Below are 72,089 nucleotides of genomic sequence, written 5' to 3'. Positions count from 1 at the left end.
AATATTTAATAATGCAATATTTAATAGATAATCAAAAGAAAGGAAAGACCAAGGACCCACCCTAGCCACCCCCACCCCTAGACCCGCCACTATATATCTACATACGTATGTTTTTCTTATATTTGTATCATACTTCTCGTACAAAATACTTCATAAAATTTGAGGTATATGAGTACATCACATTAGAGATTTTTAATTGAAGTTCAACTTGAGAAAGGTTGTTAGCAATGGGAAGATGAAAGGGGTGGTGCATCGAATAGTGACAAACTCAAACTACGCACGAACAACTGCAGTGCTCTTTGTTAGCCCACTTTATAAGGCATTTCGAAATAAGGAATATTTTGACTTCCACGTTGGCCATCATGATGAGGATAGAGATATTATATTCAAAACTTAATTTTATAATCTAATAATCATCAATGCTTGAGTTATATCCCTTTGTCACAAAATGTAGTTTGTACCTACTTTGGTATTTTGATTGCACAAAATAAGTTCAAGTAGAATTTTATAGACATAGAGGGAGTATATCATTTGATTCTTAATTAAGAAGTAATTTGTATTACATATTTTGCGGTAGTTAGAAATTGTGATACACTATAGATTAATGTTATGCTATAACGATTATTACCAGTGAGTATTGTTACGTGAAAATTGTATCCTTTTTTTTTAAAAAAAAAAACTTTTAAGTCAAATTCACTTATACTAATTATTCAGGTATAAAGGCATATTTTATTGTAAGTAGTTGACTATATTGTCTATATATTAATATATATTGCCTCTTTTCCTAAACTAATTCAATAGACTAGAAATATTTATGAGTAATTTAATTCATATATGCCAAAAAATTTGGCCAAATTTAATTAATTATTAATAGTTTTTTCATCAAACTAATTATTAAATAAATAAAATTTCAACATTCTATTTTTTCACTTTTTGAAAATCCCTAATAATATATAGATTTAGATTCTTTTATAGCTATTGTATAATTTTCAATAAAAAGGTTGATTTTTTTTTTTTTTTTTTTTGTAAATATTGTCGTTAATTTCAAATAAACATTATACAGTTTAATTAAAATAAGATCAAACTGTAAAGAATGACTATATAACATATACCATTTAATTAAAAAAAATTAGTGTTTATCCAGAGTAATACACCGGATTTTACTTTGAATATAAATAAATATTATTTGATTTATAAATTAGACTTATAAATTATGTAATTATTAATAAAAGAAACAAGTGAACAATAATAACTGATGAAACTAAATAAGCACTCTCAAATTGATGTTATATACAAAGTATTTAGTGTATTATTATTGAATATGAGGCATAATTAAAAGATGGAAAAGATGATAGGAATATTAATTGGTCTTGTGTTTAAACCTTGCAATAAACATTCTTATTTCCATTGAAACATATTTATAGAAAAATGGATGATGAGTCATATTACGATGATGTGGCATATTTCTAATATATGTGAATGGTGTCATATGGTACATATTCTTTTTTAAGGAACGCATATATATATATATATATATATATATATAGTGTGCAGCTCGGCCTGCTTTGATTAAATTTTTCCTTTATGATTTTTTTTTGTCAACTATGCATTATGATTGTGGACTTTATGGTATTATGAATTGATAAATCATACTACCTCTGTTTTTTTAGTTTAAACATTTTGACTTTAGCACTATTCACACACTTCCCTTTGACCGTATATTGTGCTTTATTCGAAATGAAAAATATAGTCATGTGGGATCTTGTTAGATTCATTACGATATATATTTTCAAAAGATCATTTTTTTTATAATTTTTGCTGATCGATAATTAAAGATATTAATGGTTGAATTTGTGCATTGACAAACGTGACTAAATAAACGTGTCAACTAAAAAGAAACGGGGGAAGTAGGCTGTTTGAGTATGTTGCGCACAAATAATAAACATAAGGTTACTAATTAACATTGTAAAAAAAAATGCTACTAATTGACAAAAAGTACAAGAAGACAATTTTTAACTCTCCATTGTTGGGGAAATGTTGATTGTATTCCTCTTAAATTTCTTTTTTTCATTTGGAAAATAAAAATATTTTTCTAAGTTGCATATCTAACTTTTCCTTTTTATTTTGTGCCTGCCATTATTATTTATGTAGATGACATGATTTATTATTAGTTAAGATGGTAAGGAGTTTAATCTTGTTTCCCTAAGGTTTAATGTTCAAAACCAATGACAAGCTTTTTAAAATTAATCTATCAATAATAATAGGAATGCTTTGTTAAGTGGTGACGTGCTGTTAAGTGATGAGGTGGCACATGCTTGTTGAGTGATAGATGACCTGGCACAATGTCATTCCAAGAAAGGAGGGAATGACTGAAGCGCGCCTTTAAGCATGTTGTGAATATGCTTGGCAACAATAGAAAGCGGTATTTGACATTATACAATAAGAGACAAATAAAGTAGGGAGCCGCCAACAAGTCTTTTAGGAACTTGTAAACCGTCCACGGACCATTTAAGCAACCACACTAATGCACACATAAACCTAAATATTAGTGATCACTTCGGTTAACACTACAAGAAATTGGCTTATTTCCGATGGTAATTTTCCATCGGAAATTCCACATTCCATCGGAAAATGTCTGTCGGAAATACCTTTGTCGGAAAATCCAAGATTTCCGATGGAAAAACCGTCAGAAATCAGTTTTTCGATGGATTTTCCGATGGATCTGTGGCCAACGAAGTTTAATAATTTCCGATGGCTTTAAGCCATAGGAAATTTCCTATGGCCGAAAAACCATAGGAAAATACAAGATTTTCCGACGGTTAAAGCCATTGGAAATTTCCATGGCTTTAACCGTCGGAACATCTTGTATTTTCCTATGGCTTTTGAGCCATAGGAAATTTCCTATGGTTATAAACCTCGAAAAATTTTAAAATTTCCTATGGACTGAAACTATCGGAAATGCCATAGGAAAATTCTTGTAATTCTAATAGCTTGCATACTTATCCTTTTGTTTTCTTTTATTATGTAACCTGCACAAACCTAATATGCATAATAGGTTCATATATTAGATTAGATAAGAGTAAATTAGTTATATATACAAACTGCTAATACTAATGTTGCTCGATTAGTTATATATACAAAAAGCAAAATACGCACAACTAGAAGTTAGAAACAAACTTCTGTAGCATGACCTCCACCACTGCTCGAGTCGTCTCGAGGGTCTCGATGCTGAGGTTGCAACGTAGAACAAGTGTCGTTGTTAAATCTAGATATACGGTTCATCATCTCGTCCATAATCTCCTTGTTCCTTCTCTCCATGGCAGCAATCTGGGCGGAAACCTGGGCTGCTTAGCTTCTCTCTCCTTCCCCTTCTCTCTCTCTCCTTCTCCTTTTGTTCGAAAATGCCCAAATGAATCCGAGGGGTTTTTTTTTTTTTTAAGTTCAACATATTTCCGACGGCTATTCCTATGGATAAAAGCCATCGGAAATTATATTTATTTCCAATGGACATAAACCATCAGAAATATAAATTTCGATGGCTTTTCCATCTGATATAAGCCGTCGGAAATTTCCTATGGCTAATTGTCCATCGGAAATTTTTTTTCGAATTTTAAATTTTAAAAAAATCATTTCCTATGGAAAAAAGCCATCGCAAATAATTACTTCCTACGGCTTAATAAACCATCGTAATTTTCCGATGGCTAAATCCATCGGAAAATTTTTTATCCATCGGAAAAATACGATGGGTACCTAGGCGAAAAAACAAGTTGGCCACCGGTTCAAAACCCCCCTATGCCACCGGTTTTGAACCGGTGGTCATTTGGGGGGTGGCAATACCCAGAAGAAAGGCTACCGGTTCAAAACCGGTGGCAAAACAGCTAATTGCCACCGGTTAACTGGTGGTATTAATTATTATGGCGACGGCCACCGGTTAACCGGTGGCAATTCTCCCATATAATTTTTTTTTTAATTCACTTGAAATTCCGAACAATTAAACCAAAAAAAAAAAAAATTCCAACATCAAAATATAAATGGAATATCATATTATCATTCAATATATAGTCTCGCAAACTTACAACATATAATAAAAAAGAAAATTACAATATAAATCGATATAATTGAAGTATCGAACAATTACAACATATAAATAAATAAATAAAATACAATATAAACCAAAACAAAAAAAAAAATTACATCATCAAAATAAAAAAAAAAAAAAAAAACCATAGAACATCTAAATCAATATTCCTAAATCTTGATTCTTCGAATTAAGATCTAAATCAATATACCTACATCAATTAAAACAAAAAAAATAAAATGATTAAAATATATAAGCTGCGAGAAAAAAAAAAAAAAAAAAAAAACTCAGAAACATGTACAGAAATATTTAAAAAAATCCAGAAGATCGAATTATACCCAGAAAAAAACCCAAAACATGTACTAAAATATATAAAAAAAACCCAGAAGATCGAAAAAAAAAATCAGAACATGTACTAAAATATATAAAAAAAACCCAGAAAATCGAATTATACCCAGAAAAAACCCAGAAAAAAATAATGTACCCATAATTAAAATCGAACTAAATCCATAAGATCAAATTAAAATCAAATAAAAATCGGATTAAAATCGATTTTAAAAATCAGAAAATTCGATTTAAAAAACCCAGAAAAATTCGATTGAAAAATAAAAAAAATTCGATTTAAAAACCAAGAAAAACCCAAAAGAACTCGAATAAAATCGATTTAAATCAAGTAAAAATCGAATTAAAATCGATTTTAAAACTCAGAAAATTTGATTTAAAAAACTCAGAAAAATTCTATTTAAAAACCCAGATAAATTCGATTTAAAAACCCAGAAAAACCAACAAGAATCGAATAAAATCGATTAAAATCAAATAAATATCGAAAAATCGAATTAAAATCAGATAAAAAATCGATTAAAATCAAACCTTAACCTCGATTAAAGTCGGTGTTGGTCATGCATGTGTTCGTGGTGTTATTGTAGAGGTGGTGGTGTTATTGTTGCGGTGGTGGTCTTGGTGGTGGTGGTGGATTCATTCCCGTCGTCAAAACGCCGTCGTACTGACCATCTAGAAGGCTTAAACGACGCCGTTAAATCGCAGAAGCTCAAGAATTTGTCACCACTTGTTGTCTTCGCTCATGGTGTTGGTGCTCCTTCCTCTTCCGATTGGATGATCGAAGGAGATGAGAAAGAGAAGGAGGAGAGGGAAGAGATGAGAGAGAAAGAGAAGGAGGAGAAGAGGGGAGAGGGGATCGGAGCTGAGGAGAGAGAAAGAGAAGGAGGGAGGTGGGTGACGAACCGAAGAGAGGAGAGAGGAGAGAGAAGAGATGAAAAGGCTGGTGGGTGAGTGAAATGGTAGGGTTTGGGGTATATAAAGGGCCGGGTTTTTTTTTTAAAAAAAATTATTAGAAAGCCATAAAATTTTTCCCACCGGTTCGGTTTGAACCGGTGGCAATAATATCCCCGCCTATTTTTCCCCTGTTTTTGCCATCGGTTCTTAAAAACCGGTGGCAATTGCGCATGCGGTTTCTAAACCATCGGAATTTCAAAATTTTCCGACGGTTTTTATAGGACATCGGAAATGTTCCATCGGAAATAAGCCATTTTCTTGTAGTGTAAACAACAAGATTAAAAAGAAACCTAAATCGGTCGTCAAAATCCATACTATATTTATTAAAAGGTGTTCCTTTCAAAAGAACGGTGCCACGTGACACTCTTCAAAGTATATACGCTATTTCACAATGCCACGTCACTATCCAAAGTATATGTGCCATGTAAGCTTGCCACTTCATTTAACAAAATAAATTACGCTTTGAGCTAGATTTGAACATGTGACCTTCGATACATAAAGATAAAATATACATTTACCATCTGATCTCAACCAATTTTTATTAATGTTTCAAATTTCACATAATGTTATAGTAAATGAAAGGTAATATATTTCATTTACTTTTCACAAGATTAGAATATAAATACATATAAGGTAAACAAAAAAGTGACACCCGAGACAACGCCCGAACACACACTAACTAGCAACCCGGGGCATCGCCCAGGGCACACATTAGTTATATCTTATTAGGCGTGATGTTCAATTAAACATTCCCTTTAAACACGTCATATGGTGATCATCAATACAAAAGAATAAGCAATAATAATGGAAGCAATAAAACCATAATTTAATAATCTAACAATTAATTATGACAAACATGATTAAAATCATTAGAAATATAATAAGAACCAAAGGAACATGATTCTAACTTTGCTTGCTTTAGCTTGTAGTTATAAAACAATAAACACGTTAGTAACTTTAAGGAAAATAAATAATAATAATAATATGGAAATCAAATTAAATTTAGGTATAGAAATTTGGGTAAATTATGGACTCCAGGGAGTGCTTAGGGGTTGAATTATGTAGTTAGGAGGACAGTGTTTAATGCTAGAGTATGGAGCGAGAAACTAAGAGAGGAAGACTATGTGTTGGTGCCCCAAAACTCGTAAATGAGTCTCGTATTTATAGTGGAGAAATGAGGGATGAGAATTGGTGGAATCTTAAAAATGAGGCACCGTGGAAAGAAAAAGGTGTTGCAACATGGCAAAAGTGCCATGGTCACGCTACTAAACATCGTGTCACGGCACAGGTACCGTGTCACGGACGCGGTAGCAAATATTCATTTCTGAAAGTCAAAACGCATGACAAAAGATAAAACCAAGCAAAGCAAATATTATGTCAAGGTACTAATGGCACGACACTCAGTTGCATGTCACGGTTCTCTTGCAGTGACATGACACTTGGTTTCTGGAAACTTTTTTTTAAATTCATTTTTATATGATTTTTTCATTAACCACGTGGTAATTAGGCACCTTTTATGTCATTCTAGACTCATTTTTAGGTTTAGGGTTTTGTGATTTTATTAACTAGGCTCAATTAATAATTAAGTAAATGGATTAAAAATAGTTCGGGCTATATATGAGGTTTGGACAAGGATTAAATAAATGTATGGCTAAATGTGGACTGATTTATAAAAATGTGTTAGATTGAATATGGATTTAAGCACTCCTATGATTAAATACTCAACCCGAAAATAATGATAGTGAAATGTTGTTCACCATCAGGTTTGGTATTGGAGAGACATTTTCAAATGTCTACAATGACGCATAAATTATTTAACATTTTTAGGAATGCTTTGTAATATATAAAGTATAGACTAGTGTGTGGTACGAGCGTTGCACCAAGTTGCTACTTTAATTGAACATTGTGATTATGTATTTAATATATACGATGTCTTATTTTTTCCTTTTGAATTAGAACTTATGATTTGCAATTATATACAGTAATTTTCATATTTATAACATGATTGATAATTGGATGGCTTAGATGGGCAAATAATCACCTCTTTCTTCCTTTGTATTTTATTTGATGCATCACTTTTAAAATTGCAGACTCCTAGGCAATTTTTAGAGTAGAAAGAAAAAATAAAGATGATGCATGTGATATGAGTAAGATAAAGTTTTTTTTTTTTTTTTTTTTTTTTTGAAAACGGCATAAAGAGAATTTATTAACTAAAAAGGTAAAGTGATGCATCTAAATTGAACTTCCATAAATAGAAAGCGATGCATCTAATAAAAACGGAGGAAGCCTAAGAGGTTGGATGTTGGAATCTTTTTATCCTTAATAGTGATGTTTTTATATGGAGTAACATTGGGTGATGTGGAATAACAAATGAGGTTGATTGAGTAATGATGTGGAATAATGAGATGTTAAGTATGTGATATGACGCAATAAAAGGGGTCTACGTGGCATATAAACCTTTTTAGAAACACCTTTTAATAAATTAGTATAAATAATATAATAAGTATAGATAATTACATCATAAATACATGTATTATTTCTACTTCCAAAAAAGTAATAATACATGGAATTGTATGGGCCCAAGCCCCAAATACTAGGGTTTAAAAACTAAATCAGTCCAGATACATTCCTATATAATATTATATGGAAATAATCAATCAAGATACTCTACATGATTGTACAAAATCTTTTAAGATGGTAATAAATCATTCATGATTGTACAATGTCTTTAATTTACAAATATCTTGAATATTCTGTAAAATCAATGATTTCTTAGCAAAAAGTTACCCTTATAGTTGTACTATAAAGAGGGGGGTGCCAAAATGGCTAATTAATCTTCTCATCACAAATTGCAACTATTCTAGTTATGGCAAACCTCCTCTCGAGTAGCATTATAATTGCAAATAGAGAAATTCCTCAAAAGTATGTGATTCCACCGAAAGAAAGAGCGGGTTAGTTTTTTTTATAAACCTTCATAATTTACTCCATCTGTCACTTTTTAATGTTTATATTCCATAAATTTTAGTTTTGTGCACAACAATTTTGATGGTTGGCTAACTTAAATTAAGTAAGCCCAATTGATGTACTTGATCATTCGTTAGCAAAATATAACGAGTGAGATTGTACTAGTATAGACATCCACGACTTTTTTAAACTATCATCTCTCTCATTTTAATAATGCTGAATTGAAGGTCAAATCAATTACGAAGTATCCTCATAATTGAGAAATACGAGCTATAGACAATCCCTTAATTAAAAAGTGATTCAAGATGTGTAATTTTTAACTTTTTTTTGAATTATTTTTAATTAGCTAAATGGGGATAAAAATAATTTTAGATAAAATCAAACTAATTACAAGGCGTTTGGTATGTGGGATGAGATTAAGGAAGATAAGAAGTTAGGATTAGAATAGGCGATTAATAGTAGGATAAGGATAAAAAAAAAAGGCAACAATGGTTATTTATAGGGTAACATATATTATTATCCTTTAATAAAGGTTAAAGATTTTTTAAAATGACAATTTTAATGTTGTGCTTTAGGGTGAACTCGTCCAACAATCGGTGTTCCATTTTTTTTGATATGGGTTATGGATTTGATTGGATAACTAATAAAAATACATAATTACCCTTACTTACCTTTCTATACTCTACTCTTCTTTTATTTTCAATAAAAGAAAAAAGACAGAAATATATTTTACTCATTTAATTCTATCCTTTCTCTTATGCACCCCCTTGGTATTATTTTGGAGCGAGCTGAGGGATAAATATATCCTTCTTTACATCCCCCTCTCTACCCTGGCCTCCTCCTTATCTCTATCCTCTATCCCTTTAAACAAACAAAATATTTGTCCAATCTATTCTCTTTTATCCATGTCCAATCCCTCCTCGATCTTCTATTTCTTTAAACATGTTGTTAAAATTCATACAAGTTTTTCAATGTTACATTGTACGGAGTATAAGCTAGTATTAATTGGTAAATTTAGTTTAATTAAATAGGTTTGAGTAAAATCAATACAAAAACAAAGAAAAAAAAATAATTAAAAATCATTAAAAATAAGTTTTCACTAGCTAGTAAACTTGATTTCAATCCTACCCAAAAAAAAGTGCAAAATCATGCCTCACAAGTTTAGACAAAATTTAATTAAATTTCAAATAAATTAAAATAAGTTGAATAAATTACACTCTTAATATGTACGCTGTAATTTTGTAACCTTTCATAACTGCATCGGTTTGATTGACAAATAATTTTAGATAGGTGGATTGAATAAAGTTAAATATTGGGTATGTGGGGTTTATTGAGAAATTTAAAACTATAGAGAAGAAACAATAATGGGGTAATTTGTTAAAAAAAATAAGGACGCGCGTAAGAAAAGAATAATAGATGAATAACTAAAAAAAAGTAGTGATTGAATTGATGATCATGTGAGAAGAGAGTTACGAAAAAACATAAATGAAGATGTCCACAAAAAAAAAAAAAGTGATTATGGACTTAACAAAAATACCTTATCTCTAGGAAAGCGATGTACTTAAAAAAAGCGAAGGGAGTATTTTTATGCCACCTATTGATTTAGGCTATATTTAGTTTACTTTATTATTTTTTTATAATTTGATCTGATTGCTTGATTTGACCTCAAATGTATGGTAATACATAAAGGAAAATGTATCACATTAGATCTTCTAGGATTTGTATATATTAATGTATATTTAACAAAATATTTAATTTTTATAATATTTTTTTCATATGGAATTAAAGATATTTAATGATAAACATAAATCAATAAGTATAACTTGAACCTACATAAACGTATTTGTTTTATTTGATAAGAAATACTCTATTTCTTTTTATTTAAGCGCTCCACTTTTGGGCACATATACCAATGCAAACTTTTTACCAATTTAATCAAGTATCCAGATGACTATTTATTTTGTTTAATACAAATCACTAACGTTGATCAATATTATGTGTTAGGAATAGAGATCTAAGATATCGGAAAATATATGTGCGAATATTTTCCGTAGATATTATTAGGAGAATAATATAATTAGGTTTATTTGTGTTAAGATATTATTTAGTGACTATATCGTTAAGATATGTTTATGATAGTATATCTTTTAGGAAGATTGTATCCTATCTTATAATGTTAGATTTTGTATAAATACTCTACGTATTGATCAATAATAAGCAAGCCATTCCATTTTATTTTCTCTTTGAGAGCATTTATTAACATTTCCCTTGCTTGTGGGTTAGAAAATTAAACCCACCGGTGGGATTCACATGAAATTTTTTTTTGGTATACGTCATTAATCAGATACATATGATGGTGATGGTATTTGCGTGATTTTTTTAATTATGTGAGTGGACTTCCTTTTTACAAAAAAATAAAAAAAAAAGGAAAAAAAGAAAAAGAAAAAAGAGGAGTAAGACAGTAAGTAATAAGGTACTTTTTTTTTTTTTTAACAATAACTAACAAGGTAGATGAAATAAACATACCCTTATTAAGACATGCATGAACTTATAATTTAAATTTTTCTATATTATTTTCAGGTCATACAGTGGACAAAATAGAGATTCCAATAATTGATCTTCATGACGAAAAGAATTCAACCCAGCACATTATAAAGGCTAGCCAAGATTTGGGATTATTTCAGGTGCATACTTCATGATATATATATTTTGTAACAATAGAAAAAATAGCTATATCACCATGTACGTTATTATTATTATTTTTTATTAATAATTTGATAGTAAATTAAAGTTCATTTATTTATTTTTCTTCATTATCTCAAAATAGGTGATAAACCATGGAATTTCTATCGAGTTAATGAATGATGCAATGAAAGTGTTCAAGGAAGTATTTGATTTGCCTCCAGAAGAAAGATCGAAAATAAACATGAAAGAGGATTTGAAAAATATATGTAGAATTTATTCGAGCAGCTTCAACTATGATACCGAGGAGTTTCACTTTTGGAGGGATGTTTTGAGGCACAATTGTAACCCTTTGGAGGAATGCATCAAATATTGGCCTCAGAATCCCGAAAATTATAGGTAATCATTCAAATTACTTAGTAAAGATAAATTTTAACACGTAATAAATGTTATATAAATTGATATGTGACATATAATGACATGTAGGCTTGTGTTCACACCACTCATTTAATTAACGTATACGCTCAAATGAAATTAGACTTATTGACTTTTTTAAAAGTGCAATTAAATACATTTCAACGCTAAAATGATAAAATCAACCCATTGTATACACTACTATAGTCATTTAACACTCATTTTTCGCATTGTGCTCATGCTTAAATTTCCAGGGAGATAGTCGCAGCATATGTTGTTGCATTGAAGGGCATGGGAATGAAGATCTTAGAGCATATATCCCAAGGGCTTGGGTTACAAAAAGATTATTTTGCAAATGAGCTAACCGAAGACAACATCTTAACTATAAATCACTATCCAAATTGCCTTGATCCGAGTTTGACCATGGGACTAACCAAGCACAAAGATCCGACCCTTATAAATATAGTTCATGCACCTGCCAATGTTCCGGGGCTACAACTCTTTAAGGATGGTCAATGGTTTGGTTTTGAGCCGGCTCCTAATGCATTTCTAGTCTTTGTGGGCAATCAACTTGAGGTAATAAATGTTGTTCTAAATGATACTCCCTCTGTCCCTTTATTAGTGTCACATTTCTCTTTATTAGAAATGGGACACTAATAAAGAGACGAAGGGAGTATAATTTTTACATTGTTCTACATATCAACTAGTACACTATATCTATGTACCTAAGTTTTCCTAATATATGAATTATATTCCTCGTACCAAATACGTAGCTTGTAAGAGTGTTTAATTTATAAGTACATACATTACATAGGAGATTATTAAATAAAGTGCACCTTGAGGCAGGTTGTTAGTAATGGGAAAATGAAAGGGGTGGTGCATCGAGTAGTGACAAACTCAATTGACGCACGAACAACTGCAGTGTTCTTTGTTAGTCCATCAATGGAGTGCATTATTGAGCCAGCTAAAGTTCTTGTAGAAGCAGATGATTGTGGTCCCCTGTATAAGACATTTCGATACAAGGAGTATTTTGACGTCCATGTTGGCCATACCGATGGGGATAAAGATTCTATACTTGAAACTTATAACTTTAAGATAAAGTAATAACTATCAGTGCTAGACTTATACTCCTCCGTCACAAAATATAGTTTATACCTACTCAGACTGTTTTATTGTCGCACAAAATATGTTGAATAAAACTAGAATTATATAGAGACAGAGTGAGTACATCATTTCTAGCTTCTTAATCGTACAGTACTTTGTATTATTTTGCGGTCATTAGTTATTGTTATACTTCTTGCATTATATAGATTATTATTATATTGTTATGATTGTTGTCAATAAGTATGGACGTGTGCTTGTCAGAAAAAAATAAAATAAAAAATAAAACATAAAAAGTATGGACGTGTGGTTACATGAAAACTATATTTATTACAATTAAAGTTCAGGAGGGTTTTTATTTATTTATTTATTGTAAATAGTACATGGTACAACCCTTGTCATCCTATTTTCAACGTTTTAAGTCAAATACAAAGGCATAGGTAATTATTCAGATATAAAGGGCTAACTTGATTGTAATCGGTTGACTACATATTGCCTCTATCTCTAAATTAATTTAATAGACTAGAAATATTTACGAGTATTACAAATCATACTAAAATTTAGTCAACTTTATTAATTTAAATAAACTATAAACATTCTAGTATTTACCCTGTTAATATTTCTACAATATTTAGAAATTTCTAATGCATTAATAAAATGACACAGCTTTGATTTTTTTAAAAAAAAATTTTAAAAAAAATTTATTAATTTTTTTGAGGGGATAGAGCTTTGAATTTAATAGATAGAGTTTTCATGTAAACAATGCTTATAATAATAATCATAACAAAAAATAAATAAAAATAAAGTCAATTAACTGGTTGAAAGTCAACATTTTAGCCTTTTTACATTTGATATTCTAACAATTATCAATTAATTGACTTTATTTTTTCTGTAAATATTGTCGTGAATATCCATAAAACTTAAGGTATGTAGTTTCTTCAAATACCCTTGAAATTCCAAAAATAATTCACCAAATGCCCTCGCTATTTTGAAAATTAACCAAATACTATACCCCAAAGTTTTTTTTTCTTTTTACACCAAATGCCCTAAATGACTAAAATGGTTATTAGCTTCGTTAGTTATTAACTTTTTAACCCTCAACTAAACAATTAACCCTTAATTAAATATAGGAAAATATCTAGCTATGTTTGCATGCTTTAGTTCAAAAACTATGAAAATTAATTGGTTAACATTTTGAGGATCATTTTGGACCTATGGCATAAATTTTAGGTCGAAGTTGGCAACAAAAAAAAGACTAAAAATGCCTCAATGATGCGTGCAAGCACTGCAAGCATATTGCCAACATAATACCAAGAATATATCTCGATATTATATCTTCCATATAATTGACCAAAAATGTTTTTTTGTTACTGTGTGCGCATTAACAAAAAAATATAAAATGTTGATATTATAAAACTACATATTGTGACAAATTTAACAATATCTCCTATGATCAAATTTAATTGTACAATTTGATGAGAAATTTTAGTTAAAGTTTTTTCAAAGTTTGACAATATAAATGGACATTATATTATGGGACGAAACTTATACTATTTTAGTATGTACAATAACTTATTAAATCACAGTATGTTTCTTAAACACTTCCTTCGTTTTGTTTCTGTTGACACATTTTGACTTTCGTGATTACCTTTTGTGATTTACAATTGTGGTACACTATAGTCATGTAAGATGTAGATAGAATCGTCTCAATGTATACATTTATAGTTATCAACTTTTTAAATTTTTACTTGTTGATACTTAGAAATATTAATCGTACTACTTGTACACAAACTTGATAAAAGAAACGTGCAATTAAAAAGAATAGAGAAAATATTAATTCCTTTTTCTTAAGTGCATTGCACTACTAGAATAATCCGAGCAAACAACGACAGATTTTCTACGACAGCTAGTAAAACTGTTGTAATTTTTTAATTTTACGAGAGTTTTAGGTTACCGTCGTAATGTTATGACGGTTTTTTAAATTGTCGTTGATTTGGCTATCTTAAGTACAAATTAGATCCCGTATGTGTCATACACTATTTTCACTGTTTAATTTGTTACCAATTTAATATATTTTTTGAAGTTTGCAAAATAACTTGGTCCAAAAATACTATGAATATGTTTTTTTGGTGAATACATGATGTTAGATAGCCACATATTAACACCTTTTTTTTTAAAAAAAAAAAAAAAAACTGTGTATTTGACTATACTAGGTTAGTTCCCGTGTCATGCACGTAATTTTTAATAACCATTATTAAACTTTCATTATAATTAGCTTTTATAAACAAAAAAATTTCTCAAAATATAGTTGGCAACTTTTGAGAAAAATAAAGGATTACGAAAGATATGTTAGATATAAAATGATGTTGAAAATGAGTATAATTATGTTAAGAATTTTTTATTTTTTTTTATAACTATAATATTTGTGTTAATGATATGTCAAATCTTTTTATTTTAAGTAATTATATTGTATAAGATAGAGAATTGTATTAGTAAATAAGATTTGTTTCTTTAATTGAATTTAATTCAAAAAAGAAGGACACATCAGATAATGACACGTGTCATTGCTGGTGTGTCTTTTAGTGTATAGTTATGGATGAGAATTATTTTTGTATTTTAGCGACAAATTGGTTCTTTTATTCTTCTTGTTAATCAATTAAGTATTTTAAAACTATGTATAAAACCATAGGAATATACTACATTTTTTTGTACTATAATAAAAAAAAACAAATTACCTACTTTTTTTTTATTTAACCCCAAATCAAGCAATGCAACTTAAAATATTATTCTTTATCTTTCCAAATTGCATATTATTTTTAATGCAAATTTTCTTTTATTACAAACCTTGATGGCATTATTGTATTTATTTTTTATTTTTACATTTGTTGATTTTTTATTCACCAAATTTTTTATAGTTTGTTTTAGTCTTTTGGATCACATATCATTTCTTTTTCATTCAACTTTTCATTAATAAATTTTGACTACACATTTACTTTGTTTCCCTACCTTATAAAAAGTAGAAAACTACTCTTATGAATAGTGTAATGCCAATTATACCCTTCAAAATGTGTATTTACATACATACCCTCATTAATATATACAAGCTACTCGTATTTTTAATGAATAATGTTTAGACAACTATATATACTCTCTAAAGTACTTATTTACTTTTATGTTTTCATTAATGTTAGTTATCATGAAAATTTATACCTCCTAAATATAATTGTTTATATATTTTCTCTTATTGTTAATTTAACTAAATTTGTGATTTAAAAGCCAAACAAAAAAACCTTTTAGGTTTGACTAGCTTTGACGCGCGCATCGCGCGCGTTAGCTGCCCTAGTATATATTAAAATTAGGAAAATTTGGATTTTGGTACCTCATAAATGGGGGTAATTGAATTTTCGTACCCATTTTAAATTTATTTTTAAATTGGTACCTCCAAAATGACATAACTGTAGCTTTCAGTACCTCCGTTTACATTCTGTCAACTTTTTCGTTAGTGGGTCCCACTTTAACGGCTAGTTTGTTAACTCCCTCATTTTAAATAACGACATTGTTCCTTTTTTTCCCATTTGAGTTTGTTTAAAATTTGGAATCAAAACACTAAAATTCTTGGAAAGGAGTTGAATTAAACTTAGGGTTCTAGTTCATTGTTGAATTGCGAAGGTTGTGGAAGATGGTAAACACATTTCTGAAGCTTTGTTGGAGGCAAAAAAAATAGGTCAGCTTTCACTTATTTTGTATACAATTGCTAAATTTGAAGTTGATTTGAGTTGAATTGTGTTGTAGTTGTGGTTCATATGTTATTAAATTGTGATTTGTACTAGCACTTGTGGGTTTAATTGAATTAAGTTGTTATAATTTTATGATCTAGAAAAATTAGGGTTCTTGAATTGAATTTATTTAGGTAGTGTTTGGATACTAACATTTCATTTCAAATTTGGAATTTCAAATCTAAAATTTCAATTACAGACTTTCAAATCCAAATATTTTGTTTGGGAAAACTCTGAATTTCAATTTAATCATTTGAAATTCATTGTATTTTTTAAAATAATATGCCATTTTTTAGAGAAGTTACTGCCTTACTGGAGTAACGACGGAAAATCGTGCAGATGCTGCTGCTATTGTCCAGACCGTGCTCTAGATTCATAATCCTGACCGTCTATGAAGTTTCGGTAAATATATGCCGTCAATTGTTACGGGCGGTGAGGAAATATAATCATGGAAAAGGATTAGGATGAAGAAAAGGCTTCAATGGCAGAAAAACTCACGCACCGCTTCAATGGAGGGTCGAGAGTACATTTTAATGGAGGAAAAAAAATCATGGAGGATATAACCTGCTTCAATGGAGGAGAGAGAAAATTGGGAGCCAAGCTAGAGAAATTGGAAATCGAGGCAGTAGAGAAAGAGTTGGTTAATAATTTTTTTTTATTCAATGTTGGAATTTGAAATGATGGGTTTAGAGTTGGAATTTCAATTTTAACAAAATAAACTTATGTCTTCAAAATCTTGGAATTGGGCTAAATCCAATTCCCAAATTCCAAGCACATCCAAACAAGGTAATTGGGCCAAATCCAGAATTTCAAATGAAATTCTGGTTTCCAAACAGGCCATTAGGGAAATGTTGTTTTTTGAAATTAATGTTGCATGTTAGTAATTTATCTGAAATTGGAGGTTTTTGTTGCATATTTGTTTCAATTTTATTTGCAGAATGGCTGAGAATAAGGTGGTTTTCAGATATAAGTACTTGAGGGTAGTTATTGACATTGAAGTAGAAATAGGTAAAGACAACTTGATGGATAAATGCCTATAGTTTGAAGACCAACAGCGTGAAATGGATGATCCAGTAGAAAGATCTGTAGATATCTTATTTCCCAAATTTCAGTATATTTATAAAGGGAAATATAGGGATTTATTAAAAGATGATGGTGATGTATGTGTTCAAAATGATTAGGAGGCTACCTAATAAGGACATCTACACCATTCATGTTGGCACCACTGATGATGATGGGTTCTTGGCAGACTGTATGTGGGAGTATAGGCAGAAACAAAATGGTAAATGGCCACCCCCTGACTATCCTTATTTTGGTGCTCAACCACCGATTTGACAAGGTGTGTGTGAGATTGGTGTGTGTAAGAGGTGATTCTGTTGTAGTTGTTGTGTTTTAATCCTTCATGTTTTAATGCCTTTTTTTTTGCTTGCTACTTGCAGGAGTTAAAATGTCCTGGAATACTGAATGTCCCTCTAAGCTGAAGAAGTGTAACCGTGGATTGCCACTTGCAAGGCTGACATTTTGGACAAGGGACAACCCAGGGCACAAGTTAAGGCTTGCAAATTTTGGGATCCAAACACTGACATAAGGGGATGCAAATGTTTTGAATGGGTTGACTCAAACAAACTAATTGGCAAAGGGATGTGATCAACCAGCTGCTGCTTGATAAGAAGTTAATGAAAACTGAGATGAATTCTTTGCAAAGGGAGGTTGATGACCTGGTTGGGAAAAGGAGTTGTTTGCTTAATGAAGTTGACACATTAAAGACTAAATGCAAGACCTTGTCTGGTGACAGGTAGAAGATGACAGGCAACAATGACACTTTTGACAGGGTTCAATTGACTGTATTAGTTGCATTTTGTGTATTTGTTATGGTTTTAGGAATTAGTGTAGTAAAACTGGTTTAGGGGGAATAATACTACGTGCTATTCTCTCTCTAGCGGCAACCCCAAAAGAATAAAAAAAAAAACCCCCCAAAATAAGATCTATTAGGGGCTGCCATGGATGGAAATTAAAAATTCATGGTAAGCCCCAAATCTCCTCTTTAGTATATAGTTTATGTAGTTTTTGCATAGTTTATTGGTCAATAAGTGAGTCTCTCTTTAAGAGAGGTTGTGAGTCTCTCTTCATGAGAGTTTGTGAGTCTCTCTTTATGAGAGTTGTTTCTCCCCTTCTATGGCGTTTTTCTGTTTACTTTTTCTGTTTTAGGGTTTATGGGTCAAGAGGGACGAAGATAGAAAATCTTCGACGACGGAACTGTTCTTTCTCCTTTGATGCTACACGAATTTGTGAGATAGTTGTATTTTGGGAAGACACAAGGACGTCATCATGGTTTACAGCCTGTTCTTCAGTGGAGAAGTTAGTAGATTAGGAGAAAAATATGTTTCTGATGTGAGATCTGTTCTTTGTAGTCTTTATTTGATTTCTGTAAGTGTCGTTTGGCTTGTTTAATTTATGCTAAATCTATGGTTTCCCTTCAAAAAAAAAAAAAAAATCTGGTTTAGGGGAGTTTAAGGGAATCCAGGATATTATGTTCAAGTATGGTGATGTAATATTTTTAATTTTAGTTGTTGTTTGTTTGAAGTTAACTTGCTCACAATCATTTATGAAATTTAAAAATTTTGGCAATTAATATATACATATATGTATATACATGTATATATATGTACATACATGTATATATAACCTTAAAGGGAGGGACAACAATTAAAAACAGAACCAAATAGCTTACTCACATGAACATGGAATAAATTCAGAACTGACCTTGTTTAAAGCCCTTGCTGCTTTTATTCTCCTTTGTTCTACCACCCATGTTGTGTTTACAACAGTCCTTGCCCTTTGTGTTAGGATGGGAAGAAGACTATGTCACTTCTGCAGGCACATTAGAGCATGTTTTGGCATAGTGACTAAAATGAGCAAATTTTTGGCACCTCTTTTGCCTTTTTTGTGTACTACCCTCTGCTGCCTCAGGTACACCCTCACTCCTTTCCTTCTTTCTCTTTTTAGACTTAGGTCTGCTAGGCATCACTCTAACAGGTGGTGGAAGTGGCTCCCTAAGCTGAACCTTTTCCTAGTGCTTGGGACTTGGCATAGGTTGTACAGGCAAAACATATGCCTCTAAATATTTCTCCCTTGTGTAATAGTGGTCCACATACTGTTCTGGGTCACTTTTCTTATCTAGTATGCAAGAAAACCCATGCACACAAGGGAGGCCAGTTAATTGCCACTGGTAGTATGTGCAAGTTCTGTTTTGAAGGTCCATTGTCACTTGGTCTGCATTTAGGTTGACCTCATAAGTATCATCCCTTGAAACCTGCACTATGCAGTGCCTAGCCACCCTCTCCATTCTCTCAAACAGCTTACTCACATAAGGCATCGCTTATCTGAAGGATTTATGTCTTCGATAAGTGCAATTACTAGATATATCAAGGATCACTATTATGGAGATAATAAGTTCGTTCTTTTGGGGCGTCATCATCTGTTGCTAGACTATGAGAGATGATCTTTGGACTAGTCAAATAGTCCAAAGCCCTCTAGAATGGATCCTATGAGGTCACACACAAGGGTATTGGGTTAAGCAAGTTAGAGGCCCATTAATGGGCCTCATGAGCAATTAACTAATCATGAATTGGATTGGGCTAGCATAATTAGATTGGAATTAGGTTTTGGGCTTTTGACATGGGCTCTTATTTAGAGATGAGATCTATAAATAAGATCAATGCCTAGGGTTGGATGTAAGAAGTCATATCCACACACAATGTGTTTTGACATCAAGGCAACCAATCCCAAAACCCTAATCCTCTCTCAAACTCATGGCTCCCTCTCCTCCCCTTTGGACTCACGGTCGGCCACCCTAGGTGGCGCGTGTGGTGTTCGTGGTGGTTCGTTGCTCGCTTTTCTCCGTAGAAGATCAATTGAAGGTTTCAATTGCAACGAACTAACTAGCATTAGTGGAGGTCTTAATCCATGCCCGTGGACCAAGTAGAGGAATCACGCTTGAGGTTCTTTATCTCCCATTGTTCTTGCTCGCTCGCACGTGGAATCACGCTTCAAAGGTACAATTAAGTGTTCTTTATGTGTTATGCATTAGATCTTGGGATTAGGTACTGTATGAATATGATTCATGTTTATTTCCGCTGCGTAGTACCTATAAACTCCTACAGTGGTATCAGTTAGCCTATTGCAGTTACGCATATTGACAATAATTCTTTGATAGTCCACAACTTTAATTCAATTAAGAAGGAGAATAATTTAATTATGGTTCAATTGTTATATTTAATGTGATTAAACTTTTGGAATAGATTAAATGTGATTTAATTATGCTCAAAATAGCCATGAAGAAGACCGAAATTTAGCCCTAAAGTGTTCGAAATTTTCGAACCCCCTAACCCTAAATTCGAATTTTTCCGAAACTAATAGCCCTAAAATATGATTTTTTGCTCCCCTCAAAAAAAAAAAAATGATTTTTTTCTTGATTTTGATTTAGTTCGATTTATTTCATGATTCATAATTTTAATCGGATTGATTTATGCTTGAAAATGTTTTATGTATGATCATCGATTTAATTTTAAAAGTTAGAATTAAATTGGGATTAATTTTATGATAAACCCTAATTTTAATATTGAATGATGATTTAATATAAAAATTTGGACTGATTTAATTTAATTTAATAAAAGTTGTTTTAATTAAATAAAAAACACACAAAAATAATAATCTTAGGTCGGCAACCGCGGCTTGGTGGCGCAGCCACGACGGCTGCCGACCAGATGGTCAGTCCAGAGGGAGGGAGGGGAAGGCGGAGGTCCAAGATGGCTGTGACAGCAGCGTGCAAGGGTTTCTTTTGTTGCTTTTATTGTTGTCATGAAAAGTGTAACACTACTCCCTCCGTGTTTTTTTTAAGTGTTACAGTTTGACCGGCACATAGTTTTAGGCAATTTAATTGACTTAAATAAAATAAGAGGTAAGTGGGGTAGTTGGAGTATTAAAAAATTTTAAAAGAAAGATAGTGGGGTTAATCATTTATTGAAAAATAATGAATGTGAGAGGAAAGATATAATAAAAAAGTAGTAGTGGGTTTGGGTGGGGAACATGAGAAGAGAAAAATATAATATTTTAATATAGCTTTTTGCCAAAAAAGGAAGTGTAACACTTAAAAAAACACGGCCGGAAATAAAAAGTGTAACACTTAAAAAAAACACGAAGGGAGTATAAAAATTTTAAAAAATATGTCAGCCAACAAAAAAATATATTAGCCCACCCAAAAACCTTATCAGCTAACTCATGAAATATATAAGTCAACAAATAAAACATATGTGCCAAGGTATCCGCAAGAAAATTTGTGTGCGGGCATCCGCACGCAATATCTTCTCTACATAATCTAATATATATGAATAAATTAAAGTAGGCATTTTTTGGGAGCATTTAGCGCGCCACATAAGAAAAGATCTTATTTTGTCCAATGAAAAATTAGATTAATAATTTATTTTAGAATTAAAAAATTTTACTCGCCACCTAAGCAAAAGTGACAAATATGTTTTAAGAATTTTGACACATAGGTTATCACAACGAATATAGAATATATAAATTTTAAATTATTTTTAAAAACCAATAATTATCTTCTCACCAAAAAAAAAAAAAAGAAGTTGTTTAAATGCCAATAGGATTTGGTCAGGATTTGAAACTTTTTCAGGGGATCAAGCTGTCTAGAATGAGTCCTACTGTCTCGCATTTATTCTTCACGGATGATGCTCTTATCTTTTTTCGAGCTTCGTCTACAGCTTGTACTAATATTATGCAGATCATTCAGCGGTTTACTAAGATATCAGGCAAACAACTTAACCTATCCAAATCCTTGATCAAGTTTAGCACGAATATCTATACCTCTATTCAGGAAGGCTTCAAATCTATATTCCAAATGAAGCATGTTCAGGTGTCCGACCATCATCTGGGGGCTCCAATTGATTTCGTCGGAAGAAAGAAAGATCACTTTCAATTCATCATCGACAAAATTATTGGCCGTATAAATTGTTTAAATGCCATCCACCTCTCACAATCACATAAGTTAATTTTTATTAACTCTATCCTTATTGCTATGGCTTCCCATGTTCTCGCTTGTCATGAGTTACCCGTCTCTGTGAATGGAAAAATTGAATCCTTACTGTTGCGTTTCTTCTGGGCGAAGTCTGATGCTAAAGGTATGCACTGGGTCAATAAGGATACCATGTACCTTCCTCGTGGCCTCGGTGGTTTGGGCATTCGCTACTTGTCTTCCTTAAACAAGGCATTGCTAATGAAACAGGTTAGGAGACTCTTTACCAACCCGCGATTTCTAGTCTCTATAGTTTTCAGTGCTCGCACGACCTTTCTCTCCAACAACCCTAACACTCGGCCGCGTTATTCTAGTCGTCATTCTTATGGCCTTCGGGGTTTGGTTAAGGCGGAGACTATGTTGAATCACGATTGCAACTGGAAAAATTGGTCATTCCCGGTCCACTCTAGCAGGGTCGGCTAAGTGGGTCAATGGTTGTATTCCCGAGTTCAAATTGGGCATTATTTTTCCCAACTCGGCGCCTCATACTATAGACACCCATTTGTGTCTCCCCAAAACCAAACCCAGTGATGAATACCTTTCACGTCGAACCATAATCGAATAAGGTGAAAGTGTGAAAAGTCAAGTGTTGCGGTTAATTTTTATTAAAATTCTTTCTTTTTGTTTTCAAAAACCCACTCTATTTTATGAAAACGTCCAATTCAGTTTATTTTGGTCCATGATAAGGGTCCAATAATGGTGTAGTTGGATGGGGCTTTAAAAGACCTTTCGAACGATATATTATAAGCCCAATTCCGATGAGGAAGTTATGGCCAAAATACTAAACTGGGCCCAAACCGGATTTTACCTACGACCCAATGATCATGAGGAGGGTCCAAAGGTTTAATCCTATTCCTAAACTAATTAGGATTGATTAGAATCTTCTATAAGTTTCTAAAATATCTTAATTATCCTTTTTTTGAAAAGATAAGATCATGGAATTTGATTTGAATATAAACTTTCCTTTTTTAAAAACTTTCCTAATTCTATTCGGATTTAAAGATGCTCAAAGACAGTCAGATATTATTTTCGTGCCTCATATTTTTTATCCAAATTTTATATGGTTGGATAGATCTTGAAATTATCTTTCCAATGATATATCAATTAACCTATACTAAAAGCGAACCTAAAATGACACTTGTCACAATGTCATTAACAATTTTCCCGCCCATTTCACTTTCCGTTTTTACGAATATTCTTTAAGGAAATCATTTTATAATAACGAAAAATATCTTTCTTCCACTTAAAATTCTTAACAATAATAACTCTCCATATACCCAACTAACATATTTTTATATTTACTTTTGAATTAATATCATGAGTATACTTTTTTATAAAATTCAATACAGTATTAACTCTTTAAAAATTTAATAACAACCGTGCATTGCACGGGATTTAAACTAGTTATAATATTAATTCCGAGCTATAACGAAAAAGATATTAAAGGAATACGAAACTCTATCCAAAACTGACACCCTTTCACTATTTCGGCCATATCTTTTTATCTACAAAAGATTTTAATCTGATTCTAATTGCATTAAAAAGTAGACTTCAAGATCTTTCCAACGACATATTATATGACTTATTTGGACTTCTAGATTAAAAGATATGATAAAAACAAAATCCGCAAAAACTGTTTCTGTCGCCAAACGACAGGTTTGTCGCCTCGTGACCGACTCTGTCGCCTGGCGACAAGGTCGGTTTGATTAGAGACAGAGTGGAATTTTATTCCTTATCAAATTCTATGATTTAACGGACTATTTTCCTTATAAATAGGGTCTCGAACCTCTGTTTTTATTCATCATCTTTCATTAACTTTCATCATTAACTCTCATCAACTCTCATCATCAATTCTCTCTATTCTCTCTATAAGCAATATAGCTTAATTTTTTTCTTTCTCTCTCTCTTTCTAAACCAACCTTTTTATTAAATACAATATTCCGCATTCGCAAGACTTGGAATCTCTTAGCCAAGTTCGAAGTTGCCTTCGCCCTAGACGTGCAAGGTTTGATAATTTCTGAGGGTTTGGTCCAAAACTAGTCAAAACTTTATTTAATTGATTTCAATTTGATTCTTTAATTATTCTTTATTATTTTCGTTGAAGTTTACTAACTTGTGTATTTTGTTATTAGAAAGAGGTACGAGGCTTCAAAGTAAGTAGATTAGCTTACTCTCTATTTCTTTCACAATGTAGAAAGCATGCTTATTATTGTTTCATGATTCCTAGTATGATGTTAGGATGTATTTGATTCCTAGTATCATGTTAGGATGTTTTTAATACTTTCTAGTATCATGTTTAGGGTGCTTTTTATTCTTTCTAATATCATGTTATCATGTTAGTACCATGTTAGGTTTAAAGCTTCGATCTTTATTGCTTAGTGACATGCTAGGATTGGTTATTAATCTTGTTAGTATCATGCCTAGGATCTTGTTATTGTTGTTAAGCTTTATTATGCCTTATCATGCTATTATCATCGTTGTTATTGTTTATTATTATGTTGCTTGATATTATATATTATTGTTATTGCTTGATCACACCTTTTATGATTGTTAAAGGGAATTTGTACTTGAAATCACACTTAATAAGATTATTATTAATTTGGTTTAGGCTAATGTGATTTTAACTCAAGTGATCGCCAATAATAGATTTATTTGTGCATTAATTTAAACCAACATAGATAAACAGGTTAGGTTCAATATAATGTTTGTATGTTATTCGAAAAGCGCACATGAATATGAGCAGAACAAAGTAGAGGCCTATTTTATAGGGAGGGTCCTTTCTTTTGTAGATTGGATTAGTACCCTCATCCCCGGACCCTGTTTGGTTCAAGACCTTATGGAGTAGTTGATGGTCCTTTTGGATTGTCTTTTGGGTTTACAAGTTCCTAAAACATGTTGGCGACTCTTTTTCTCTCTTTTCTTTCCCTTTGAAACGCCACCGTACTTTAGTGTATGATCACAGTGGGGTTCAAGTTTGGGGTCATAATGCTTGAAATATTCCCTACACATACTGTCAGCTTTTTCATCAACTCTCACACCGCGGGGCGGGATACTACTAAAGTTGTCGACTGGTTTGTACTGCGGATGCTTCAACAATCTTGGTAATGGAAGTACCTCATACGACTCAGGATGATTTTCGTTATTGGGCGAGTACCCCTTCTGGAAAGTACTCGGTCAAAACTAGTTATGCAACGCTTTAACAACAACTTTCCCTTGTTTCCACACTCTCCCCTACTAATTCTTTCTAGAAGGTTCTTCGGTCTCTCCAGGTGCAGCCCAAATGGAAGTTGTTTTTATGGAAGTTTCTACATCACGCTCTAGCGGTTAAGGTGGAACTCGCCCTTAGAGGGGTACCGATTCAAGACGTATTTTGTGACCTCTGTCATTCGGACCCGGAGGATTTACAGAATCTCTACAGATTGTGCAGTAGTGCACGATCAGTTTGGAGGGGTGGATGCCTCGGCATTCGCTCAGAATTTAATGGAGACCTTTCTCTGTCCCATTGGATCCAAGATTATATCCGACTTTTTATTAGTCAGGATGGACTTTCTAGTACTCGCTTAGGTACCTTCGTTGGTACGCTTTGGAGTTTGTGGTTATGTCGTAATTCTAGAATTTTTTAGGGGTTCTTCTGTGGCCCGTCCCTTTAATTCTCTGTTTACGGAGCTAATGGATAATCATACAATCTTTCTCAACTTGGACGGCCCTGCTCATTCCCCTAATATTGCGGCGACAGACGGTGGTGCCTCTTTTCCGCCGGGATTTTATAGTGCTCATCAGATAGGCCTCACTTCGCATGGGACTGCTTTGCCTTCTCTTCAAATTGATGGCTCTTGGTTTAAAGATTCTCAACAAGCAGGATTGGGTTGGTGCTTGGATGATGATGACCCGTTGGATGATCGTATCAGTGGTGGTAGTAATTTTGGGGTTTGTTCCTCAGCTTTACATGCGGAGGTGTTAGCATGCATGTATGGCCTTCAGTGGGCTTTAGAGCGAGGGCTTCTGTCTCTTATGGTTGTTACTGAATCCTATAATCGTGTTTCCCTGCTCCGTGGCGAGGGGCAAGGTAATGTCGCTTACATTTGGCTCATTTGGAGGATTTACAACTTGGCTAAACCATTCGGGTTTGCAGTATCCATAAGGCGGATCTTCAACGCGTCTAGAGAGCTCACTTAATTGCCGGAGAGGCGTCGGTTAATTCTATTTGCTTTAGTATTAATGTGTAATTTATTTGTATCCTTTGTCAAAAAAAAAAAAAAAAAAACTTAGTAATATCTTTTTTACATATTCGGATGCAAGTTTTTGATCGCAAATATCTTTAATCTCTCCCTAGCAAATATTATAAAAGTTTGATTTTAATAATGTACTCATCGAGATGAATAAAACTAAATCTCAGATGACTAAATCCCCATAATTTTTAATAGTTAAACTATTATAAATGAGACTAACACTTAAACATAACGAGTATATTAAATAAATGCATAGGCAAAAGACTTACTTTGGTCAATACAAAAACGAAAATTGTCATTTCTTTTTTGTATTAAAAATTTAAACTGTCACATAAACAAAATTAGTGAATAAGGTTTGATATTTTAAATCCAAGCATCACATCAAATAAATAAAACAACAAAAAATAACATTAGTGTTAAAATTAAAAAAATTATCTTATAATATTAGGAATTTTATCCATATATCTAATTAATGATTTCCTAATATACAAAATTTTAAATTAAATTAAAATAATTTACTAGAATCGTGCATCGCACGTGCTTACATCTAGTAAGTACCTGAAATAATTTGAAGATGATGTCCTATGTTTAAGCGATATTTAAAGCCGAACCAATAACCAATAAAATAAAAATGAAATACGCATCTACAAAATTCAGTCACCAACGACTATCATACATTCATACGTAAGCCCAATCACCAGAAAAGCACATTAACTACAAGGTGGAGAATTAAAGTCTCTTCCATCATTCAAAAAGTACAACAACGCTACTTTTTCCCCCAAATTCAACCCTAAATTCTCTCATTTTCAATTCAAATTCCTCCCTAAATCCTCTCTATTTCACTTCTATCTCTTTTAATTTAATCGATCGATTCGTCAATTTTGTCATCATCATCAATTTTAAATTTCCCCCAATTTCAGCTCGTCAATTAGGGTTTTCTTTTTCATAATCGAATTCATTGGTTTAATAATTGATGGGAATTTCTAGGGTTTCCATTGAACCCTCAAATCCTTCTACTTCTTCTTCCTCGTCTCCGATTACCTCATCAATTGCTGTAATTGAGACTATTAATGGAAGCCATGAATTCAGAATTAATGGTTATACTTTGTCAAAGGGTCTGGGAATAGGGAAGTACATTGCTTCTGATACTTTCATGGTGGGAGGTTATTCCTGGGCTATATACTTCTACCCTGATGGTAAAAGTCCCGAAGATGCCGCGAGCTATGTTTCGCTGTTCATCGCCTTGGCTAGTGAAGGGACTGATGTTAGAGCTTTGTTTGAATTGAAGCTTCAGGATCAAAGTGGGAAGGAGAATCATAAAGTTCATTCTCATTTCGGCCGGCCTCTTGAGACCGGGCCGTATACTCTTAAATACCGCGGTAGTATGTGGTAAGCTTGGAGATTTCTTGCTCTTTTTGAATTTATTGGATCATTTTTTGTATGATTGTTGTTAGTTTTTGTGAATTTGTTTGTTATGTGATGGTTAATTTGTCTTTTGAGATTGGTAGGATGATGATCATACAAAATAGGCTGCTATCAGCTATGTGTGATGCATTGTTATTGGTATGTATGCTGAGTTTTTATTTATGTGTATATGTTATGGGTGCTGGATGATTTTGTTTTTCTGTCTGCCTTTTAAAATCAGGTGTGTGTGTGTTCGCTTGCTCGATTAGTGTATAGCGGTCATGATTATGATCAGGTGAGGTGGTTTGGAACAATGTTGCTGTGATATTGTGATATATAGATAACTAAGATAAGTTTGGGTTCATTTTGATGGTTTGATGCTTATGAAGAAATCAAGCATAAACCTAGAGATAGATACTGACTGACTGAGTGAATAATGATGATGGTTTATGAAGGATGGCACTTTTGGTGATATCTATCTCAAATATGGGAATTTTGGTTGAAATAGGTAGCCATTAGTATTTATGGAAGGGTTTTTGATGATCATTATGTCTCAAATATTGAACTTTATTATCTAAATAAGTTCTAGTAAGCTCACTTAAGTGATTTTATGCATGTTAGATCTTGATCCAAATCAGCTCTGTAAATATACAATAACAGTACAATATCACGACAACTAAGGTGAAAGAATAAGAAAAAGAGTTAATTGTTTGTTGTTAAGAGTCATTTGAATGGGCTTCTTATGAAATAAAATTTTATGTTTATTAGTTTGTTTATGCTTGTTTCTTTCTCTAGCTTACTCTGTATTTTTTTTTTTTTTTGATAATTTTTTTGATAATTTTTTTGTTGTGTTGAAGCCTTGAAGTGCATGATGTTGTACATATCCCTCATATACATAAAAGATACCCCCTTAGTATCTTTCTATGTTGAGCCTTATCATTTATCTGTGAAAGAATATATATGGTCATTATCTTTACATTTCATTCGTAATATTTTTTTTGTGGGCTTGGTTGGTTTTGATTTTTGTTCAAAATGTGCCTGATTTTTTATTTGGTGACTGCCCTCATATTGGTTATGGCATGATTTTTAATTGCTGATTGCCATAATGTTGGTTTTGCTTCTAACTTGTTGATTGTCTCAGGGGATATAAGCGCTTCTACAAAAGGACAACGTTGGAGTCATCTGACTACCTTAAAGACGATTGTCTTGTGATCACAGGCACTGTTGGTGTTGTGAATTCGCATACAAAGGGACCTAAACAATACTTAATACCAGTCCCACCCTCTGATATAGGAAAACAATTTGGGCAACTTTTAGAGAGCAAGACCTGTACTGATGTAAGCTTTGAAGTCGATGGGGAGATTTTTGATGCACACCAGGTGATCCTGGCAGCCAGATCACCTGTGTTTAGGGCTCAACTTTTTGGTCCAATGAAGGAAAAAAATATGCAGTGCATACGAGTTGAAGACATAGAAGCTCCAGTGTTCAAGGTCCTTTTCTGTCTTACTTCTCTACCCTTTGGTATATTTTATGCATGTTCTTGCTTTTTCTGGTTGGCAGTACTGCTCTGTTTTGACTCTTTGCTTCCTTTTCATTTCGTTACTTGCATAATCTTGTTTTTTGAAGGCAAGACTGGAGAAATTCAGTCTACTGGTGATTACACTGGGCTGGATGTAATTCCTTGTTCTTGCTTGTGAGGACTGAGGAGATATCTCTGTTTAAGCCCCTACCTCCAATATGATGAGACCCCATAGAGCAGTGTTTGCTGTTGCAGAAGCAGTTTCTGTTAGATGCTTTGTTAGGCATTATTGCTTGTGTTGTCAATTAGAAATTTCAGATAAAATTGGTGATTCTAAATAAAACACTCCCTCTTTGACAAAATTGTATTATTGTCTTAATCCATCACTATCAAGGATTCATAATGACTTTGTTTAAATACCTTGTATAATAATTGTCTCTCTCATCCTTACCCCATCATTTCATTTGTATCCACTATCCGTTTCTACGGTAGGAAATGTGTCCTTTATTTTTTTTTTTTGAAAATTTGTTAAGAATAAGCCAACCTTTACGTGGTTAGCTCAAAATAAGTTAACTTTTCGATTAACTCAAAATAAGTCGATTTTTATAAGATATCTTCTTAAAATGAGTCAAAACCTGCCAGATTACCAGTTATTAAGGTAAAGTATGACACGTGTCATTATGTGGTTGGTCCTTTTTCAAAAAAGTAATTAAGATTTATCTTGTAATTAATTGTTAAAAAAAAACTTTTATCAATCAACAATAATAATTATACCCAAAAAAAAAAAAATTATATAAAATATGTAAAATAAACAAAAAAATCTAAAAAAAATCCCAGCCACCCTCCCCCCCACTGCCAGCCCCCTCCCCCTGCCCACGGCCGGCGACCACCTCCCTCCTCCGGTGCCGGCTATCCCACCCCCCCCTCCCCCCCCGGCACCCCTTCCTTGCTCATCTTTCACCTTTGCAATCGGATCATTAGGAGTCATCTCCGCTTTCACCACTGCTCAAACATCAACAACCATATCCCTATTTCCTTTCCTATTCTTCATCATCTTCTTATTCTTCTTCTCAATCTTATTCGTTTTCTTCTCATCTGCAACTCCATCATCTATTCCAACTTTCGCAAATGCAACTTTGTTTCCCGACGTTTCAGGCATTAGATTGCTCATCTTTTACATAACTGGAAGCTCCTTCAATCGATTACTTCTGTTAAAAAAAACCTATTTACCAAATTTGAAATTAGGATTTCCATCAGATTTTAATCAATCAATTTTCTGAAATCAAAACTCTCAATTCACATCTTCACAATTCAATTTTTCTTTCTCTCTTTTAATCAATTTCATTTCTTATTAATTTGTAGTGGGGGAAGCGGGAATGGGGAAAAGGAAGGTTGGGTATCGTGGCTGGGGGAAAGGGGGTGGCGGGGCTTTTTTTTTAATTTTTTTTTTTTTTTTTTTTTTTTTTTTTTTTTTTTTTATAATTTGCTTATTTAATAAAATTATAGTTGAACACTAATTAAACTTAATGAATTATTTTTAATTTTAAAAAATGACATGTTTGGTAAGTTGTAGGTTATTTGACCTATTAAAAGAAAATACCCCTTCAAAGTCGACTTATTTTGGGTTAATTGAATAGTTGATTTATTTAAAGCTAACCACGCAAAGGTTGACTTTTTCTTGACAAATTTTCCTATTTTTTTTAGCTGACGTCTAAATTAGTATTATTGTCCGATTGATGGACTAGTTGTGCTTGCCATATAGGCTCTTGAAGAAATGTGTAACAATAACTGCTAAGATATGCCTATATTTAACTCTACTGTATCTACAATTGTTAAGGACTACAAATCATAGTGGTGGGTCTCTGCATGGAGCTTGAAATGTTTCAAGTGTCATAGTTTCTGCTATATTTTTTTTCTGGTTTGAATATGAGAGGATCATGATTAATGGGTTACATGAGTTTCTTTTTCTCTGGTTTTCCAGGATGTTGCTTGCTCTTTTTACCTAGATAATGCCTGAATATCTTAGTAAAGGTTTAAATCTTTTCAATTAGACATTTTGGATGTAGATGGCTGAATGTGAGGTCTTTTAAGCTTTTGGATCGTAATAAAGAGAAGCATATGCCATCTTTTTTCTTCTCTATCTATAAAGATGTTTGTATTTGGTTTTACACATTGATGTCTTATTTTGGCTTTGTTGAAACAAGCATTGCAGACTTCTCTCATGGGACTTTTCTTTTGGCATTGCTAACATCTTTCTTGATCATTTTTTCTCTACGTCAGAAAAAGAAGTTATAATTTTATCCTAGTGTTTGACAGTACAGCGTTTTTTCACTTGAATTGGTCATTATGTTTTAATTTATTTTACTTCTATTGAAGGAGGTGCTATGGCTTTGAGCAAATAGAGCAATCTATTACTTAGCTATTGCTTCTTTGTTGCAGCCACAAAGAATGTTTCTACTTGATTACTATTTCATCTTTGAAAATAAGGGTGGGTAATTTTTTCTCTTTCAGTGGAGTTTCTAATTTTTCATGTTTTAATTTTCAGGCTTTGCTGCATTTTATATATTGGGATGAATTGCCAGATATGAACGAGCTCATTGGTTCAAATTACAAAGGAGCTTCCACCTTAATGGCTCAGCATATGCTTGCTGCAGCAGACCGGTATGGACTGGAGAGGCTAAAACTTCTATGTGAGGCTATACTAAGTGGAGATGTCGCCATAAATAATGTAGCAACAACTTTAGCCTTGGCTCAGCAGCATCAGTGTTTCCAACTAAAGTCCAAGTGTCTGAAGTTCATTGCATTGCATCAAAATCTAAGAGGTAAGCTAGACTGAAAAACTTTTTAGACCTTATTAGAACTTGTTTTAGTTGTAAATTGGACTTGTGTAGCCTTTATTACCCTTATCAGATCCTATATCAACCCTAATCCTGCCTGAACTTATTTTTCCTGAAATAGTGGAAATAAGATGAATAGAACAGGGCCTTAATGATTTATGATATGTACAAATAACTTGTGCTATTATACTACAGAGTAAATTATAAGTCTTCGTTAAGAACTGAATGTAATTGTGTTTGATGTTCAACTCTCTGTGTGAGATATTATTGTCTTGACTCTATTGGTAAGAATTAGGGAAGCAGCTTCTTCTTGTTCTTGGTTAAGTGTTCTGCAATTAGTTTAGGTGTGGTAGTCCTGCTTTTGGCTTTTGTTTTCTTTTGCATCTGTATCTTGTCTCAAACTGTAAGGTATTCTAACAAGTACATTCAAGTTAATTTAGTGGCAGACTTTTTCTATACTCGTAAAAAGAATTAGGAAGCAGCTTGTTTATGTTTTTGGTCAAGTGAGCTGCAATTAATTTGATGTGATAGTCATATATTGGCTTTTGTTTACTTTTGTATCTGTAGATTATCACGCTTTAGACTATCGCCACAATTTTGTATTAATATAATACGACCATATGGTTTTTTTACCTATGCTTCATCACTTTCATGATATTATAAATAGCTTTCTGAAATTGTAAATGGTTTGTTTCAGCCGTAATGCAGACAGAAGGTTTTGAGTATCTCAAAGAGAGCTGCCCGTCTGTCATTAGTGAGCTACTGGAGTACGTAGCGAGAATCAGTGAACATTCTAAGGCCTCTTTTGCCTATGGAAGTGAGGTCACTATGCTGGATGGGGGTGACATGAATGGAAGAAGAGTGAAGCAGCGGTTATATTGAGTACATAATTTCTTGTAGAATAATTCGAGTTAATAAATTAGGTTGTTAGACAATTTAAACAGATCCTTGTTTGTTAGACTTTGTGAGTGTATGTGACATGGTAATCTCCGGATATTGATATATAGGGGCAATTCTTTTAGCATGGTTTCTATGAATTGTTAATGTTACAGCGTGCTACTTGAGACAATCAACGCTAATACTCAGTAATATACTATGAAACCTCTTATGGAAAACACAGGTTCAAATCCTTCTTTCCATAATATTTGTAATTGTAATGCCATTGTGGCTTATGATAAAAATTGAACAAGTCACTTCGTTTCTTTTTGTTCAAGTTTTTTCTCTTTTTGTCTAACTCACCTCCTGCAAATGCAAATATTTTACGTAGATTAAAAAAGGTCTCAGGAAATAAAGCAATGCAGTTAAATTGCATAACAGTGCATGATGTCCTTGGTTACCCACCACTTGTAGATCTTCTGGTACTTCGGAACATCATTCTTGTGCTTCCATAATCCATATGTTCTTGAAGAAGTTTTAGGCTTAACCAATGTTATGGGAGGTATCGTAATGCAAGAAAAGCGCGCTCCGTGACAAAGATATGTTCAGTACTTCAGTAGAGATTAGAGGGTGGGCTTCACTCACTGCTTTGAACGGAAGTTGAGGTTTGGGGGGATGCCTATCTATGCGTAATGTTATTCCTAAGTTAGTTCATACTTCGTATCTTTAACATGCTATTTCTTGTTCTAGCAAAAGATTTCAAAATTCAATAAAACCCTAGTGTATGTTTAGATCCAAAATTCAAGATCAAATTGATGATGTTGAAATTTACATGAATACAATCAAAATTAAAGCCATAAAATAGCATGAATTTTCAATATAAATATATCTTACTACCTCCAAATCATATTATTATGCAGCTTTTGCCTAAACAGATTATAATGCAAATTGCAACGAATCTTATAATATCATATGTAATAATTAACCTTATGATATAAATGCAATTTAGGGTCTGTTCTCTTACGTTGAAATTCAGTTCAGTTCAGTTCAGCTGAGTTCAGTTCAGCTCAGCTCAGCTCAATTCAGTTCAGTTCAGTTCAGTTCAGTTCAGTTCAGTTCAGCTCCTAATTTCCTTATCTTATAAAATATTCATTTCAGTTCAGTTCAGTTTAGTTCAGTTCAGTTCAGCTGAGTTCAGTTCAGTTCAGTTCAGTTCAGTTCAGCTGAGTTCAGTCAATGAGAACAGGCCCTTAAGGTCAAAAGTTTGTAAGTTTGACTCCATAATTATTAATTAGAAGATAAAAGATAAACCAACAAAGGGTATAATTTGAGTTTCCTGTTAAATTTTTTACGTAGTACATAATTAAACTACTTCCTCCGTTTTCTTTTACTTGCAACACAGCCTTGTGGCACGTGTTTTGAGGTCAGGTTTATGTAATGTAAACGGACATATTTTTCATTATAATTTTTACAAATGATACTTAACCCTATTCTAATTTCGTGTAAAAATTATATTGATAAAATCGCTCGTTTACCCTCACTAATCATCTCCTAAAACTGCGTGCTTAAAAGGTGTGTTGCAAGTAAAAGAAAACGGAGGAAGTATAATATTGATCATGCGTTTTTTTTGGTGTTCTTACCTGATTCATCAAAATAGTTAAATAGTGGTTAGCTATCGTTTCCCTCCCAATTATCATTACAAGGATCGAACACGCGATCCACTCCGAGTACAGCTTACGTTGAAAATAAACATAAAAGTGGGACCCCAATGTCGGATAGTAGTGCACAGAAAGTGTCAGCTCATTTACCTCGCTTTCTGTGAATCAGAACCTTCCTTACTCTCAACTCTTCTTCTACCCCGTTAACTCTTTCTCTCTCTTCCCACCAAACAAAGAACAATTCTTCATCCCCTTTACCCTCCCAATCCCTACTCAAACCCTAATTTACCCTCCTCAATTTCCCCAATTCCCTTTAATCTAACCCCTTTTTGCTTCGATTCACCACCCATAACCCCTCAATTCTTGAACCCACCCCCACAATCGAGTCAATTTTAAGCAAAATCGATCCCAAATTAGAAACATGGGGATTTCTAGGGTTTGTGGGGATTCCGCAAAACCATCTTGTTCTTCTTGTTCATCGGCAGTAACAACATCTACTGCTAAAATGGATACTGTAAATGGTTCTCACGAGTTTAAGATTAATGGGTATGCTTTATCTAAAGGGATGGGAAGTGGGAAGTATATAGCTTCTGATACGTTTATGGTGGGAGGGTATTTGTGGGCAATTTACTTCTACCCTGATGGAAAGAGTCCTGAAGATAATGCTACTTATGTGTCGTTGTTTATCGCTTTGGCGAGCGAGGGGACCGATGTTAGGGCGTTGTTTGAATTGAAGCTTGAAGATCAGAGTGGGAGAGGGAGGCATAAGGTTCATTCCCATTTTGGCCGGACACTCGAAAGCGGGCCGTATACTCTTAAGTATCGCGGTAGTATGTGGTGAGTTGTTCTTCCTTTATGTTTGGTAATTGCATAGATTGATAGTTTTATGATTGTTCTGTTATTGACTTCTTGTTGCTGTTTTTGTTTTTGTTTTGATGATGAGATTGTAATAGTGGTTTCTTTGTTTTGAATTGGGTAATTGTGCAATTTCCATTATACTTATATTTTTTGGTCATTTGGAAATGAGCTAATAAGTGGAGAGGTAGATTAGTTCTGAATGAGTAGAAAATAGCCTTGGAAGGTATGCTAAGGTGTATAATAGACTTTCCAGAAATAGATACATGAACATTAGGATAATGACTTTCTTTTCTTTGTAATGTTTAAATGTTTAATAGAATTTGGTTGTTTGGTGGGAAAGGAAATTTAAATTGGAGTGTCTACTAATAATTTAATCTTTTAGTTGGATTATGATTGATTTGGAATTAATTAATTTTTGTCAAATTTTGGTGTTCTTGATGATTTTGCTGTAGATTATTATCTTCTCATTCTGATTTTGCTGTTTATCTATTTTATTCCTCCCGTGTATCTTCCAAGAATGTGGTGTTCAGTTGTGGGTACTTTTTGTTTCATAGTTACTTAATTTGCTTATTTCTCTTTGTATTACCACTAACCAGAATAAAAAAAAAAAAAAAAAAAAAAGAAAATTATTCGAGAAACTAGTAAGTTATGGTCTAAATTGACATATTAGGTAACAAGTACTGGTGAATCAAGTAGCACTGCTCTTACTGGCCCATTTGAGGTAGATTTTTATGGATTATGATTTATCATAGATTAAGAATGGCTTAACCGGAACTAATTCTAGCGGATATGCCCCTGATAGATTTACTGATTATGAGGCTTTTATGAGATTCTAGTCAGCATCTAGATCTTTTGATAGCTATCATGACCCCGAAACAAGCATAGTTCTTACCCACAATAGCTGATGAGTTATTGGCTATGCTGTAGTGCCAGGAGGGATTGATTGATTTCAAGTACCTTAGTAGAGAATTATCAAGTAAGATAGTCTGATTGTTGATTAATAATTGTTAAGGTTTCTGATGGTTTGAAGTTGGATCGCCACACCCCCATCTTATTGTTGTCATTTTGTGATTCATGCTAAAGTTCATAGATAGTGTCAAAATATGTGGGATGTGTCAATGAAGAGAGATAAATTATGGGTAAGATGCACTCAGTTATTATATATCTAAAACCAGAATTATTTGGAGATGGCTACACTGATAATTTGTTCTGGTCTTCTCGATAAGTAGGAAAATCTTTGTGTTCATGCCTTTGCTTCAGAACTGAGACCAGTATTTATGCAAGGGCGAGGCTCTCATTAGAGGAGTACCAATATCTTGGGGGCCTTGCTATAAAAAAAATCTTTGTGGTCACTGTACATATATTTAGGCTATCTTTCAGTTGGTTGACTTGGTTCATTTTGGATCCTATCTTTTGGGCCTTGTTATTTATAATGATTATTTGAATTTTGGGATGTAAAACATGTGTTCAAGACTAAGATTTCTGTTGGCTACTTGTGCTGGGTGTTTGGGTCCCTTTTTTCAAGCCAAACTATCTAACCTAGCCCATTCCATTTACTACTATCTTAAAGCCCCACCAATTAGGAGTGTAGGCGTAAAAACTGATAGGACCCGTTGTGACATAAGTGCATAACAACCTTATTTTTTACTTATCTTTTAAAAATCTGTTTTGGGTCCCAATTGAAAGAATAGAAACTGGTGTGAAGTCTTTGCGCATTTATTTGCTTAAGAACGAATTCAACAATCACGTCAAGCCACAGCAATTTTGGACAAAGAACATCTCATGATCAAGGAACAATATAAATCAATTAAAAAGGAGAAGATTAATTTGAATATGGCTGTCTTTATTTCGTTAATAATTAGAACATAGTTGATAAAAAAGTATGTTAGCAAACGCTGCCAAAATATTCGTAACTCCATCTTCAAATTCTACTTTAAAATTACCAGAAAATTTTAACACAATGTGACAGTAAAACAATAGTCGATTGTTTACCAAAGAATAGAGCAAATGAAGAGGGTTTACAGATTTAGCATGAGTTAAACATGCTCTCAAGGTACAGGGGACCATGAAACAAATGAGTTTCAATTTTCTTTTGACTTCCTGCAGTCAAGTCATCCTTTTATGTGTTGTCCAACATTATTTTCCCTCTCCATCTTATGCATCCCATGATATTAGTATTATCAATGAGCTGAGCTGAGTATTTCATTGTTCAAGTTTGGCTTGATAAGATATGCAAGCGCACCCAAGTTTTCCTTTAGCCTGTTTGATATTGCCTCGTTTTGATTTGTTATTCAATCTTGGCTCATAAGTAACTCATCTACAATCTAGCTAATGCCAATCCACGTCAAGTCATTATATAAACGAGTAAGATCGAATTTAAATGAACATATTCCCTTGTTCCCATACGTTCGACTCACTTATTGTAGACTCTTGTTTCTAGGAAAGTTTGTAAAAGTCTGTGGATGTGAGTAAAAGGTGGGTGAATGTAAGAGAACGGTGGATTAAATATGTGTGTGTGTGTGTGTGTGTGTGTGTGAGAGAGAGAGAGAGAGAGAGAGAGAGAGAGAGAGAGAGAGAGAGAGAGAGAGAGGTGATTTACTATTATTGGTTGATGCAATATTAAAATAACTTTTCTTATTATAAAAATAAAATAAAATAAAAAGAGAGTGAGTGAAAATGTGTATGTAGTGTGCGCAAGAGGGGTTAGGTACTAAAAGGGTTGTGCTAGAAGGAATACAATTAAAAGTGAGTCAATTGAAACATTCTTAAATGGAAAGTGAGTCAAAGTTTCAGGGATGGAATGCAAAATGCTATTGATTATGGTTATATGATTATTAAAGCCTTTTTTAGTATGTGATATACATGCAATGATGTAACATATGTTTTGGATATTTTTAATGATATTGACCCTAAATGTCTCAAAAGATGTTATTCATAACCTAAAATAAGATAATGGCCATGAAATTTTGATTGTTATTCTTTTTTTTGTGCTCGGGTGAATTTTAAATGAGCTTTTAAACAAACTTAAAGAGCATTTAAACAAAATCGAACAAAATGTCTGCACTCCTAAATGAGCTGGATACCAAGTTCTTAATTAAACGAGCTTGCAATATTTTTTGGCTTTTTTTTTTTTTTTTCCTAATGAACAAGCTATCACCAAGCTTTGACCGAGCTTGTTCAAGAGTGCATTGGTTCATTGACATCCCTATCCGGGATGGATCTCAAGCCATATGTCATCTTTGTTGTGCCGGAGTTTTTAACCCTTTGTTGCTGGAATCCCAGTTGCTGGAAGATGGTTTTGTTAGTGAATTGGGAAGAGAGTGTGTAACTGTGTACAATGTTGTCCTATATGAATGTTGAAAGAAGGATAGTGAATCAGGTTGCTTGTGGATTGGTTTATGCCTCTATTAGTGTATTCCCATGGAAAAGCTCCCACATTGCATGATCTTCATTTTAATTTTTTTTTTATTATCTGACCTCATAATACTTTAATAGCGGACTCTATAAAGATTAGAAAAAAAGACTGCTCCTAATAGAATTTGAGTTTGGGCACCTAAAGAAATAGCCCATCTTCTGTGGGTCCTAAAACCTTTATATGGATGCGCTGACTTTTACAAGCTATTTACTGAACTTGTTGAGAAATCAGAATCTTTCTTTCCTTTAATTTTCAATCTCGTTTCTGATTCTTATCTTTTCCATATATGATTTTTTAAGCTTGTAAGTCTTATTTTACTCTTGTATTTTTTTTGACTTTTTTTTTTTTTTTTTTTAAAAAAAATATTATTATTTTTTTGGATTATTATATTTGCCAACTTGATTGACTTTACAAAAAAAAAAAAAAACGTAAAAAAGCCTCTTTATTATTTATTGTAATTTTTAAAGTGTTTTGTACTATTTCTGTTTTCATCTTATCTCCTCACCTTTATTTGTTTTATCCTTTTTTTTCCCCCAAGATAGTTTGTAGTGAATCTATGACTAAATTAGGGGATACAACTCGGTGAGATAGGTATATGAAATAAGAAATATCACCTTCCTAAATCTAACACATCTTGATTGCATGTTTAGAGAAGAAAGAATTAGAATTACATGAACTGAAGTTGCAAAATAAATTAAAATGTTATGTAAGTTTGTATTACAAGAATAGTTATTGAATATTATATCTTAATTTGATTAATTGCGAATAAAAATGGATGCGGCCGATGATTCGAAATAGTCTTTGAAGTACAAAGAAGACTGTAGAATAATAGCTTTGAAGGCATGGAAGCTATTGGGAGGTTTGGCTGTGAGATCTTTGCTCCATGGAGAGCACCGCAAAATCATATAACTGATACTCTCTAAATTCCCTCAAAGTTTCTTCGCAGATTGCTTAATTTGTATTCTTCTGGCTTAGTTTAATGTCATATTTACTTCTTGATGAAAGGTTTCAACATAGCCACCTACTTGGCTTTCTGTTGTCCTACCTGCTTTATACTTTTCATCATCTTTTTTTTTTTTTTGGTGGTGGGCGGTTGAATGTCATCACTTACTTGCTGTCATGTTCTTGACATACGTCAGGGGATACAAACGATTTTATAAGAGGACATCTTTGGAGCAATCTGACTACCTTAAAGACGATTGCCTTCTGATTCGTTGTATTGTGGGAGTTGTGAAGACGCAAACAGAGGGACCCAAACTTTACAGAATACCAATGCCACCTTCTGATATGGGACAGCAGTTCGGACAACTTCTTGAAACTAAAAGGGGAACTGATGTAAATTTTGAAGTTGATGGTGAAGTATTTGCTGCTCACAAGTTGGTATTAGCAGCACGCTCACCTGTGTTTAGGGCTCAGCTTTTTGGTCCAATGAAGGATAAAAGCACAAAATGTATAATTGTTGAAGACATTGAAGCACCAGTTTTCAAGGTTTTCACTTCTTTCTGATCATCTTTTTATCTGTCTTTGTATTGCACTTGCATGTTACTGTGGTGGGATTTGAAATATGGTTGTGTCTGTTCCTTGTTGCCTTTTCCGCTTGGTTTATTGTTTATGGAAATCACATTGCTATGCAAATTTTTTGGCAGTGTGGATATAGATGATATATAGTTTGTAATGAGCTTTGCACCCTATTCTATCTTAATTGTGCATGATTAGGGCTTTGGTTAAGCTGAAAAAGAAAGACTAGGCTTAATTTGATATGGAAATTATTAACTTATTATTATGGTCTGAGTTTTTTCCTAAGATGGTGACTGGGCTTGGTGATTTGGTCACTTATTGTTTTGTTTTGGTTTTCTGTTTACTTTACAATTTTGAGTTTAGAATATACTTCGTTTCCTGTTTTTTTTTTTTTCTTTTTTCTTTTTTCTTTTTTTTTTTTTTTTGGGGGGGGGGGGGGAGGGGTGGGGGTTGGTTATGGTTGCTTACATCTAAACATTATCAGATTGATCCTATGAACAAGTGGTGATGGTTTTTGAGTATTGTACTATTTTCGTTCACTTTCTCTTTGGGTGCACTATAAGTTGTTCAATCTTGAAACTTCAGTAAGATAGCTTTAAAAATGTACAGTATCTTGATGCTTTCTTTGAGGCTCATTGGCTACTTTTATATGGAATAGAAATGTTCCATCAAAAGGTGGAATCTGATGACTCGCAGTTGAAAAGGTCTTTTCCTTATTCTAAGTGGCTTCATCATCTTGTTCAGCAGCGGTTCCTTGGCTTGATTACCCTACCAGGTTAAGATTGTCAAGGGCTCTGATCATCATTGAGTTGGTGGTTTGCTAAATATAACTTACTGTATACAACTCTGATCCACAGGCGTTGCTTCACTTCATATATTGGGATGACTTGCCGGATATGCAAGAGCTCGCAGGTTTGAATTCCAAAGGGGCTTCCACGTTAATGGCCCAGCATTTGCTAGCTGCTGCAGATAGATACGGACTTGAACGGCTCAAACTGCTTTGTGAGGCTACCTTATGTGAAGATGTTGCCATAAACAATGTTGCAACAACTTTGGCATTGGCGGAGCAACATCATTGCTCCCACTTGAAATCTGTTTGCCTGAAGTTTGTTGCATCACGTGAGAATCTGAGAGGTAAATCTTAACGACTTTTTATCATGTACAAAGGCTTCTTATTGATTATTGAAGGAATATCATGTTAAAAGTCATTTTAGACCTGAGAACTAGTCAATTTATCCATACTTGATCGGAATCTTTCTGAACTTATTTTAGTTGTGAAGAGTGAATTGAACTTGTCTAGAGGAGTACATTTGAACCTATAACTTCTCTGACTTTACTACTTGCATACTTTTTGAAACTGAAAGAACAAAACTTAACATTGAAGACTACTTTATAATCAAGAAAATCTTGTTTCTCTAAATGATGAGCCTATGCTCGCATTCTTGGCTATTATTGTTTAAGCACTTTTTTGAAACGTTGATATCTGAAAATAACGAAAGACTGTTTTTGGGGTTTCAGCTGTTATGCAGACTGAAGGGTTTGAGTACCTGAAGTTGAGTTGTCCATCCGTAATTAGTGAACTACTGCAATTTGTTGCTAAAATCAGCGAGCATTCTATATCTGTAGTGGGTTTTGGGAGTGATCCGATGCCAGATTGTGGAGACATGAATGGAAGACGTGTGAAGCCAAGGATATTCTGATATATACACATATATATATATTTATATTTTTCTTTTTTCTTTTTTTTTTTTGGGGGTTGGGGGGGGGGGGGGGGGGGGGGGAGGTGATTTGTTGGTTGCTGTTTTGTTTGTTTCATTGTCTTCTGTTTGCAACATTTTTTTCCTGATCTGTGTTATATTGTTCTGGTAATTGTTGTATGTAGTATTTTTATACCATAAAGAGAAAGGGTTTGAATGTGGCGGAGGAATACTCAACTCCGTTGTGTCGCTTTCGTGATGAAATTCAATAACATTTGAGACTGGTTTAAGCTTTATAAATTCAAGAAAACAAGAAAGCTCAGAAAACTCTGTATATTGAGTGTAGAAGCTATAGTATATGTTACTCCCTCCGTCCCTAAATTACATTCCTCTTTAGAGAGAAAGAGGAATGTAATTTAGGGACGGAGGGAATAGTATGCTACCCAAATTTAAGAGTAGTAATAACTAGTGTGTTGATGGCTTGGGTTGCTTCTTTTTACTTGTATAATTTTATAATTGTGGTGTTCTATACTTCTATTTTTTTCTGTGTGTTTTGGTATAATTTTGGAAGTTTAATTAAGTTTTTGCGACGAGGTACAAAACTTGTCACTAACTCGCTGTACACGACCAGATTACTTGTAATTATTGATTATGATAATTTAATGTCAGGATCTGTTCTCATTGACTGAACTGAACTGAACTGAACTCAGCTGAACTGAACTGAAATGAAATGAATATTTTATAAGAGAAGAAAATTAGGAGTTGAACTGAACTAAATTGAGCTGAACTGAACTGAATTTTAACGTAAGAGAACAAGCCCTTAATGACGAATAAATTTTATAATTACGATTAAATTTTGTCGCCATCATTCTCACATACAACAAGATTACCAATTAGTTGTTTAACGCTAATTTTTTACTCCTTGATGATGTAAATGTCAAATTTTCACTTCATCAATGTAATTGTAACTTTACTATATTAACTTACGTAATCAATGATAGTAACAAAAGAGAACACAAGTGTTTCAAAAAATATACTTGTACTGATGAACTCTCAACTAAATGTGTACAATTGATACTTTTCTAACCAGACAACCTCCTCAAATGAAGGGTTCAATTTTTAGACTACAACCTTGTAATACACACATTATTATTATAACTTTCTAACCTGAAAGTTTAGATGCCTCGCTATTTAAAAGGTACGTGACCAAGATAACAGCAAGAAGGGACAATTCAATTATACGAAGTACAAGTATAACTAAACAATTCTCAATCAAAAATAAATACTACTTTAACCTAGTAGAGATCGGATGCATTTGACTCTATGAATAACTCTGGAAACAGACATATGTTCAAGTACTCTCTAAAAATACAAGTGATTATTTGAGTTTTACCTGCAAATCAGTTTGATAATTTCACCTACAATATCAAGCTACAATAATTCTTTTAAAATTTTCATCAATTAAGGGTATGTTTAGTTCACCTTATTTTCACTTATTTCACAAGTTCTATTAAGTTCAAATAAAGTTCAGTTTAGGTTTAATAAGTTCAAATAATGGTTATTCAAGTACAAATTACAACTAAAATAAGTTTTAATGAGGTCTAATAAGTTTAGATAAGTTCAAGTAAGTTCAGTTGTTCAGGTAAATAAGTTCAAATACGTGTTAGTAAGTTAAGATAAGTTCAGATCAGTGAAAATAAGGTGAATCACCCTAAATGCATGTAATAACAAGTGATTAAATGCAACAAATTCAAGTTTATTAAAAAAATAGAAAACATGCATCCTTTTACAAAATGAAATTTTTTCTATGGAGCCGGATGCACCATGCTTGGTGCATCCAATGTTCTTTAAAAAAAAGCGGAATGAACATTCAGCTATTCAGTAAAGAACATATAGTTGTTTTGTAAAGAACATATAGCTATTTTATAAAGAACATCCAGTTTTATATGTTTTTTTGTAAATCTAAAGAACATTTGTAATTTTAGTAAAGAACATGATAATATTAAAGAATGTTATTCATATAGTAAATGTACATTTGGTATAAATGATCATGTATGAATATGAAAATGTACATTTTACTGTATTATAATGTACATTTTACTGTATTATAATGTACATTGTATTATATTCTAATGAACATATATGTTATAAAGTTGGTTACATGTTTTATATACATTGTATTATTTGCATCATATAAGTATATGAAACAAGAACATTTTACTGTATTTTAATGTACATTGTATTATTTGGATCTATAACTTTTTCAAAATTTGTCTATTTGCTTGCTTTCTTCTTCCAAAATATATTAATCGGTTGATCTTCTTCAAGAATTTTATTTTACTTCTCATTGCAACAACAAAATTATATCAAAATCGCAATTAATTTAATAAAATCAAATATTACAATTTTCAATCAAATTTATAAAAAACAAACACTCAAACTCAAAATAAACAAGTATGAATGTCAAATAAACAAGTATAAATGTCGAATTTGGTCTTACCTTTGGTTTTTATTTGTCATCTTGAACAATTTTGGGCTCAAAATTTCGAATTTCTTGAAATTTTGTTTGAGGTTTGAGGAATTTAAATGGGTTTAAAGTTTTTGTTTGGAGAGAGAAAGTGAAATTTTGTTAAAAAAAAAAATTGAAATGATTTGTAATTAATGTATGGTAAAAAATAATAATTAGTACTATTTATCTATTTCATTATACAAAATTTCATTTAAAAAAAAAATATACAAAATTGTTGCATAAAAAACTGATCTACATTATAAATGAACACTATGTTCTTTTATGTATATGTCCATGTACATTATAAATAACTACTATGTTCTTTTATATATATGACCATGTTCATTAGTATATATCTGAATGTTCTTTCCGCGTTTTTGTATTTTGAAGCGGATGCACCATGTGGATCGTGCATCGAACCAACTATTATTTACAAACAGTAGGGTTAGTTAAGGAAACTAAAATAATCACATGGATGGTTAATAACAAGAAATTTAAGAACAATCTCATGTATTAACTAAAACCAGTGTCTTAAAATTACAGCGTGCATGCATGCCCTAATAATTAATAATCAAATTAAAACATCTAGAATTGAAATTACTACTTCTCAATACGAGTAATTAAAAGATAACATAACACACTATCTAATTAATTAGCTAGGATTAACTTGTAAATACTTCTCTAATCTCCATACACGAGACGATTAATCGATCTTAGACAAACTTAATCCATCGAGTATCGATACCCTATTATTTTTCCAAACACCTTGACGGGTGTTCCTTTGATAATCACAAAGTGAACTAAGTTGTCGTGCCGAAATGTTGCAATAAGAATGGCATCACCTTCTTTTAGCCCTTGATCATTCTTAAGTTTAGACCACTCACCACTTCGTCGTTCTTCAAAACATACTTATATCCGGGCTCCCTATATTCCGCCTTTTGCTTATCGCTTTGATTGTAATTCCATTTAGTTAGTTGTATTTCATACTCCGACTTTCCAACAATTACCTTCACATTTAGATTCGAGTTTTTATTTCCATCCACCTTTAAACTAATGTGTTCTTTCTCGTGGTTTGTTAGAAACGACTCAATGAGACTGTTTCTTGGAATGGCTAATCGTCCTTGATTACCTTTGATGTCGTCTTTTGTGAGTTTCTTCTCCACAATTATCTTGGCATCGGTAACTTCTTCGTACATCAAATCGCGCTTCATATGGTCAACAATTGATGCTAATAAAATACCATCATCATCAATAGATACTCGTTCACTTTCGCTTTTTGAAAGGGTTAATTTTGGGGAGATAATAGAATTATTACTCAACTGCTTCTTGGCTTTTGGTTCTTCTTGGGAAGTACTTGGTACGGAAAAAGCCATAGCATAAGTTCGTTTATCGGCTTGCTTCCAATCATCATTCTTGTTGATAAGCATAGTGTTTTGTAGGGTACGTTTGAGGCTTCGCAACATCAAATTTACTTGATAAAGATTAATCAATGAAAAAGAAAGAAGGAAAATGCTTACAAGGAACGAACGAATGTTGCTAGGGTACGTGAATACTTTTTGCAGAGTAAAAAATTAAAATTGGTGATGATATATATAGGAATATATGAAGAATTTGGGAAGAAATAGGAATAATGGGTTACTTGATGGCCAATTAGTTTCCAAAAATATGTTGTTTAGCTAAATGATAATTAAAATGAAAATCTTAATCCCTCTAGATTATGTTGTTTAAGAAAATTTTTTAGGAAAATTTGTATTTACAGTAGATTTTGTTGTCAATGAAGATAAATGTAATTATCTTAGAAAACAAAATCTTAGTCTAGATCATGCAGTATTCTTACTAGCTAGAGGACTCCTATTTTTAAAGCTATTGACTATTAATGATCTGAATTCTATTAAAATAAATTATCTTGAATTCAGTTTTTATTTTTTGATCTTTGCAATGTGATTTTACTTATTGGTATAATGTAAATAACGATCCAACTGGCCAGTTGTTTTGAACAACTAAAGTAGTTATAATTTATACAATGATAAAACCCTAATGGGCAGGTAATATCGTATAATAAAACTACAATTATATTGTAAGAGATTTATAATTATAAGATTAAATGATTAATGTATCTAATTGTATACACCTCATCCTTTCAAACTCTCTTTTTAATAGTCCAATATTCAAAATGGGACTAACATTGTGAAACCGAGGGAGTATTAAAAGATAGCATAGCACACTATCTAATTAATTAGCTAGGATTAAGTAGATAATACTTCTATAATCTCCATACACAAGACGATTAATCGATCTTAGACAAACTTAATCCATCGAGTATCGATACCCTATTATTTTTCCAAACATCTTGACGGGTGTTCCTTTATTAATCACAAAGTGAACAAAGTTGTCGTGCCAAAATGTTGCAATAAGAAGAATGGCATCACCTTCTTTTAGTCCATGATCATTCTTAAGTTTAGACCACTCACCACTTCGTCCGTTCTTCAAAACATACTTATATCCGGGCTCCCTATATTCCGCCTTTTGCTTATCGCTTTGATTGTAATTCCATTTAGTTAGTTGTATTTCATACTCCGACTTTCCAACAATTACCTTCACATTTATATTCGAGTTTTAATATCCATCCACCTTTAAACTAATGTGTTCATCCTCATGATTTAGTAGAAACGTCTCAATGATGTCGTCCTTTATCACCTTTGATGTCGTCTGTTGTGAGTTTCTTCTCCATAATTATCTTGGCATCGGTAACTTCTTCGTATCTCAAATTGCGCTTCGTATGGTCAATAATTGATGCTAATAAAACACCATCACTATCAATAGATACTCGATCACTTTCGGTTTTTGAAAGGGTTAATTTTGGGGAGATAATAGAATTATTAAGACTCAATTGTTTTTTGGCTTTTGGTTGTTCTTCTTAAGAGGTACTTAGTACGGAAAAAGCCATCGCATAAGTTCGTTTTTCGGCTTGCTTCCGAGCATCATTCGTGTTGATCACCATAGTGTTTGTAGGGTTTATTTTAGGTTTTGCCGTGAAAATTTCGACTTTGAAAGAAGAAAAATGTTTTCCAGGGGATGAAGGTACGTAGCTAGCTAGGGTATGTGAATTGTTTTTGGTTAGTAAAATTAAATAAAATAGATGACGATGTAGTACGTATATATAGCTAAAATTTGAAGAGTTTGGGAAGATTTACCGAAATTATGTAGTTTAATAAGATTATAATTATATTAAATAAAATCTTAAATTTCTCCCTCTAGATAACGTTGTTCAAGAAGACATATAATAATATAGGAAAATTTGATAATTACTACCAACTATTGTTGCCAAAATTGAAAATACCACCTCAAGTTTTTTTTTTTTTTTTTTTTTTTTTTTTTTTTTTTTTTTTTTTTTTTTTTTAAAAAAAAATTTTACCACCTAGTTTTTTCCAAAAGTTTTCAAATTCCCACCTTTTGTGCGACATGACGTCATCATGCTGATTTCCCTCTTTCTTCCCACGATTTTCTTCCAATTTCATCTTTAAATTTGATTTTAAATACATTTCACAAATTAGGTTATAATTGCTACAATCTAACCTACAAAGAACTGAATTAAGTAGTTTAATTAGGGTTTGGGTAATCAATTTGGGGGTTCAAAAAATTAGGGTTTATGAATTGATTAATTGGACAATTAAACATGTAATTGGGGGAAAAACATAATTTAAACTTGTAATTGGGGCAAAAACCTAACATTGTAATGGTGATTAATGAATTCATAAACCCTAGTTTTACATGTAATTGGGGCGAAAACACTAACATTTTATGAATTACATGTTTAATTGCACATTTAAATTATGTTTTTACCCTAATTACATGTTTAAGGAAAAATACACTTTAATAATCCCAACTATTGCCGATTTACCTACAACAATCCCAACTAAAGTTTATTTTTTAACAATCCTAACTATGCACCCAGTTTTCCTCCAGCAGTCCCAAAAATCGGTTACCTGCTGAAAGGGTGAATTTTTTTTTTGTTTTATAAATGCCACTTGTCATCACATGATTGGCTTAATTTTTAAAAAACAATTTAAAAAAAAAAAAGAAAAAAAAAAGAGAAATCGAATCAGCAGCAAAAAAAAAAAAAAGAAAAAAGAAAAAAGAAAAACCAACCCAGCCAGGCAGCCACCTCCTCCTCCCTTCACCCACCGTGAAACCCTAAGACAACCCTCAAAACCACCAGCCACTGGCCGACTACCTCCCTATCCCCTCTAAAATGGACGGCCGACCTTCCCAACCCCCCCAAGTACACACATTCGAACCATCTAATCCCAAACCATTCTCCTCCCTTCGCTCCCCTATCGCTAGAAAAAAAAACACAAAAAAAAAAAAAACAATCAATGTCGCTCCTCCTCCCTTCCTACACCCTTGAAAGTCGAAACCGCCTAGGGGGGCGAATTCGGGGGTTGGGGAAGGGAGGACGGTCGTTTTTTATGGTGGGAAGGTTGTTTTCAAGGGTCGATTTCAGTGGTTTGGGAGTGGGAGTTTTTAGAGGTCGAATTCGGTGGTTTGGGGGTGGGAATGGGCCGGTGACGGTGATTTTTGTGGTTGGGAAAGGCCGGCCGGCCATTTTCAAGGGTCGGGGGAGATGGCCGGCCGTTTCCCGACGGGCTGGGGATTGCCCCTAGTGTTTCGTGGTGGCGTAAGGGAGGGGTGGTGGCTGTGAGGATTTTTTGTTTTTTTTTAAAATTTTTTTTAATTTTTTAATTTAGACCAATTACGTGCTGACACGTGTATTGGTTACCTGTTACAGCAAGTCATTGACTTGGTGTTGACCGGATGGGTCTGTTGGAGGAAAACTGGGTGCATAGTTAGGATTGTTAAAAAATAAACTTTAGTTGGGATTGTTGTAGGTAAATCGGCAATAGTTGGGATTATTAAAGTGTATTTTTTCCATGTTTAATTGTCAAGTTATTCATCCAATTAATGAATTCCTAAACCCTAATTTTTCGAATTTAGCAAAACCCCCAAATTAATTACCCAAACCCTAATTAAACTACTCTATTCACTTCGTTGTAGGTTAGATTGTAGAAATTATAATCTAATTTGCGAAATTTTTGTATTTGAAATCAAATTCGAGAGATGAAATTGAAAGAAGGGAGTAGAAGAACAGGGGAAATCGAGGGAAGAAAGAGGGAAAACGAGAGTGTGGGTCCCATGATGACGTCATGTGGCAAAAAGGTGGGAATTTGAAAACTTTTGGAAAAAACTAGGTGGTAAAATTAAAAAAAAAAATTGAGGTGGTTGTAGGCGTCGCTCGAAGCGCGCCTACGTAAGCATGTTGTGAATATGCTTGGCACTCATAGGAAGTGGGAATTGACATATACGATTAGGGACACGATTAGGGACAAGGAAAGTAGGGAGCCGCCAACAAGTTTTTAAGGAACTTGTAAACTGTTCACGGATCATAAAAGGCAACCACGATTAAGGGACAACGATAGGCAACAACGATTGACCCGTGAAGGTTACACCCCATTCATAATCCATGAGATTACTAACTCCATATGGTTCGGAACCACGAAAGGAGGATCGGGGATGATGGTACGAAGTGAGTCATGGAGTCACATTCGCCCGTATTGGCCTCTACTCGATTCTTATATTGAAAAGTATTCCTGTGATCTCAAAGGCATGCAAATAAAATATTCAATTTGCTCCAAACTATTATTAAGCTATATTGGTTGAATATTAATGCAACACATAATTCTAAAATATTAGTGATCACTTCAATTAATAATAAGATTAAAGGAACCTAAACCGGTCGTCCAAATTATCTTATTAAGCGTGATATTCAATTACATATTCCCTTTAAACATGCAATATGGTGATCATAATAACAATAGAAACCAACATTAATATTGGAAGCAATTTAACAATAATAGCGTTAGTCAAATCAAATAAAAATAATCCTAATCATGATACTAGCAATATAAAATAATATAGGTAATTAAATTAATTAATTACTCACATTTCACGCGTTCCTTTAAATTGCTACATCATGAATAAATTGTTAGTAACTTCAATAAAAATAAATCAAATTGAAATAATTAAATTAAATAAATGTAGAGTTGATTTGGTCCAAACCCTCAGTTAATTATACCTTTCACGCCTTGGTTTCAGTATAGAACTTCGGGTATTATATGGACTCCTTGGAGTGCTTAGAGGAATTATTATGGAAGAATAAGAAAGCTAGAAATTAGGTTAAAGAGGGAGAAGAGAATGATTTTAGGTGTAAGGTGAGACAGAATGATACTTGGTGGAAAAGAGAGGAAGAAAGAAGGACTTGATCAAGCTTGTTGATGATTGAAAAAGGGGAGATATGACCTCTATTTATAGGGAAAAAAGAGGGGGTCGAATCAAGAAAAGATAAGAATTCGAATCGGATAAAACTCTTGCGATAGACAGCAGTTTTTACGGTTTTTGTTTTTATCATATCTTTTGATCCAGAAATTGGAATAAGATGAATAAGATATCTTTGGAAAGCTCTTGAAGTCTACTTTCTAACTAAATTAGAATCAGATTAAAATATTTTGTAGAATAAAAGATATAGCCGAAATAGTGGGACGGTGTCAGTTTTGGATAGAGTTTCGTATTTCTTTTATATCTTTTTCGTCATAGATCGGAATTAATATTATAATATATCATTGGAAAGATAATTTCAAGAGCTATCCAACAATTTAAGAATCAGATAAAAACTATGAATCACGGAAATAATATCTGTCAATCTTTGAACGTCTTTCAATTCGAATAGAATTACTAGAGGAGTTTTATTTTATTTCAAACTCTTTAATCTTATCTTTTCAAAAAGGATAATTAGAATCTTTTAGAAGCTTATAGAAGCTTCCAATTAATCCTAATTGGATTAGGAATGAGATTAAATCCTTTGGACCCTCCACATGATCATTGGGTCGTAGGTAAGGTGGGCTTAGGTTCGGTTTGGACTCAGTTTAGTATTTTGGCCATAACTTATTCGTTATAACTCGGATTTGGTCTTATAATATATCGTTGGAAAGCTCTTTTAAAGCCCCATCCAAATATTTAATCATTGGACTCAAATTATGGACCAAAATAAACTGATATAAGCATTTTTATAAAAAGGACACGAAATGAATTATTTTGGGTTTAAAGGCACGAAATGAGGAAAATAAGTTATGATTTGGGAAAATGGGCTATGAATTGGATTGGTTTATGAAATGTATTGAATATGAACCTGGATTTAAGCACTCTAAAGATTACATACTCAACTCGACCAATAATGGCGGTGAAAAGTTGTTCATCATCGGGTTTGGTTTTGGGGAGACATTTTTAGGTGTCTACAGAAGCCCCCACTTTGACTGAGTTTGTAGAAACGACAGTTTCGAAAATGATAGTCAAAGTAGTCGATTGGGACGGAGAATGATTTAAGACGTTCTGCGATCTTAAATCACTCTGTATACGCCAATACCTGCAAAAAAATGTTAATTCTACAGATAAAAGTGTAAAGGGGTAGAATACGTATCTGACACCAGTGTATCGGTGACAAATGATGGTTGGTATCTTCCTATGTTTGAAGGAATCTACCGGATGATGTTTCACTGAAATGCTTTCCATGCCTGAGGAAAGCCGGCTGATGAATTTGGTAGCTTTCTATGCTTGAAGAAATCTACCGGATAACATTTTCCATGCTTGAGGAAAATCGACAGATGATTTTGGCGTTTTTCTATGCTTGAAGAAATCCACCGATAATGCTTTCCATGCTTGAGGAAAACCGACAGATGAATACGTTCCATGCTTGAGGAAAGTCGATGAATGAATACTTTCCATGCTTGAGGAAAGTCGATGAGTGAATACTTTCCATGCTTGAGGAAAGTCGATGAGTGAATACCTTCCATGCTTGAGGAAAGTCGATGATGAAATTGCAAGTCTCTGTGTATCGAGAACCTTGCGTCGTGAATCGTCTTCGCTTGGGAGATGATCACTAAAATGATGAAGGTTCGATTGTCCCCGAACGTGGGCTGTAGTTGGTTCGCTTGTCCCCGAACGTGGGCTGTAAAAGGTTCGCTTGTCCCCGGACGTGGGCTGTAGTTGGTCCGCTTGTCCCCGGACGTGGGCTGTAAATGGTCCGCTTGTCCCCGGACGTGGGCTGTAGTTGGTCCGCTTGTCCCCGGACGTGGGCTGTAGATGGTCCGTTTGTCCCCGGACGTGGGCTGTAGATGAGACCTGCAAAATAAAATTTGCCAAGGGACTCGTCTAGACTATGATTGACTCAACCAATTGACTTGACCAATGACTCGACCAAGTTTGACTTGATGTGACATGACATGTGTATGACTTGTGAGTGTGTGTGTGTGTATATGTGTGTGTGCAGACACAAGCAAACGAAGATGCAAAAGCAAAAATTTTCCGTCATTTTTGTCATGAGTGGAGGGTACCGACATTCTCCCGAAAAAGAAAGACATGAAAAAGATTTTATTTTCGAACTTCCCTCGATGTGAAAATTTTGAAAAAGTTTTTGAACTTCCCCAGAAGAAAATAATGAAAAAGGGGAAGAAGTTTTGAACTTCCTCCTTAAGCAAGACGAAATGAATCGTATGAATTGAATTGCTTGTTTTGAAAACAGTTTATGCATGATGCATGCTCTTTGGCCAGGAGGCTAAGGACAATTACATCATGTACTGTGACACGATAGATGAATGAGCTTAGATTATGGAGCTAAGCATCATATATGGTGTAAGAAACGATCTTGAACGTCACTTAGGTCTAGAAGCTAAGCACGTATATAGTCGAAGTGATTATTGCATAATGAACGTTGCTTAAGTCAAGGAGCTAAGCACGATATGCTTTGTATGATTAAAAATCACAGATATATAAATGTAACTCAGCACATTATGCGATGCATGAAACAATGAATATTGCTCAGGTCAGGAAGCTAAGCAAGTATACAATGTTTTTTCTAATGAATGTTGTCTTGAAATATGATGACATGCACAGTGTTGTAACAAGATTTCATGATAAAGGGTTCTTAAAGGGAAGGATGATATGGCTATGTATGTGTGAGTGAAGTGTGTGAAAGTGATACTAAGGTTGGCTGCAAAGGTTGTGGTGATGGAAATAGATGCGAGAAGAGTCAAAGATGATGACTCTTGTTGGGCTGGGTAAGCTACGTGATGTGGGTTCAAGCCCCCAAGTCTAGCTCTAAACGGGTAGGGATAAGCATTGGATATTCTTTGACTCGATCATGCACATATATGAATATGAATGTGGCCGCACCTCAATGTGAGGTTGCCTACGTATCCGTTAGGAATCAGGCCGAACGTAGCTCTAACCGAGCTTTGCACAAGTGTATGTACACCTCAAAGAGGTCTTTCAAGGGTTGTAATGTAGTTAAGCTGATGGTTTAAGGAAAAAAAAAAAGTTAAAGGCTCAAGACCCGAGAGAAGCCCCCAAGATATGCAATTGTGTATTCGAAAATTTTAAATTCGCAAGTTTTATTTTTCACATTTTTTTTGCTTTGATTTTTTTTTTTTTTTGGTCATTTGAATCAATGTAGGCAATCCCGGATCATGCGGTTCATCACTCACTTAGCATTCATGTTTCTCAGGCACGGTACCAAGCACTCGATGAGAGACGCAATTCGAGACGTGTTCATATCAAAGACATTGGAACACTTGCCTTTAGACATTGTTTTTTTTTTTTTTATTATTTACTTATTCTTTTTTTTTTTTTTTTATTTGAACTTTCTTTCTTACTGTTACATAAATTGCACATCTTTCCATCCCTGGGTTAAGTGAATGTGGGTTGAAGAAATAAAGGCCAAACGTTAGACGAGGCTCAAAGTGGTTGATGAAGAAATGGAATGAGTGTTTGAAAATGGTTTAAAGGGAATGAATGGGGTTCAAAGGTGCCTCAAATCATTGGTGTACCTTGTGTTTAGTTCGGAAATTTATTTTTTTTATTTTTTTTTTGCGAATGACATGATCGAATGCAATGGAAATAGATGCTTATTAATGGAAAAGGTAAGAAACATGACACATAGACAGTACACATGGATAAGAAGAACCTATGCCAGACTCATTAGGGGAAAGGGTTGAAACAAAAGAAGAAAAAAAAGTATGAAATCTTGTATGGGAAACTTGTCTTGTGCTTCGTCTTCATGGATGCTTATGAATTACTTGTTACCGCCAAGAGGGACAAGAAATTTGTTATTGCTGATGCTTTGATTAGAAGAAAAGAAGGAAGGAATGACGTTCCCCTTATTCTTCCAACTCTTGCCTAGTGATTCTTGAACTGGAGTACTATATATGGAACAAAATGAGCTCACTTAATGCATTGACTCAATACTCAGATTGGAAAGGAAGAGTGTATAAAAGAATTTTCAAAACCAATGTGAAATACTCCACTCATTCCTATTATGACGGAAAATAATGACGCATGCATGTTCCTAGTATACGATCATAAACAATATGGTGCATTACTCGAAGAAAAAGTGTGTGCAACGACTCAACATGTGTGATTAGGTGAGTTTATTAAAACTCGTGGTATGATCGTATGACTAGACATGAGGACGTAATGAAAAAACGAAGGACGCAAGGGCCAAATAACATGGAAGACTAAAAGACAAACTAACTTGATGAATTTTGTCCAATTTTAATGTTTATGCTATTTACTAGGCGAAAATGGTCCATTGACAATCGTTAGTCATAAATAAAGATCAACCACAATCAAAGACAAAGAACACATGTTAAGGTTAGCACAATAATCACAAGAAACTAGGAAGACGGAGTGGAATTCTAGAAGAGTTAGGACTCATGGGTATAAATAAATAAAAATCTATAATCCTATGTTATACGAGTTGACACGGATTAAAGGACTTGGCTAAGACTAGCTTGACACGAAAGAGAAAAAAAAATAAGAATAAAAAGGTTGCACACTAAAAAGACACCTAAATTGGACAGGCTGTAGTATATCGGTTATAACTTTGTATCTGTGATTCTTATTGGAACGAAACCAACGCGAAATGAAAGAAAAAACTCGGGGCTACAGATCCATAGGTGGCACGACACGTAACTCTTTCTAGAACTCCGGCTATGACCAAAACAAGTTGACTCTTATGCGGGATACGGGAATAAAAATCCGGGTTGACTCAAGATAAATTAAAAAAAATCCTATGACGACTCTAACAAAAAAAAAAGGTTTGATAAGAGAAAAAAAAAGAGAAGAAAAATAAAATAAAAATATGCACACATAAGCACATTGTCACGAATGATGCAATGAAGTTCGCAACCTAAAGTCAAGATCTACGTTCCACTATGGTCAAGCTTTTGGGTGTCAAAGGGTACCATGGTTAAGAGTTTGGACGCGTTAGCAAGGCAGCCTCCCTTGAGGGTGTATGCCAACGGGCGGCTCCACGAGTTCGTGATGAAATCGAACTCGACTCCATGGTTTGGGTGGATTTAAAAACTCCGATGAACCCTTATTGTCATGAACGTTTTTGGGTTAATAGAGCTTAAATCCCCCGGGCTAGCCACGTACGTAGAACACGTACTATTGTGGAAAAATAGGTAACCTAATATGCATATGCATATGTGACAATGCCAATTAAATCTCAGGAATACAATTCAAGAATCTTTCAAGTCTCATCCACTCATCTCAATTAAATACCGATCACTCAAATCGATAAATAACCAAGAATCCTCCCCAGTGGAGTCGCCAAATTGTAGGCGTCGTTCGAAGTGCGCCTACGTTAAAGCATGGTGTGAATATGCTTGGCACTCATAGGAAGTGGGAATTGACATATACGATTAGGGACACGATTAGGGACAAGGAAAGTAGGGAGCCGCCAACAAGTTTTTAAGGAACTTGTAAACTGTTCACGGATCATAAAAGGCAACCACGATTAAGGGACAACGATAGGCAACAACGATTGACCCGTGAAGGTTACACCCCATTCATAATCCATGAGATTACTAACTCCATATGGTTCGGAACCACGAAAGGAGGATCGGGGATGATGGTACGAAGTGAGTCATGGAGTCACATTCGCCCGTATTGGCCTCTACTCGATTCTTATATTGAAAAGTATTCCTGTGATCTCAAAGGCATGCAAATAAAATATTCAATTTGCTCCAAACTATTATTAAGCTATATTGGTTGAATATTAATGCAACACATAATTCTAAAATATTAGTGATCACTTCAATTAATAATAAGATTAAAGGAACCTAAACCGATCGTCCAAATTATCTTATTAAGCGTGATATTCAATTACATATTCCCTTTAAACATGCAATATGGTGATCATAATAACAATAGAAACCAACATTAATATTGGAAGCAATTTAACAATAATAGCGTTAGTCAAATCAAATAAAAATAATCCTAATCATGATACTAGCAATATAAAATAATATAGGTAATTAAATTAATTAATTACTCACATTTCACGCGTTCCTTTAAATTGCTACATCATGAATAAATTGTTAGTAACTTCAATAAAAATAAATCAAATTGAAATAATTAAATTAAATAAAAGTAGAGTTGATTTGGTCCAAACCCTCAGTTAATTATACCTTTCACGCCTTGGTTTCAGTATAGAACTTCGGGTATTATATGGACTCCTTGGAGTGCTTAGAGGAATTATTATGGAAGAATAAGAAAGCTAGAAATTAGGTTAAAGAGGGAGAAGAGAATGATTTTAGGTGTAAGGTGAGACAGAATGATACTTGGTGGAAAAGAGAGGAAGAAAGAAGGACTTGATCAAGCTTGTTGATGATTGAAAAAGGGGAGATATGACCTCTATTTATAGGGAAAAAAGAGGGGGTCGAATCAAGAAAAGATAAGAATTCGAATCGGATAAAACTCTTGCGATAGACAGCAGTTTTTACGGTTTTTGTTTTTATCATATCTTTTGATCCAGAAATTGGAATAAGATGAATAAGATATCGTTGGAAAGCTCTTGAAGTCTACTTTCTAACCCAATTAGAATAAGATTAAAATATTTTGTAGAATAAAAGATATAGCCGAAATAGTGGGACGGTGTCAGTTTTGGATAGAGTTTCGTATTTCTTTTATATCTTTTTCGTTATAGATCGGAATTAATATTATAATATATCATTGGAAAGATAATTTCAAGAGCTATCCAACCATTTAAGAATCAGATAAAAACTATGTAGCACGGAAATAATATCTGTCAATCTTTGAACGTCTTTCAATTCGAATAGAATTACTAGAGGAGTTTTATTTTATTTCAAACTCTTTAATCTTATCTTTTCAAAAAGGATAATTAGGATCTTTTAGAAGCTTATAGAAGCTTCCAATTAATCCTAATTGGATTAGGAATGAGATTAAATCCTTTGGACCCTCCACATGATCATTGGGTCGTAGGTAAGGTGGGCTTAGGTTCGGTTTGGACTCAGTTTAGTATTTTGGCCATAACTTATTCGTTATAACTCGGATTTGGTCTTATAATATATCGTTGGAAAGCTCTTTTAAAGCCCCATCCAAATATTTAATCATTGGACCCAAATTATGGACCAAAATAAACTGATATAAGCGTTTTTATAAAAAGGACACGAAATGAATTATTTTGGGTTTAAAGGCACGAAATGAGGAAAATAAGTTATGATTTGGGAAAATGGGCTATGAATTGGATTGGTTTATGAAATGTATTGAATATGAACCTGGATTTAAGCACTCTAAAGATTACATACTCAACTCGACCAATAATGGCGGTGAAAAGTTGTTCATCATCGGGTTTGGTTTTGGGGAGACATTTTTAGGTGTCTACAGTGGTATTTTCAATTTTGGCAACAATAGTTGGTGGTAATTATCAAAATTTCAATATATTAGGAAATTAAATTGTAATCACACTAGATTTTGTAGTTAAAAGAGAATAATTTTAGGAAACAAAACTATAAAAATCATTTACATCGATTGATTTTTTATTTTTTTTGAAAGGATCGATCATTAAGTATTCGTAATAGAGGACTTATATCTATTAAGGATATTGACTACTAATACTCCTTCCGTTTTTAAATACTTGTTTCACTTTTTTTTTGCGGCTGTTTTTAAATACTTGTTCCATTTCCTTATTTGGAAAACTTATATAATATTTAATTTATTTTTCTCAACTAGTGGACCCAATTTTATTACTTTTAGATTCTCTCTCCTGACCCCATTTATCTTCCACCAACCCCACTATCTCCATATTTTAATATTTTCTCCAATTTCTCCTAAAACTCTGCGCATATAGAAATGGAACAAGTATTTAAAAACGGAGGGAGTATTAATTATTTTTTCTTTTTTTTTTGGACAAAGGCTGAAAAGAATAGCACTAAGGGCATGTTCTGATTGACTAAACTGAACTTATTGGAGCTGAACTGAATGTTTTATGAGAGAAGGAAATTAAGAACTGAACTGAACTGAACTTATTAGAACAGAACTGAACTGAAAATAATTTAAAGAGAACAGACCCTAAAACAAACTACAACACATTACTACTAAAGCAAATTAAATGCACTGCAGCCTCCCCTGCAATTTGGTGAGCCCGATGGACTCGTTGCCCGTTCGCCTTGTAAATACTACAGTGGTGAAAATCGGTCCCTAGTAATTTAATCTTCGGACTCAGCCAAAGTAAATTGATGTCCCCGCCGCCGTCACCGCTTAGTAGATGAGTGACCAGATTATAAGAATTTGTAAACATAGTGAGCGATTAGATATTGGCATTTGAAGCCCATTGTAAGCCTTACAGACACGCCAAAGCTTCCGCGTGCAAAGAAGAAGTGCGGAATCTAGAGAGGATCTATATTGTCGAGGCACCAACCCAAACTTGTTCTTCTTGTGTCTTTGAATCACGAATCATCAATTAGTATTTCTCTCGAGTCCTAGCCAGCATAAGCTGTCCCTAAGTGTGCCACATAAATTCCAAGTGGAGCCAAACCATCAAAACTAGTAGTAGAGGGCACATTCTCCAAAGTTGATTCCTCATCGAAAAAGATACTATGAGCTTGTAGGATATCCAATATTTACAATTGGCTTGAGTGAACCAGGAGAGAAAACCTTGTTATTCCTAAATAACCAAAGCCATTAGAGAGTACCTATGAAGGTACTAATATGAGGACTCTAAATCCCATCCAGACTAATAAAAAGTCGGATATGATATGGGGGTTACTAAATGCCAATATAGAATTACTTATGCTGCGGTATTGAATGAACGTATCTACCCTATAAATTCAATGTTTGACCTCATTCAATTTTCTCACCAATCATGCCCCTTCCACCACCATCACCCTAGACACCATAGGCCGTGAATTTTACCTCCGACGTGCACCACGAAGGTCGTCGAAATCATCTAATTTTCTCACCACCTAGCACACCAAATCAACCGGAAAAGCAAGAGGCTGACGACAATGGAATCGCGGCGTGGGAAGGGGGCTCGTTTGCCGGGAAACTGACAGGCTAAAGTCGTATCACCTAATCAAAAATAATTACCTAAGTCCACTAGCTTAAGCAGATAGGGAAGTAGGGTCGAATCCACAGGGAAACAAGTCTTTCTACTCCTAATTAATTAATATAGTCTAAATTATTAGAGTAACCAATATTTGTTGTGATTAATAACTATACTACGAAGATTATAAGTAAAGAGAATAGTTAGGAAGAAATCAAATATTAAAAGGCCTAGGGCATAGGTTCACTAATAAACAATATTCCAGGGTAAAACATAATAGTCAATCATCAATGCATCAATTAATCAGATCGTAAAGGGCTTTCGCTACGTATTACAATCACAGAATTAATTTACCGGTATTAAATCTCATCTCTCAAATCTCGACCTAACCATTTATAAATTAATCTGCCTATTGAAACTAAGCATAAACATCAATTCTCATCTCTCGAATCTCGAATCAATATTGCTAAACTCATATAATTAAGCCTGGCCAAATCTAATTGCATAGCATTTAAACAATCAATAGGAAATCAATTAAGCATTAATAATCAACAATCATAAAATTACCCCTTCATATTATTTATTAGATCCCCATAAACCCTAGAGGGAAAACTACTCAGACATAATCAAAACTAAGCAAAACATAATAATTAAACAAGACATGAAGGAAAATATAATGAATAAAATACTGAGATTAATTAAGAGAGAAATCGTACCAAGACGGCGGAATTACAATAGAGTTGAGGAACAAGAAAGAAAATAAAAGTCTAGAGAGAGAAAGTTAAGTAGAGAGAAGGAAGAGAATAAAAACTAGAGTAAGTAATAATGAAGAAGTCTAATCTTGCCTAATAAAATTACATTAATACTAAGCAAGAATTATTCGCTAAAACAAAACTGAACGGAAATCACTAATCCCCTAATAACTTCACGCGCCCGGTCGGGCAAGGGGCCGCCCGACCGGGCCCGCCTTTTTTCTTCTCTAGAGGTTTCTCGCCCCCGTCCGGGCGCGTCTCCGGGCGGACTGTTGCCTCGCCCCGCCCGGCCGGGCGCGCCTTCGGGCGGAACACCTGGTCCGGGCAGCTTCTCTTGGGAAACCAAAACCTCGATTGGGCCTCTTTTCCTCGGCCCAATCCGAGTTTCCTCCTTGGATCTTCATACTCGAGCCCTTAATCACCGATTTGATATCTCCAATCGGTCTTGGGATATTGAACTGGGTCGCGGTCTTCCAACACTTGTAGATGCTCCTCGAAAAACCCGGGAAAATGCTCCAAGTACGCAGATTCCTACAAAACTCAAGCAAAACTACCAAAGCACTGGAAAACACAAATTAGTAATAAAAGTGGCTCGTAGGAGCCAAAAACACTACTAATTACGACCAAGGGACGGGGATAAATATATATATGAAATGAACACATTAAACTCCCCCAAGCCAAACCTTTGCTTGTCCCTAAGCAAAGAGCTCCTCTATGAACAATAAAAACATGCCCCACCCCAATATAAAAATCAAGCAAAAACGATTCAAGGCAAATCAAGTGAACATGCTTCAAAATCAACCAATCCTATCCATCTAATCACCCTTCCTCCCAAACAATTGTCAAGTAGAGCAAACCATAAGAGCATATAGAATTCAAGACTAGTGCTCACACACTCAACTCTCATTTATGTGGCGAGTAAAAGATGTACTCAATCGCTCTCCATCCCAACCCCTTTAATGTGAACAATGCCCTCCCAAACTCATAACACTCGTGTGTTTAAAAAGACATACACTCAACCTAATAGTCGACTCGGAGTATGTCAAGTCATAACTTGCATTGATAAACAACACTTTCATATTTACACAACTCTATGCACAAGGTCCAAAGGTCTTTTAAAGCTTGTAATGTAAGGCTAGGGTAAAAGGGTAGGATAAATTTGGGAATATGTGAGAGAAAAGCCTTGCTAAAAGGGAGCCATATCCTAATAAACCCATGACCAAAGATAATGATCATAATCATCTCCAACAAAACTAACTCCAACACAAATCCACCAAATATACTCCAATCAAAAAAATCAATCCCAAAACTTACAAAATTCACTCATAAAAATATGATAATATGGAACAAGAGTGAATAACAAACTTTGAACTCAAACTCAAATATTTACAATGAAACTCAATTTTTCTTTCTTTTGATAAACCTTCACTTAGATAATTTGAACATGAAACTTTTTTTCTTTTTGCTCTTTTTTTTCTTTCATTTTTTTTTTCTCCTTTTTTTTCTAGAAGTTCACCTTTTTTTTTTTTTTTATATTCTCACTTTTTTTTCTTGAACTTCTTCTTTTTCTTTTCCATCACACTTTTATTTTTCAAATATATATACACAATAAAACTCATCAAAACAAAAATATGATCAAGAACAAATAACTTCTCGAACCCACCCAAATTGTGCAAATAATGTGCACACTACAAACTCCCTCACCTCACTCACTAATAGCTCCCCCAAGCCAAGCTTGGGACTAGTAACCAATGGGGCAAACATGGCTTGTAATGTGGCTAAAAACAATAAAAAGTCAAGGCAACAACATGGGTAGCAAGAAGGGAACAAATGTATCTAAATAAATCTGAAGGCTACCTAAAGAACAAATGCCTTCGTCCTCCACATGTGCATAATATTGAGTCATGAAACACTATTCATAGTTGCAAATCAATACTCAAATTCATTGGCATACCAGGAACTAATCACACATTCCTAACCAAATCAACTAGTCAAGCACTATATTCACAAGCAGTTGGGCAAAATTGACGCATGTTTAGGAATCCAAGTAACTAAACTTCAAATCATGATAAACAAATCCACAATGCTCAAAATCAAATACCAAGAATAAAAACAACTTTTCTCAAGTATGGGGCACAGGGAAGCATGATTTACAGTTCATCGGTTCGTATTTTTTTTATTTTTTTTATTTTTCAATTTTTTTGTATTTTTCATATAAGGAAAGCAATAAACTAATCTAAAAAGCAATACATCTAAACTAACAAAACACACCAAAAATAAACAAAAAGGAAGAAGAAAATATATACCAAATCCAAAAATCTCCCCCAAGCCAAGATCGGACAATGTCCTCATTGGCTCGAAAGTAGCCCAACTGGCTACTTATCCTCATCCTGGTCCATCCGAGAGGACCCACCTGCTCCACCACTGGAACCTGCACCATCTGCACCAAAGGAGCTACCACCAAAATAGTTAGCATGAAAAGTCCCCCCCCGGCGGTCCCCAAAAAGGTATGTCCTGGCCGTACCCATGGAACGAAGAATAGTCTGTGTAAATACCATGGGCAGTGGGATCCCTATCGTATCCCTGAGGTGAGAGCTGGAACCAGTCTGGGTAAACATCATCGTCGGGAATGTTGCCCCGACGAGCGTAATCATCATAAATAGGGTAGAGCCCCCTACCCTGGTTCCTCTATAGGTAGCTTAGCCTATGGTCGACAGAACCAATCATCTGTCTGAACTCGGTCTGGGTCTGCTCTATGCAACATATGGCCTGGCCAATACTCTGCAAGTCCCAAACTAGGTCAGAGTCACCGTGAGGGACGGAATAGGACTGTCGGGGTGGTGATGGTGGCTGTGGAATGGGCTGAACTATATGCTGTGGCTGGGCCTGGGCCTGCTGTGGATCCTCACCCCTAGCATGGGCAACTAACAGGGCATAAGTGTAGGATTCTTGCCTTGGGGGAAAGGCGGTCAGGTCTGGGTTGGGCAAAGGAAAAATGGGCAAGGGTTGTTTAGTCCCTGTCCTAATGCACCAATGGGTGACCTGGTTCTCGTCTACCCGCAACCACCCAAGCTCCTCAAGGTACCTAGAGGTAATGTAGGTGTCGGGTCCCATGTTAGTCATGCGGTGGGGTCCACTCTCTACAAAACCGACCTTCTTGATGGTTATCCTAGTGATAATGCCACCAAGACGGATGGGGGTAGTGTGGTGGTTGCTGGCCGTAGCATGCCTACCTAGGTGGTGGATGATATACCGGGCTATGTTCAATTTCTCATACCCAAACATGTAATGGCCAATTACAGCTAGTTCATTGGTCTGACAGTTATGGGGTTCATTCCTACCTAAGAAACATACACCGGCAAATCTTTGCCACATGTTAGGGACGGGGTGGTGAATAGGCCTAGCACTAGCATGTTGTGCAGAAACATGAGAAATGCCAGTCAAAGCTAAATACACATCCTCCATTTAAACTCAGCATTCCATTGCCTATTTAATTCGGGTTCTAGTTCAAACAATTTACAAAATTCCACAAAAGAAAGAGTGATATTTCTATTATTAAGCCTAAAAATTAATTTTGGACCACTTTTATGGTTTTAAATGACAGGAGAAGACAAGAATTCATAGGTTAATTCACGGTATGTCGAATAATGCATATCTACAAATTTACGCATACCAATATCATTCAAAAATCTCCTAACAAAACCATAAATGCCTAAAGCTTCTAAAGTAGGGCGGTGTAACCACCGTGAAGGGATTACCTCGCGTCCGTATAGCACCTCGAGCTTCTCCCGTTGTTCTGCCGTCGCGATCTTGATCGTCGGCCATTGGGGAAGTTGGAGCGCCGGGTCGTATTGCTGGGAAGAACTAGAGCTACCCCCGAGCAGACTTCGAGCCCTGCCGCCATTAGTGGTGGTCGGAAAATAACTTTTTGTGGAAACTGAAAAAATTTGATATAGGAATGTAGGGGATGAAAAGAGGAGTAAGAATATGTAAAAAGTTTTGGATTTGGGTGAGAAATGGAGGAGAAATCTTAGAGAGAAGTTAGAGAGTTTAAGGTTTTTAGAGAGAGGAAAAATGGTGGAAATATGAAAGAAAGAAGAAAATGAGAAAGGAAGGAGGAAGAGGAAGAAGAAAAAGGGACGGAGAAGATGTCGCGCCCGGTCGGGCATAGGGCTGCCCGATCGGGCGATCTTGTTGTTAGGTTTGTATCGTGCTCGCGCCCGGTCGGGCGGTGAATCGCCCGATCGGGCGATCTGTTGCCCCCCTTCATACTTCTTCTCGCGCCCGATCGGGCGGTGAGTCGCCTGATCGGGCGATCTTGTTGCCCTAACCTAACCCTTTCCCGCGCCCGGGTGGGGCACCATCCCGCCCGGTCGGGCCAATTTTAAGTCCGTATACGTCAACTCTCGCGCCCGGCCGGGCGTTCCTTTGCCCGGTCGGGCCAATTTCAAGCTTTTCCAACCCTTACTCTCGCGCCCGGTCGGGCGGTGAGTCGCCCGATCGGGCGAAGCTTCGCCCTACCGGGCCCGAGAGCAAAGTTAGTCGACCTAACTTTCTTCAAATTTTCACTAACTCGCTCTTTTCCTGTAATCTATACCAAAAACTCATAAAACTCATTAGATTCCCTCCTCTCATAAGAAAAAGAAGAAAAAGAAAAATAAAAACAAGGAAAAATACGGGTTGCCTCCCGCAAAGCGCTGGTTTATCTAGGTCCCGCACGACCTTCTTACCATAGTTTTCTCAAGGTGAGCTGGAACTAGTCAGGTGTAGTAGTTCAACTGCACCAATCGTAGCCCCGTCATGATAAATCTTAAGCCTCTGACCATTTACCTTGAACTCATTACCATGCTCATCAAACAACTCTACAGAACCGAACTTGTTGGCCCTTTTTACAGTGAAAGGACCCGACCACCTTGACTTCAACTTTCCTGGGAACAGTTTAAGCCTAGAGTTGAACAACAACACCTTATCACCCTCTTTGAATTCTCTCGGAAGGATCATCTTGTCGTGCCATCTCCTAGTCTTCTCCTTGTAGACTCGCGCACTATCATAGGCCATCAACCTAAACTCATCAAGTTGGTTAAGTTGTAGAAGCCTCTTTTCTCCCGCTAGCTTAGCATCCAAATTGAGCTCCTTAATTACCCAATATGCCTTGTACTCTAACTCCACCGGAAGATGACATGCTTTACCATACACAAGTCTATAGGGAGTGGTACCTATAGGGGTCTTAAATGCGGTTCTATATGCCCAAAGGGTGTCATCCAACTTATCGCTCCAATCTTTCCTAGATTTTGCTACCACCTTCTCTAAGATGACCTTAATCTCGCGATTAGACACTTCGACTTGGCCACTAGTTTGGGGATGGTAGGCTAGCCCTGTCCTATGGTAAACACCATACTTCTTTAGGAGGGTATCTAACTTCCGCTCATGAAAGTGGGATCCTCCGTCACTGATTATGGCTCTAGGCACTCCAAATCTAGGAAAAATAGTTTTCTTGAAAAGCCTATGGACCACCTTGGCATCATTGGTAGGAGTGGCAATGGCTTCTACCCACTTGGATACATAATCTACGGCGACTAGTATATAACGGTTCCCTCTAGAAGAAGGGAACGGTCCCATGTAATCAACACCCCAAACATCAAAAATTTCAACTTCCAAAATCCCAGTTTGAGGCATCCATGCCGCCACGAGATGTTGCCAGTCCTCTGGCAAGAGTCACAAGCCTGCACAAAAATGTTAGCATCCTTGAACATGGTGGGCCAATAGAATCCTGACTCATTTATCTTGGCCACTGTTTTAGAGGGACCATGATGTCCTCCATAAGGTGAAGTATGGCAGCTAGTAAGAATACCATGTACCTCCCATTCGGGAACACACCTGCGAAATAATCCATCTGCACACTCACGAAACAAAAAAGGATCATCCCAAAAATAATGTTTAACATCATACAGGAATTTCTTTTTTTGTTGGTAGGGCAAGTCAAGAGGTAGAGTACCACCCACTAAATAATTTGCAAAATCGGCGTACCAGGGGTGTTGCTCTACAACTGCATACAGGTTGTCATCAGGGAATGAATCATCTATATGGAGGAAATCCTTACCCTCATCATACCTGGTTCGTGACAAGTGATCTGCCACAACGTTCTCTGCACCCTTTTTGTCCCTTATTTCAATGTTGAAATCCTGGAGCAAGAGAACCCACCGGAGTAGCCTAGGCTTTGATTCAGCTTTAGCTATGAAGTACTTTAAAGCTGCATGGTCAGTAAAAACAATAACTTTAGAACCAACTAGATATGATCTAAATTTTTCTAAAGCATAAATGACAGCTAAAAACTCCTTCTCCGTGGTGGCATAATTGACTTGAGCCTCATCCAAAGTTTTACTAGCATAGTAGATAGCATGTAAAACTTTGTCCTTCCTCTGTCCAAGCACGGCTCCTAGAGCAAAATCGCTTGCATCACACATGATCTCGAAAGGAAGATTCCAATCGGGAGCACATATGATGGGTGCCGATATCAAAGCCTGCTTAATCCTGTTGAAAGACTCAAGACACTCGTCAGTAAAAACAAAAGGGGCATCCTTAAGCAAAAGTTGAGTCAGTGGTTTAGCAATTTTAGAAAAATCTTTGATAAAACGGCGATAAAACCCCGCATGACCCAAGAAACTCCTAACTCCCTTAACATTTACTGGGGGAGGTAATTGCTCAATCACTGAAATCTTAGCTTTGTCTACCTGTATGCCCTTATCAGATACAATGTGACCCAGGACTACTCCCTCTGTCACCATAAAGTGACATTTCTCCCAATTTAAAACCAAGTTGCATTCTTCACATCTTTTCAGGATTTTAGCTAAATTAATTAGACATGAATCAAATGAAGAACCATAGACACTAAAATCATCCATAAAGACTTCCATGATAGACTCTATGAAATCAGAAAATATGCTCATCATGCAACGTTGAAAAGTAGCAGGTGCATTACATAAACCAAAAGGCATTCTACGATATGCAAAAGTGCCATAAGGGCATGTAAATGTAGTCTTTTCCTGATCTTCAGGGTGGATCGGAATTTGGAAAAATCCCGAATACCCATCCAAATAGCAAAAGAACTTATGGTTATCTAACCTCTCAAGCATTTGATCAATAAAGGGGAGAGGGAAATGGTCCTTTTTAGTGGCGACATTTAATCTACAATAATCAATGCACATACGCCACCCTGTAACAGTTCTAGTGGGAATTAATTCATTTTTGTCATTTTTAATCACTGTCATCCCACCCTTCTTAGGAACCACCTGTACAGGATTTACCCATTTGGAGTTAGAAATAGGATAGATAATACCTGCATCAAGTAATTTCATAACCTCTTTCTTGACCACCTCTTGCATATTGGGATTCAACCTCCTCTGGGGTTGAATGCAGGGCTTGTAGTTGTCCTCTAAGTGTATCCTGTGCATACAAAAATCTGGGCTTATACCCTTGAGATCATCAATACTGTACCCTATTGCCCTTTTATGGGTTCGGAGAACCTCTAGAAGTTGGGAAGTTTGTGGGTCATCAAGTGCAGTACTAATGATTACAGGGTGCATTTCCTGCTCATCAAGAAAACATATTTTAAAAGAGAAGGGAGAGGTTTTAGTTCAGGTTTCTTTACCTCTGCAGGTTTCGATTCCTGAACTAATTTTACTACCTTCGTATTCTCTTTGTCATCAAGTTCTTCTATGGCAAGAGCTTTCTCAATAATATCCACCTCCAGTACTAATGATTACAGGGTGCATTTCCTGCTCATCAAGAAAAACATATTTTAAAAGAGAAGGGAGAGGTTTTAGTTCAGGTTTCTTTACCTCTGCAGGTTTCGATTCCTGAACTAATTTTACTACCTTCGTATTCTCTTTGTCATCAAGTTCTTCTATGGCAAGAGCTTTCTCAATAATATCCACCTCCTTGCTCCAGACACTCGCATCACCTGCAGACAAATTACCACAAAGTATTTCTTCCAAGGGATCCCTTGCAAGAATCCGTGTCAAGCTATCATCACAAATATCATCCATTATATCAATAGCATCAATCAAACAACAGTTTTCCTCAAGCATAGGACCTTTTAAAACCTTCCCTAAATTAAAAGTAATATTATCATCACCAACAGATAGGGTTAGTTTACCATTTTTAACATCTATAATGGCTCCTACAGTATGGAGAAAAGACCTACCTAATATAATGGGTATTTGTGTATCCTCAGCCATGTCTAAAACAACAAAATCAACAGGGATGAAAAATTTACCAACTCTAACAGGGACGTCCTCTAAAATACCTAGGGGATATTTAACAGAACGGTCTGCCATTTGCAAAGTAATATTAGTAATTTTTAATTCACCCATATTCAATTTAGAACAGATAGACGATGGCATTACACTAACAGAAGCACCCAAATCACATAATGCTTTATCTATGAAGACATTACCAATACGACAAGGGATAGAAAAACTACCAGGATCCTTTAATTTAGGGGGAGATTTATTTTGTAACAATGCACTACACTCCTCAGTAAAAGCTACAGTTTCTACCTCATTAAAGGCCCTCTTCCTAGTCAAAATATCTTTCATAAATTTAGCATATGAAGGAACCTGTGTAATAAGTTCAGTAAAAGGAACCGTTACCTGCAAATTTTTAACAACCTTCAGAAACTTACCAAACTGCTTGTCCAACTTAGTTTTTAGTTGGCGATTAGGGAATGGTAATTTGATAACTGGTGGTGCTTCCCTACTCTTCCCCTGGGGTGCATCCTTCCCTGAGGTTGTACCCTGCAATGAATCATCAAAAATATTAGCATCAGGAATTTTACCCTGCAGCCCTGCAGGGGAAATTGGTACAACGGAATCAGGATTAGCAATATTAGTGAATTCAAGTTCATCCTCTTTGGGCATCTGGGGCCCATCGTAGTGTGAACCACTCCTTAGGGTGATTGCATTAGCATGATCCGTAGGTTGAATTCCCTGCGCTGGTAAAGCTCCCTGCTGACGAGATTGAAGGGTAGAGGACAATTGTGCTATTTGGGTGTCCATGACTTTATTATGGGCTATAATAGAGTCAATCTGTTGGTCTCTACTCTCCATATGTTTTTGCATACTGGTCAGCATTGCCCTAATTTCTGATAAAGCAGGGTCAGAAGATGTAGTAGGGGGTTGTGATGGGGGTTTCTGGTTAGCATGAGGGTGGTAATATTTCTGCTGTGGAGGGGGTGCTTGTTGTGGTTGTTGTGGGGGTGGAGGATTTTGAACATTAGTGCTACGGTAAGATAGGTAGGGATGGTTCTGGTAGCCAGGATCGTAGGAATTGGAGTATGGGTTATTTTGCTTGTAGGTTTGAAAAGCATTAACTTGCTCCATTGAACTCCTGCAATCTTGTTCATAATGACCTACACTTCCACAATTTTCACAGAAAGCATCATTAGCATTATTAGAAACAGCAGAAACATTAGCAACAGAATTAGGATTGTTAGTAGTAAGGTTATCTAGTTTCTGACAAATAAAAGTAAGCTGGGATTGCAATAAAGTTACTGAATCAACATGATGTTTGCCCTTGTTAGCCTAGCATTCCCATATTGGGAATTATGGATTGCCATATCTTCAATAACCTGACATGCATCATCAACATTTAAATTCATAAATCTACCGCTAGCTGCGGAGTCTAAAATTGTCCTAGATGCATTTCCTAAACCATTGTAAAAAGCTTGAATCAACTGCCACTTTGCCAAATTGTGGTGGGGACACTCCCTCTGCAGATCCTTGAATCTTTCCCAAGCTTCATATAATGCTTCATCTGTCTCTTGGGCAAAATTCTGGATAGTGCTTCTCAATACAACTGTTTTCTTTACAGGGTAATATTTATTATAAAAATTCAACGCAAGAGTCTCCCAGTTAGTAATACCAAGTGCAGCTCTATTCAAACCATTAAACCATAATTTAGCTTTTCCACATAAAGAAAAAGGAAAAAAATCTCCCTGATTTGATCCTGCATTACCCCATTCTGCCTAATAGTATTGCAGTATTGACAGAAATCTGCAATGTGAAGATTAGGATCTTCACCCTTTGCTCCACTGAATTGCTTTCTTTCTATCATCGTTATGAACTGGGGCTTGATCTCGAACTGGACTCCCTCGAGATCGGGCGTAGGAGAAAGATGTGGAAAATCCGTCAGCGATGGTTGCGAATAATCGCTAAGCTTGCGAGGTGGAGGTGGTGGTGGTGTACCCATCTCTAGTTCTGAATCAGAAGAATGCTTTGAATCACTAGAAGTAGGTAATGGATTTCTAGTAATATTATTACTCCCAGAACCTGCTAGGATCTGCCTATAAAAATTCTTCTGTCTATGAAACGAGCGTTCGATCTCAGGATCGAAAGGAATGTAACCTGATCTGGAACACCTGGGCATAAACAAAGAACTAAAAACACAGATATTAGAACTACCTCAAAGAACTAATGTCCTTTGAGGCAAAAGGGAAAAATAATCTAAACTACAAAAAACAATTAGAAATAAAAATAAAATCGTTTCCCCGGCAACGGCGCCAAATTTTGACAAGCTAAAGTCGTATCACCTAATCAAAAATAATTACCTAAGTCCATTAGCTTAAGCAGATAGGGAAGTAGGGTCGAATCCACAGGGAAACAAGTCTTTCTACTCCTAATTAATTAATATAGTCTAAATTATTAGAGTAACCAATATTTGTTGTGATTAATAACTATACTACGAAGATTATGAGTAAAGAGAATAGTTAGGAAGAAATCAAATATTAAAAGGCCTAGGGCATAGGTTCACTAATAAACAATATTCCAGGGTAAAACATAATAGTCAATCATCAATGCATCAATTAATCAGGTCATAAAGGGCTTTTGCTACGTATTACAATCACAGAATTAATTTACCGGTATTAAATCTCATCTCTCGAATCTCGACCTAACCATTTATAAATT

General features: G+C 34.6%; 3 protein-coding genes and 1 non-coding gene across 4 annotated transcripts; all 4 read left to right on the top strand.

Moving 5' to 3' along the window:
• The first annotated feature begins 21,958 nt into the window (after nucleotides 1–21,958).
• LOC145607241 (uncharacterized) lies at nucleotides 21,959–22,819 on the top strand. Its single transcript, XM_081662962.1, has one exon. The coding sequence runs from the start codon at nucleotides 21,959–21,961 to the stop codon at nucleotides 22,817–22,819; it is 861 nt and encodes a 286-aa protein (XP_081519088.1).
• A 4,427-nt stretch (nucleotides 22,820–27,246) lies between these two features.
• Nucleotides 27,247–33,594, top strand: LOC145607634 (BTB/POZ and MATH domain-containing protein 2-like). The gene is made up of 4 exons (XM_081663223.1): nucleotides 27,247–28,014; nucleotides 29,171–29,519; nucleotides 32,094–32,370; nucleotides 33,083–33,594. Exons 1-4 carry the CDS (start codon nucleotides 27,599–27,601, stop codon nucleotides 33,265–33,267), a joined length of 1,227 nt encoding a protein of 408 aa, XP_081519349.1. The 5' UTR covers nucleotides 27,247–27,598; the 3' UTR covers nucleotides 33,268–33,594.
• Nucleotides 33,595–35,104: 1,510 nt separating this feature from the next.
• Nucleotides 35,105–42,438, top strand: LOC145606708 (BTB/POZ and MATH domain-containing protein 1-like). The gene is made up of 4 exons (XM_081662533.1): nucleotides 35,105–35,756; nucleotides 40,332–40,680; nucleotides 41,568–41,844; nucleotides 42,229–42,438. The coding sequence occupies exons 1-4, from the start codon at nucleotides 35,341–35,343 to the stop codon at nucleotides 42,408–42,410; spliced, it is 1,224 nt and encodes a 407-aa protein (XP_081518659.1). The 5' UTR covers nucleotides 35,105–35,340; the 3' UTR covers nucleotides 42,411–42,438.
• Nucleotides 42,439–70,871: 28,433 nt separating this feature from the next.
• Nucleotides 70,872–70,978, top strand: LOC145609855 (small nucleolar RNA R71). Its single transcript, XR_014106131.1, has one exon. It is a non-coding gene; the product is annotated as a small nucleolar RNA R71 (small nucleolar RNA).
• Nucleotides 70,979–72,089: the final 1,111 nt, after the last annotated feature.

This window comes from Chenopodium album, chromosome 23, assembly GCF_948465745.1.
Source record: "Chenopodium album chromosome 23, dcCheAlbu1.1, whole genome shotgun sequence".
NCBI classification, from domain to species: Eukaryota; Viridiplantae; Streptophyta; class Magnoliopsida; order Caryophyllales; family Amaranthaceae; genus Chenopodium; species Chenopodium album.
Note: the sequence above shows the minus strand (reverse complement) of the source record. Positions and strands in the feature narration are given on the sequence as shown.

Bases quoted from the DNA above. Each gene is read 5' to 3' on its own strand.
- LOC145607241 (XM_081662962.1), top strand. From the start codon at position 21,959: ATGCCAATAGGATTTGGTCAGGATTTGAAACTTTTTCAGGGGATCAAG.
- LOC145607634 (XM_081663223.1), top strand. From the start codon at position 27,599: ATGGGAATTTCTAGGGTTTCCATTGAACCCTCAAATCCTTCTACTTCT. The intron at 28,015-29,170 runs GTAAGCTTGGAG...TGATTGTCTCAG, and splicing joins AAATACCGCGGTAGTATGTG to GGGATATAAGCGCTTCTACA. The intron at 29,520-32,093 runs GTCCTTTTCTGT...TTTAATTTTCAG, and splicing joins TAGAAGCTCCAGTGTTCAAG to GCTTTGCTGCATTTTATATA.
- LOC145606708 (XM_081662533.1), top strand. From the start codon at position 35,341: ATGGGGATTTCTAGGGTTTGTGGGGATTCCGCAAAACCATCTTGTTCT. The intron at 35,757-40,331 runs GTGAGTTGTTCT...GACATACGTCAG, and splicing joins AAGTATCGCGGTAGTATGTG to GGGATACAAACGATTTTATA. The intron at 40,681-41,567 runs GTTTTCACTTCT...TCTGATCCACAG, and splicing joins TTGAAGCACCAGTTTTCAAG to GCGTTGCTTCACTTCATATA.